The sequence below is a fragment of the Dermacentor albipictus genome, chromosome 10, assembly GCF_038994185.2.
Source record: "Dermacentor albipictus isolate Rhodes 1998 colony chromosome 10, USDA_Dalb.pri_finalv2, whole genome shotgun sequence".
Lineage (NCBI taxonomy): Eukaryota > Metazoa > Arthropoda > Arachnida > Ixodida > Ixodidae > Dermacentor > Dermacentor albipictus.
The window spans coordinates 8,524,993-8,579,494 of NC_091830.1; the positions used below are offsets into that span (position 1 = coordinate 8,524,993).

The following is a 54,502-nucleotide window of genomic DNA, read 5'->3' on the forward strand; positions in this document are numbered from 1 at the left end:
TAAAAAATAAGATGCCTCAGCAAAGAACAATTTACCTATAATCACAGTGGACAAATTTAATAACACCCCACAGGCATTATTGTGCCATCATCCTTGGAAGGCATATGCGCCAACCTGTAATCACCCACATGAAATTAAACGGCGCCCATGCATATTTCCAAAGTATATGAATAAGAGAAAATACTCACAAGCATTATTGTTCTTGGGAACAGGTTTCAATGCCACGGGCTTGGGCTTCATAAGCTCCTGCACCACCGGCTTAAGACCTGAAATGTTAAATGTTAAGAGTAAAAATAAGAAAAATGGACAAGCCTAGCGACACGTACATTGCGTCGAATGGAGAGAGAGAGAGAGAGAGAGAGAGAGAAAACATTTATTTGTCATCAGATTGGGCGACTTCCTCGCAGGGTGGAGCCCTTAGTTCAGGGCCCCATTGAGAGCTTTCTTGTCCATCTCAAACACAGCATCACAGTTGCGCTCTATGTTGGCTACTGCACCTTCGTCAACTCTAGCCTCTGCCTGCTCTTTATCAGTGAAATAGCAGCGCACTTTGTGGCAAAATTCATTTTCCGACATCATAATATGCAGATATAAAACGAGGCATGCCACATGAAAACCAACCTCCAACAGGATCGCTCTGCAGAGTGTCACGATATCATCTGTTTGGATGTTCGTCAATTCACGCTTTAAGCAGAACTGGCATAATCACGTGTTTGCTAAAGAAAATTTGCCTTCAAGTTGATCTGTCTTCTTAAGCAGTTATCACATTTAACAATTCAAATTATAACTACTAAGTATTTCTCCCTGTAGCCGGCAGGGCAAGTAGCAGCACTTGGAAGCATAGAGTTGATTTAACCTTTGGAAGCAAATCAAAAGCCAGCCATTTCGGTTTTGTTTGATTATTGCATGTGGCAAGAGCACTAGGAAAACATGGCAATGCTACTGTCTTAAAATAGCCAAGGTTTGGTTTGTGCCACTTTGTCAAGGGGCTGTAGTCATGAGCTAATGTGTGCCTTTTCGTTATTCTAACTTGTAACAGAGTGACCTCGCACGTTTGTGCCTTTAGGAAGCTGGCTTTGTGCTGACTGACATAACGCAATACAAGTTATCACAATAGAAATTATACAGATGGTCAAGGTGCACCTTTGCCATTGCTGTGCTGTCATGGTCATTGTGTGGCTTGAGTGTGGACAGTTAGGAGGCCTCCAGAGATGCAACAGATGCACAGTGCGTTGGGCTGTAAAAAAGACTAAGCCAAGTGGATGCGCTGTCACGTTCTGCTCAATCGGCTCTGCAATGGAGCCAGGGCAGCATTCCGTCTTCTGCTGCTGGCATGAGCATTTTGCAGACAAACATAAGTGCACTTGCAGTGCAGCTGTCTGCACATGGTGGTTTCAGTGGAATGGGCAGCAAAGTTCAAGCCACAAACGCCAACAGTATTTCTTCAGTTTTACCTCATTTGCTACCGAGACGTAACACCTGCAGTGTGGCAGCATTCCTAATCATGCGAGCTTTGTACGATGCCGGGTAGCTGCTAGAGCCCCATTTCTGCCGTGCATCAAAAGTTGCCTTCCGTGCTGCATCGTGCCAAGATGTGCCCTCTGGGTATTTTTTCAACAGTATGCAAGGAGATCCAGTGCAGTGCTAAACCTTGCTATCACTTTCAATGTTTCGCCCTTCATGAGAAACTGCACAATGCATTGTTTTTTGGGACATTCATGCATACCAGATGTAGTGGCAAGAAGCAACATGCCTCACGTCACAAAGCAGGAGCTTTTTGCAAATTAATAGGCTTCTGATATACCCGCTGTGGTGGCTTAGAAGCTATGGTGTTGCACTGCTAAGAATGAAGTTGTGGGATCAAATCCCAGCCATGGCGGCCGCATTTCAACGGGGGCAAAATGCAAAAACACCTGTGTGCAGTGCATCGAGTGTCCATTACAGAACCTTGGGTGGTTAAAATTATTCTAGTGACCCTCGCTATGTTGACCCTCATAATCAGATTGTGGATGTGGAAACCCCAAAATTCTTTTTTGATAGGCTTCTTACAGTCATACAACGATAATGCTGAATAAAGGAAATGATAAAGGCGGAACAAAGAAATTCAAAAGGTTATCTTATAGCACAAGCTAGCCAAGTATTTTTTAGAAAATGCAATGACTGAAGACACTAGGCTTGTAATGCTATGGCACTTAGTAGAATTGATGGAAAGCAATGCTTTTTTACCAGTCAAGAGCACCGAAGAAAGTGCCTTGATTCAGGTTGCTGTCCCCTGCACCTCAATTACAATCAGCAACTCAAATGCAACCCTGTTTATCATGCACTTCAAAGATATAGGGTGCGATCTTGTACGCGTTCCAAAATAGAACGGAGGCGGTCCGTTCCACCGAGCCGCACACGGTTGGTCAGTTTGAGCGGTGAAGAACGCCATGACGTCAATTGAGAAGTGATATCTGCTGTCAATCATTCCGTGTTGTCTGCTATCGGACGAGCGCAACGGAACGGACCGCCACTTTCGCGACGGAAAGAACGGACCGCCTCCGTTTGAGTTTGGAACGCGTACAAGATCGCACCCATAGTGACTTTAGGGGTCTTCAGTCTAGCAACATTTAAGAGAATTTAGCACTAACAGCATTCTTACTTTCATTCAAACTTTGCAACATGATTTCATTTTTTTCATTTGGATCATACAACAAAACATTTAGGGACCCAAAAATGACTTTGACAGTTGTCTAGAAATGCACTGAGTTGGTAGGGTAGGTGCTTTGAATTGTCAGGAAACAAATCAAAGTGCTCTGCAAAGAGCATGTACTTTACTAGGAGGTTTCAAACGTCTGCCTCACTACAGATTGCAATGCGATACTCCACATGTTTTCAACCACTTTTGCCCTTTATATTTAAATCACGCAACCGATGTAACCTTGATTGAGCGACATGACTGGCTTCCTATGCAGTGTCCCTGGGTATACTTCCACCATGCCACTCCACTGAGGTTATTAAAACATGCAATATATAGTCATTTCTAAACCTGTATAAATTAAAGAAAGAACACAAATGCGAGAAATGCAAACATTCCTTTAGGCCAATGGCATACTTTGGCTCGAGATTGCATATATCTGCTGCAGCTGTGATCTGTACATAGGCACTTATGCCATATGTGCGAGGAAAGAAAGCCAGGCTCTGCGGTAGACTTGCGAGGCTGCATGAAATAACGCACAAGATGAAGAGGAATGCGAGAAAGGCCATCAATAGTGCATTTAGCGAAAGCTGACAGCACAACTTGGAAGGGTTTTCTCGTGGCTGTGTTGTGTGTCTACTTCCAACTGTGTTGGAAGTAGACACAGGAATACACTTGATTCAAATCAACCGGAAGTAGGCTACACGTTGCCACATAATGTTGTGAATAAAAAGGCAGGACATAGCCAAGGCCACAGGGGTTACAAGTTGAGCAGGAACACCATACGTTTGAGAGGATGGCAATGTTTAACCAGTTGTAGCTATTTTACTATAGCGCACAGGCATAAAATTCATGTGAGGTTCCATTCCGTGACAGAGACTATATTTAAACACAACTTTTATGCAGGGAAACAATTGTTTTAGGGACCCTTTAAGAAAAGTGGAACACTGACCAAAGTGGAGTAGTAAAAAGGGCTGGAAGACATTTTGACTTTCATGTGGAAGTCTTCTAATCCCTTCAACCACACCATTCTGGCTGGTGCGTTCTGCTCCTCTTTCTTCTTAGTGTGAATACTTCCTGACCAATGAGATGTACGAGGGACATTCCAAAAGTAAGGTTCGTAATTTATTTTCAGATGGAAACATTACTGAAAAAAAAAAAAGAATTCACTGTGGCATCATGAACTATACACCTTCCACTATTTTTTTACATAGTCGCCACCGACATCAGTTTAAAGAAACCACTCTGGTAAAACTCTATGCCCTGCGATGCAAGGCCTGAGACATGACCTCTTCACCATACATGATCTGTAGACGTTCACAGATGACAGACACACTAGTCCCTCATGCCCATTCGTACCAGATAACAACATGCACGCCCATTGGCGACCATGCTGTCAGCACATGTCTGTCTGCCATCTTGATTCGTACTCGAATAACCTTGGGCACGCCGGTCTGCTGCTACTCTTTCTTTGGCACTTTGCGCATGCATCATTCCTCCTCCGCTGATGCTCCAACAACAGGCGTGGATTCTTGTGGCGATTGTTTGTCACACGTGGTGCACCATCTTCTCTTAAAAAAAATGACGAAACTTACTTTCGGAACGTCCCTCTTAGTATAATCATCGATTTCATCTGATAAAGCCCTTGGCATTGCTGCTAGATGGCCTTCTTTGGCTTTCACAACCTTTGTCAGAAAGGTTGCAGGGCTGATCTCACAAAGAATAATTTACACAACTTATAAACTAATGAGTCAAGGTATTGTCAAAGTAGGTAGCTTGTGTTCATGTTTGCAATGCGGTCTGAATACACACACAGAGAGAAAGAACCAATTAGACTGTGCACATAGATGGCCCCTTTGGCTATCCACATGTAGCTGTTACCATTTATGGACGCCATGGATACAAGCAGGGAAAGCTTCATCCGGAATGCTCCTCAGCACATTATTTGCAGAGGTTTCAACTGCTGCCACTTCATGATACTCCCATTTAGCAGCAATTTCACATAAGCAAAAAAAAAGGAAAAAAAAAAGAAGGGTTAGCAATAACTTGGGTGCATGTGGCAGAGGTAGTAGAGCAGCAATGCAGCACTAATATTCCTGCCCAGATGCAGCATCGTGGGCCACTGCATTGCCTTTACAACAAGAAACACTGTCTAGACAACAACACATCAGATTGGCACTGCTGAACTGCTTAGCGCAATCGTTTTAGCATGCATGTAAAGTTTGGCTTGGCGCTTGTTTTTCAGGCGGATATCTTGGCACATTAAGCATCCAGCATCAAAAAATGCCATCAACATTGTCTACTCTAAATGCTGTATTAGAGGGAGGTGAACAGTAAACTCGCTATTCAGTGCTTTGTCACTTCATTCGAGGGTCATGCTAATAGCATCAAGTTTCATCTCTGACAGTGATGCTTCACACTAATGTGGGATCACTTCTGTCCCTTTTTGAATGTTTACCAGCATTTGCATCATTTCGTTCTGCTTGTTTGCTCATATGTGAAGGAAAACTTTTGTGTTCAGTTTGCATTTTTGTAAATCATGCAAGACCTGGAATACACATGCCCATTAAATTTAACATCTTCTGATATCATGTGAACTGAAATATGGTAATTTTCACGCAGTAACTGCATCCCACATTCCCAATTTGCCGCGTTAAGTATAAACCCCATGTGAGAGACCTTGCACGTGATGATGACAAGCAAAGCAATGGAGATGGCTTGTTGCCTATAAGTCGAACCCCACGCGAGCGATAATTTTGAGCAACGTGTCCCTGGTGTTGCCAGTATGAGGGCAGCAGATACACGCTGAAACTGGTGTAATGCGTGCTTTATTATTTAAGTTCACGTGTTTTAGTATAAAGAACAGCATAAAATATTTCTGAAGGTCTTGAAGTAGGTTTTTATCCTTGCACGAATCAAAACTTTTCTTGTTTCTTTTTTTTTCTTGTTCCGTGGGACGGTCAATAGCACATACATCCAGTTCCAGCTTCACGCTATTGATTAGTTGCCCCCAGCACTTCCAGGCGACAAGCTATGAATTCTAGGTTTCCAGAACCGAGTGATCGAGCAATGGCCTGTTTTGTTGCTCGTTGCTGTCGTGCACAAAATTGCTCTCATGGGTTTTGGGCTTTTATGTGGTGTTAGCAGGCTGCTGACTTCGAGATTGTCTTTCCTGGTATTTCTGCACCCCCAAAACTTTGGTGCCATTTAAAGGCACAACTTTTCGATGATGCTTTGTTGGTACATACTTGCTGAATTATTTTTTAAGTAGTACTCAAGGTTGTTGTTAGCATCATGCACAACTCATCAACTCTCTGCTTAGCGTTTGTGACAGTTACTACAATCATGCAACATCTAACTAAATGTACCTAAAATTGAAGACCGGTTTGCTAAACACAGCTCTCTCCTGCCTAGTGAGCTTACATAGATCTTGCAAGACTACGTCTACTCTGAGCGCACACGAAGCTACTCTATAACGCCCATTTATTGCGTTAGAATATCACAGAAACATAACTTACAAATCAGTTCTTGAACTTTCCTGACACAGGGTACAGTTGGCATCAAGCAGCTAAACTAATACACGTCTCTTCAATGATGGCAAGGCAACCGCACAACTGCCAATAATGAAATACAGATTCTGTAAATATCTACATTATGACAGTTTCGCCCTGTGCGTTGCAATGGTAGCAGTTACGATGTCCCCTTTTCAGCAAAGCGGGAAGGCAGGCGAGGTGTGTTAAAGCCGAAATAAGTCACTGATGGACGGTCACATTGTGTCAGCACAGGACCGAAATTCATCGGGCCGCCGGTGCGTAAGGGCGGCATCGACGGCAAGCCTGACGTGTTGTTCGGTGATTTCGAAACGATGGCGGTTGCCGTACGCCAGCACTGTGGACAGCATCACTCTGGCCGCTTCGCGCGCCCATCGTTTCTTGGCGGCCAGTAGACAGTGACGGTATGCCGCCACCTGCGCCCGCCTCAGTCGTATCTCTTCGGTCAAGTCCGTCAGGCAACTGATGGCATTCAGTGACAATCGAAACCCAGCACGCGTCCAACGCAGGACGCCAGTAGCCACTACGCGCATTCCGCATTCCAGCGTCGACAGTCCGCCCGCTTTCGCCACTCCATTCTCGAGATATGCATCCATCGAGTCGGTGTCGTCGTCTAGGGATACAAGCCAAGTGTCTGTGTGCGCCAAGTACCTACGACATCGTATCGTGGCCACGGAGACGACCTTAGTGACACGAAGGCCGCAGTAAAACGTCGCGCCGCTCGGTACGCCAGGTCGGCACGAGCGACCGCACTCTTTCAGGTCCCTGAAGCTTAGCATACTCCGGCAGCTCTGACAGTCCGTGCTAGACGTCCCCATGGTGCATACGGCGCGTGACGGTACTGGCTGTTGTTGGCGCGAAGGTGCCACTACAATGATCGCACTACCACAATAAAAGCTGTGTCATACAAATCGGTGGCACTGGATTATAGTCACTAACTTTACATTGCGTAAGCAACGGAATGACACACGAATGAGCGTCTAAGGAAGTAGAACCACAGGTAGAACGTACTCTTTCACAGCAACAGTTGTCGCATGCTGCCAGCTTGTGTTTACATCGTCGCGCGCCACTCACAAACGACTATGGTGACGCCTGTCGCCATATCATAAAACCATGTTTTCCGCAAAATGCCTCATTCCGCGAAAAGAAAGCCGAAAGCAGCAAATAAGGGTCAGAACAGTGCCAATAAATCATCTTTACTTAAGCCGATCTACTTAATATTGCTTTGCAGTTAATCAAATTAATTGTTAGCATGGGCTACCGAAAGCGGCGCGAAATTTGATTCCGGGTTTTCCCGTCGCTGCCGGTCGGCCATGCGGGACGCAAGTTATGTGATTTAAATTCTTCCTCTATTGGAGGAAAGCCCGTCTGCAGGTAATACAAATATATTGGACTCACCTGCCGGCAAAACAGACGCACTACGACTCACTTACAAAATATACTGGGTGATCATTTTTAAGTTTCCCAGAATTTTTAAAGATAGCCTGTTGCAGATAATCCTAGTCCTTCATATTGATTATTCCGAGAGGTGGAGATTACTTGCTCGAGAAAACGAAGCACATATTCAACTAATGAAAATAATTAACTATTCACCTTCTTAATTAATTACTTTAAGGAACATATTGCAATTTACGAATTTTAGCCGGTAAGCTTGCAAGGCAAATGCACTTGGAATGAATTTCCATAATGGCACAAGTTTGGACATATGCGCCATGAAACTCGTCGTAAAACTGCACTTTGTTCAGCTTACTCTTTAAAGAAAACGCTCGTTTATGCATGAAGCACTAGAGTGACTTCTTCCTACACTATGGGAAACAATATCGCCGAATTGGTGTCTTCCTGGAGGTTCAACTGAAGTGCGTACGTCACCCAGACTAACCGGCTACAATGCGTATATTGCAATATTTGCCGTAAAGTAATTAATGAAGACAGTAATTACTGAGCTTCTGGTAATTCACTGAATTATCATTTCCAATTAACAATTCGCCTTTTGGAATTAACAAGAATTCACTTATTTCTTGACCTGCGTAAGACGTTTGACCGTGTAAAGCATGTTGTACTTCAGTCCATACTTTATGACTACGGTATACGTGCTGTGGCATTAGATATATCGAGGAACTTAATGTTTCATTTCATCAGGCGACTTCCTCACTTCTCAAAATACAGACTGGAGTGCCACAGGGATCCATACTTGGTCGTGTATTATTTAACCTTTATATCAATGACCTTCCTACCATTTCTTCCTCACCTAATAACATCATGTAAGCGGATGATACTAATCTCTGCAAATTCCTTCATGCAGTGCTTAGAAAAAAGAAATAAATGATTACTTGAATTTATTATCTCAATGACTGTAAATAAACAATGTGGGGTCTGATGTGGGATTCTCACACAGTACTCTTGAGACAAAGGAACGACAACACAGTAGCGCAAACAATCACAAGGTCATTTATTGCACCTTTCTTACATCAATGCCTGCAAGCCGAGTTGCTATCCACAAAACATGCCGATGGGCGCGCGACAAATCTAGAAGTCCGACTCACCGCGTCCTCGCGAGCGAATATGTTCGCTCCATGCTGGATCCCAACGCCTGGTCGTTCGCGTGTATAGTCACGCGAATCGTGGCGCGTTCGAAGGCGGCCACGCGAGACGGTCTCGCCGAAGCATCGGTCGGCGCGCGGCACGGCACGTCCGTCCCGCCTGCTTCCCGAACCCCCAAAGAGAGAGCGCCTTGTCTTTCCCGAACCCGAGTAACCGCGCAGCGGCGCGACGCTCGTGCCATCTCTCGCACCACGCTTGTACCACTTCGACGCCGCGTGCGCGGCGAAGCCGCACTACAGGAGACGCGCTATGCGGGAAAGACATCAGGGGAGGCGCGAGGGTCGCGCATCCCCACAACAAATTACAATTGAATGTCAAAAAACCAAGTATATACTGTTTCAACAGATAGATAAGCCATTGCCTGTTAATGTAACTGTTCTATTTCACGCGAAGAGGCCAGAACAAGTAACAACGCAAAAGTGTTTGGGGGAATGGTTTCAGGAGAACTTCTCCTGGGACGGTCATGTCATCAAGTTGAGCAGTGATCTTAGTAAAGTAGTAGGCGGTATGTATAAAATTGCTGATCTAATACCATTATGGCTGAAGAAAGCAATATACTATGACCTTTTTTACTCGAAGCTAAGTTATTGTACGTTGATTTGAGGGACAACGACAGCTAAACCCGTAAAAAACTAGTATTCCGAATTTTCGAAAACTACCATGGTAGGCCGCGTGACTTACGCACACACAATCTTTTCGGCGAACATTCATTGATCCGAGCAAACCAATTTTTTTTATTATGGATTATCTTACATATAAAAAACACACTCCATGTTGTTAGCCTACCCTCTTCTCCTCCTCGATAGTCATTACGTATTATAATCAGAACGATACGATTTACGCGCACTAACTGTGGACGTCCGGATCTAAACTATCAAATACCTAGGCTACTAAACGTCGTTGAACAAAAAAATTGATTTTTATGCACTCCATTTTAAACAATGCATAAAAACCTTTCTCTTACATTATTAAATTACTTATGAATAAACCTATTGCATTAACATATTTATGCACTATATATGTATGTTTCAATCTACGCTCTATGGTGAATGTACAAAAAAAATTTGAAGCGCAGGATGTCTTTTTGTGTAGTAATTGGATAGTGTACAAACTATCTTGTTTATTCGTATTTTTGTCCAGCGTAATCACTAGTTCTTGTGCTATATTTGCTTTTTTCCTGCACTGAATTGTCATGTATGCCGAATGCGATTAGGAGCAAGAGCCTTTGTCAGGCCACATGGCCTTTAGCTCTTGTTTTCTCTTTCTGTAGCAAAGAAAGAAAAGAAAGCTTCAAATAAACAAACTTCGAACATGTGTTTCGATTTCTCGTGCTAGTAATGTTCGCATTTTCGAATGGTCCTGCTCAAGGACCAGACATATGCCATCTGCCACAGGGTATCATTGAAAATTCCGGAAAATTGGGCTGTCGTATATAGGTCCTTTTAGTGTCTGCGTTCGCTCTGCGTTACGTGATACGAATAGCTCCGGCAATCTGTGTCATTACAATGTTGCATTGAGCACATGTCGTATCTTTGTGAATATGTCCCTGCATTAGTGCCTCAACGGGGCACGAGGAGTAGAATAAGACGGTGCGTATAGAGTATTACCCCTGAAGTCAAAGCGTTAAAAAAAAAAAGGACGGGAATTGAAGGGGAAGGAAGAGGGAGGTTTGGTGCCGTGACGTAAATGTGAACAGGTGCGGGTAGGGTCGTTGGCTCCTTCCAAGAAGTGGGGTAAACGGAAAAGTATCTACGTGTATATGTAGGTGCTGTCAATCCACTCTGCCCGGATTTTTAAGAAAGCAAGAACTATGAAGATAATCGCTTCCAATTTGCAGAAACGTTCGCTCGAATGACATTCCCTTGTTCTACCACTGTTGACTTCAGGCCTCTATCTTCCTGTAAACTTCTCTCCTGTTTGGATTATTAGAAATGGCTACGCGTATGATCGGGCCCTGCCTGGGCGCCGAAAACTTCTCCCTGCGCTTTCCAAGCAGGCGTCTCAAATAAAGTGAACCGCGCGATGACTTGTTTACTCCTTGACGTGCTATTCGCAGTTCTCATGCTGACATCTAACCTTATAGTATCTGCCAACGTTGTCACAGCGTTACCCTGTCTCGCACAAGCGTTTGTGACAGCTGTTAGGACTTGCGATGTAGACATGGCCCGCTGACCGATCCAGCCGATGCGTGGTGTGAGACAAACACAATCAGTTTTGAACGAGAAGGTCGTCACGCCTCCCGCAATCAAGGGGCGTATATAGTATATCTGACAGTGATACGAAGTATGTATTAAAACTCGTTTTCATGGGTTCCTAGGGAACGCTAAAGGAGTTTATTTGTGCATATCCTCGTGCGACATTATAATGCCCACATTGCCTTTAAACCTCCCTTACCAACTAACCCGTAAGTGATTACGTAAAATATTCATCTGGGATATGAAGCCGGATACATACGCAGCCGTTTGCACGTGCTTTAAGCATGTTCTTCCCGTCGGCTTTTGCGAGCATAGATACTCATTTGAACTAGACTACACTGCGTCGTCACGGACGAGGAAAATCACCTGTGAAGTACACGAACGACCAGAAAGGGGATTAACCGAGGGGCCCGATTTTTATTAATCCTATCATGAGAAGCCAACAAAGACACCAAGGAAAACATAGAGGAAATTACTTGTACTTAATGATAGAAGTAAAGAAATAATAAATTAAAGGCAATGAAACTGGATGAAAAAATAACTTGCTGCAGGTGGGGAACAATCCCATGTCTTCGCATTACGCGTGCGATGCATCGCAAGCCCTGTCTAATTTTTCTTCTTTTTTTTTACAATTTTGTGTATTCTCCTCTTCAATTATTTGTCATTTCCGAAAAAGGCTGTCTCTATATGCTTGTCTAATTGTTAACTATTCACCACATGCTTGAGTGTGCCGCGATCTTGGCTTTTCAATCGGTTTATCGCTTTCATTCCTGTTGTTCCCGTAAAATGCATGTTCACTGATGACTACTTAACAAATTATGTTCATTGTAGATGTCTGCGTAGAGGAGAAATGCTGAAATCTTTTTATTAAGGTGTTCACGTTTGAGTGAGAGAGAGCGAAAGAGATAGAGAGCAAGAAAAAGAGCCTTAGGGAAGTCAGAACACACTTTGTTATTGTGATGTGCTTGGATAAAACGCATTAAAGCCGAGGAGGCAGTATGACTTGCCTTTGCGGCTAAGTGGCACGAAGAAGAGACAGTTTCATTTGTGCATGATCAGTTTTCCTTGATCATTTATGCGGGAGGAATCTACGGAATACTTTGAAGACCTTAGAGCGTGAACCTATAGGACTTTCACCGGTATACACAACTTCTATTGTGTACGGTTTTACTCAGGAGAAACATTGGGGCCGGTTAAAGCACATATTGGACATGTGTCTTTCCAGATTCTGATGGTCTGCCAGCAGACAACTGCTATATATTAAAGCAGTTTTATTTTTTGCTGGGTTTAATGATAACGGCAAGTAGCGTTTTCTGCTGCTTCGAGCGTGGCTTCAATTCTCTTCGATATTTTCCCAGTGGTATGGCCCGTCGGAGTACGGTGGGCCATTTAAGAGCGTTGACCCAGCGGACAAGCTTTAATATTTTATGCATAATGGCCACATTTCACTTCCTTTAAGGCGACTATGCTTTCTCAAAAGTGTTTTTAATATTCTTTACCGGTGAGGCGAACGCTTGGCTTTAACTCATGGACTACTCTGACAGGATATCGTTTGCAACCTTCGTATGTAATGCCGACTGCAACTTAGTAATGTGAACGATCGAGATGATTACTGTTACACAACCTCGAATGTTAAAGGTAAATTAAGGAGGAATATTAAATTACCCGCCGCTGTGGCGCAGTGTAGCCATGACGTTCTGCTGTTGAGCGCGAGATCACAGGTTCGATACGCTACCACATAAATAAGTACTGTTGAAAACATAAAAAAGCTACATTGTGAGATGATTACAGCTTAAGTGCAATATGACTGGCCGATTGGAATGCTTGAAAACGAGCACAGAAAAATTTGTATGGCTTGTCCGAAAATAGCGCGGAACCTGTGGAAGTTATCATTCAAAGAATGTGCCTTTAAAACCGGCTCTTTGAATTGAAGAAACAGCTCAGGCATAATGAAGTTATCATTGCACAGAATTCTCAGAATCTGTACAATAGTATTATTTTTTCCCCAGCAAGCTTTGGTAGCGGAACCAGAATAGGTAATGCTCGAGAAAATAAATGGAGCTAATGATATTCCCGCACAAGCGTGTGAGAAAATGCTATAGCATTTAAAACAAACTAGCTTGATGATGCCTTCGCCTTAAGTCAAACTGAGAACCAAAAGTGTGATCATCAGAGGCTTCCATCTATTCCATTGGCTTGATGATAAACATGTGCAACATTTTTGTAACTCCTGCAGACATCTGCAAATAACTTAATTATCAGGATGACTAAGCAGAAATCAGGAGCTTTCCGTTACGGAATGCCGCATAGCACTAGCGTTTCTTCGGAACGTCAAACTACGTCGTTACAACTAAACCCCTGTTGTCACTCGTCGTACATTTTCCCGAATATGTTTATTTCGTAAAGTTTGTCACCACTAAGTCCCGAAGAAACACTGCAATCTTTTTTGCTTCGTGTACCTCGCCTCGCAGTGACCACCAGTCTAAGTCGGAAGCAAAAGACTTCGTGTACTCATATCTAGGTGCGCGTTAAGGAACTCCACGTAACCATATATGATTAATTCGGAGCCCTCTCGGATTTGCAAATATCATCTACATCTTACCAGTTGCCGCATATAGAGAACAAAGCTTTATATATTACTCTTTTTAACTCATACGTTTTATATATACGTGTAGAAGCCTTATATCCTATCGCACATCATACAAGATAACTGATAGTATAGTTAAACGCAGTGAAGTCATGCAATTGCAATTGGAAACAACATGTTGTGTAATAAAGATTAAAGTTACATCATATGAAAGAAACAGGAAATACTGATATTATACCAAAGAAAACCCGCTCGGCAGACTTTGATCTCACATACCTCGTAACCGCACTTCAGAATCGACTAAATCAACTGCTATAGTCCCACACAGGTTTCCGGGCAGTATTTGCTAATATTGTTTACCCGGTGACTACCCTGACTACTGTTGTATTGTTCTTTTTCATTTGACAAACCTCGTCTGCATCTTATCAGTTACTGCACATGGGAAACAAAACATTCTATCTCATTGTTTTTAACTCATGATTATTTATCAAGAACCGTACGATTCGTACGATTCTTGATCGTACGAAACCTACCCATTTTGCAGAACCTTTACTATTTTATTGTTTTTGACTCATAATTTTTAACCTAGAATCCTATGATCAAGAACTTAGTATAACCTGCATATTTTGCTTTTCTTTTTTCATAACCCAATCCCCTTGGTAATTCCAAGGGCCCTGAAGGTGCCGTACCAACAAAACAAAATAAATTCATTAGTCGTCAGCTGCCAACGAAATTGTACGATTCTGCAAGGAAAGAAATGACTCTGACGGCGAAGCTTTCTCAGCCAAAAATTTTGCCATAGTATAGAAAACCTTGTATCTGAAAACACCTGAAACTCTGTGAGTACTTACGTCTGCTGCGCTGACGTATTTCGGAAGAGCTCGTGTATTGAAGCACGTAATTTGCCCGTGTAACCTACGTTGACGTCACGTTTTTGTTAACGATAACTTTGCTACCTACGTATAGTACTGACGTGTTGTGAGAACGTGACGTTTCGGTCAAGGCAGTTCGTTAAAATGTTTCATACATCAATATTATCTTAACGACAGAACAACAGAGAAAGACAAATGTCCAGAGCCAAGGCTTCAGTTTAGGCCACTGCCCCAGCTTAACTGACATGCCAGCTCGAACCGAATGCAGTGACCGTAAAGTTTATCTCTGAAGACGATCGTTAAACTTTGAAATGCATGCTGATTATTCCCTTATGCTGGTCAGAGACGTTGCTGCCGCACATTTCATTTATTTAATCAGAACACGTGAAACACACGACAATTGCCACGACTTCAATCACGCAGAAGTCATCCTTATTTTTCCGAACGATGCCCGCCCGACGTGTGTGCGGACTTAAGATGGATTCCCGAGTTCTAGTTGCCTGATAGCCTGTCCAGTGATGGAAAATGCGAAACCCCTCTTCTGGCGACATTTAAGTCGAGCGTCTCACGAGGAAAGCATACATGTTATGATTTCTTCGGGGACACTGATGTTGCGTTCTGGCGATGAAACGACATGACGAAAGCAGACACTCGCTCTATGTGCACCGACGTCAGCGTCGTGATGTTGTTCTGCGAGAATTGATCACAGCGGTACATTTAAATAAGTGCCATACTATACCCGCATCATCTCATCGCCTTGGCGTCTTGGCGTGTCATCAGCGTACCGCCTAGAGTGAACACCATGAGGCACTCGACAGTACAAGTCGCTTTGTTCTTTCTGGTGTTGGCAAGTGCTGCAACAGGTAAGGCAAATTCGGTACTGCACGAATACTTTGCACTAAACCGTTTACAGAGTTGGCACGCAGTTCTGGCGCTTGATCAAAGTTTTTTTGAAATTCTTAGGCACATACTGCTGTGCAATCCACTCCCTTGAATCAAGCGAAGGCTGCAGCGAGTGTAATACTTACTGCACGCTCAAACAGTACATTTGCCTGTCTACTATGTGTATCAGGTGTTTATGTAATTTGAAGAAGAAACAGTGCCGTATAGCCAGCAAGACATTCTTTTGTTGGCACTATTGATATGGTGGGACATAAAAATGTGCAATAATTGTAAACTGCAAAGTGACTACAACTTACTAATTAAACAACATAGGCAGAGTATAGCAGTTCTGAAATAATAGCGTTCGAAGCATGGTACGAAACTACATTAGTGTTCTATAAATTCGGGTAGGACATTGACTGAGGAAGGCTTGCCAGAAAAAAAAAAGCCTTGCCGAAAGTATATCCACGCGGTGGCTGTACGGGCTACAGTCATAACGTGATTCAAGAGGATTGTGTCTAACACTGCTTAAATTTTAAAAGAAAACAGCTCGGAACTGGGGCGCGTGCACATCAAACGCGTGCACATCAAACTTTGCACACGCATCAGACACAGCGCGCGCCAGTATCTCCCTGACATGTGAACTCGATGACAATCTCATGCTCTCCGAGGACGGTGACCAATTAGTGGAAGCGCTTCGTATGAACACGTGAAAATGATTTATTTTGAAAATGTGTACACATTTAACAGGAAAGGGAAAGCGAGGAGCAGGCTCGCAACTTCCGCCAGAAGCGGCACAATGCCTGCCTATTCTTCAGAAGGGAGGTGACTGCAACACGGAAATGTAATATAGAAAGGGAGGAAAGAGGAAAGAACAACAGGAGAAATGTAAAAGAATAAAGTAGAACACGTAGTATACGTAGGTCACGTACAGTAGGGCCGGTCACTGAAGGTCACGCAACTACAGATTGTTAAATAGAAGAAATAGTATCGACGCTACAAACGTGAACCTAAGTTAGTTATTTCTAGAAAAGTAAGTAGAGCGCCATGAGCCTGATCATGTCGAGACGCGCAACTACTGAGGTACTAACATCCTTCGGGTGTCGTATACCGTTGTCCAAGGAGAATACGAAAATACGAAAAATAGGGAGATCACTCAAGTAACTATATTCAAAGTGCATAAATACGTCACGAATTTTTGCACCAAATTACCTTAAACATACACCGCATCCCCTCTCCCCCTACTTCCCATTTTCACAGAACGTGAACTCGGTGTCACGTATACTTCTCTTAGGATATTGTTAAACATTGAGGATAACTGCCACATGACGCTTTCGACCATTTGCTTAAGATATTTTTTTGCAAGCACCATAATTTATTCGCACTCATTTACCTTCGCATGCACATCAGACATAATGCTCACCCCATTTCCACAAAATTTAATTTCAGGCTGTGTTATGGTGCTCCAAGGACGGCTGGCTATGTTCTGTGCCGTTCGTTAAGCCATCTTATAAAGCCCTGCAGCGCCTGTATTGGTAAATTTATCTACAAAGGCCTCAATAAATAAGCACATATACTTTAAACATTGCCTACCCATTACCCTCCTATTTTCACTGAATGTGAACAACGCGCCTTGTTAATAGTTCAGCGAAGAGGTGGCGGGCACCTCGTATACGCATAAGAATAAGCTGCGTCCACCAACGTTAGCTCTGCAACTCACTTATAATGTGCCTACGAGCTTTAGATCAGGACCTAGTTTTTAGCGACTTACAGAATCAAATTGTGCCCACACAAAAAAAAAAGGTAATTTGCTTTGTTTTCCCCAAAAGAACAGCTTCACAGCAATAAAAGCTCTGAAAAGTCATTCCTCCTTGTGAGAAAGTCGATGTGTTTGCAGTTTATCACGTTGTTTCCAACATATCGAGCACCTTTGCTTTGCGCCAGCTGCCCTTGCTCTCAATTCAGAAAGACACCTTCATCAGGAGGTGTCAGAACAAAATATGCCGGAAAGGTTTCCACGTAGATAGGCAGTTGAATATGTGCCGGCGTGCAGAAGACTAGTCAATGTAATTTCCTCACTTTTCTTTGACCTTTTGATTTTTGACCTTTGACCTTTGACTCTTTAACGCGTAGGCGTTCAGGAGAAAAGGCTCGTCTACCCACATCTGCTGGAAGAACGCGAGGTTGACGGCGCGAAGCTTGTTCACGTACACGAAGGCCTGGTCCTCAACTTGCGAAAGACGTCAGTCGCAGCGTCGACGCTTGCAGTCCATGACCACGAAAACGGGAAGCCCACTGTTCATTTCGTAAGTACATTTCAAGAGGAGTTCTTGCGCTTTTGCTCTGTTTCTTTTGCAAGAGCCTTTAACACAAAAGCAAGCATAGAGAGACAGAGAGCCGTGAGACATTAATGGTCGCGAGGTTTACCTGAATGCTAGTCTAGCATGCCACTAGGCTAGTCTTAACTAGACAGCTATTTGGACTAGACTAGATTATACTAACTACTAGGCTAGCCACTACGTTGGTCATATCACTAAAGTCTAGCCTTCGCTATAGACATCTAGTGACGTATGAACTATGACGCACATACGCACAAACCATGTCCACATATCAAACGATCAAGACGGACAATCTCTCAAAAAGTAAGGTACAACGTTCGGTTGGGGCCAGTATTTAGCAGGAAAATAATCAAAACTTTCGCAGCGCACGGTGGACGGTCAACATTGCATCAAGGTACTAACAAAGCTTGCAGCTTGAGCTACGAACGTTTTAAGTTTTAAGGGGGACGTTAGCGTAACTGTATGGATACAAAGCTCGAAAATGCGAACAACGCGCTCAGGCAGAGCGATGCTCTTAATTATATAATTTGGGATAATTTCGTTTTATTTTTGCTTCGGAAGTATACTTATGCGGCGAAGAAATGCTCAGTCGTGGCTGGTCAAGTCGCAAACTGGAAAGCAAACTTGTGAAGTAACGAAAGCGAAATGTGTAAATTGCACTAAGGCAAATGTTAACTTCCGATTGATTGGCAGACTAGTTTATTGATTATGGCCTGGACTGATTATCTCGTGCTATATTACACTTCTGAATTAGAAAGCGACAGCAAGCATTGGTATTTGTGTAAACGACGAAAAATGAACAAAAAAGAGAGGCAACGTGAAGTGAAAATTCTCAAAACAGCTAGCTGTGATGTTGCAAATTATAGCCACAACTAATCGAGGGTGGTATGGGTGGGTTATTTTATACTGAAACTCATTTAATTTGGACATATAATAAAGTTAAAAGAGCAAATTTCTTGCCAGCGTTTTGTGCCTCCTGTGCCTAACAAGTGAACCGGATTTCATAACAAAGCTACAAAATCGATGACTTGCACAAAGTCTTCACCAGTTCTGCGACTTCAACATGAAACGAACTGGGGAAGGGGCGTGAAACTTTATATTGATAGCTTACCCATTGACAGGCAATTCTGTTGAGCCGAACGAATACCGACAATACAAAAAACAGAAATCAACAAGTTGAACCGGAAACTGCACATTTGAAGTGAATCCGTGTAGCATGATAAAAATTGTATAAAACATTAACGTATGAAAAGAATTGTAGACTTGATAACGAACCCTACACTTAGCGAAACATGCCATAAAAATTGGAGGCACAAGCGTTCAGAACTCGAAGTTCACGTGGGTCGCTTGACAATTCGGCGGAAGCGTTTACGTCAAGCACTGACATAGTCAGGTAATGACGAAAGCAACGACAATATAATCGTGTTTGCTCATTACTATTTCTCTGCGATCACGCAATACCGAAATGTAGAAGCTCACATAATTTTAACGTGGAATGGACAAAAGCGAAACGAAGCCGAGCTGTTTGAGACAGTCGAGTTATTGGATTCTTTCAAGAATAACGTATCACAGAGAGGCAACAAAGCGCAGAGGGATGAGCGCTTCGCTTGGATTTTAGCGCATCACTTTACCTGACGCGTGCAAATGTACTTAGAACTGTGTTTCATGTACAGCTATGACAACCGCTCACTCAAAGAAGTGTATATTAACTTTCGTGTTTTGATTCATCTGCAGTACAAAGGAGATGACATCGACGGAAACCTCTACGAGGATGAAAGGCGGCTGGCCACTGTAATGGTTACAGAGACCAACAACGGCCTTGAGCTGGTATGCGTGAATTCAGATTTCGTGCGGTACTCATAATGTCAACATCACTGTGTCAATGCATCACCGCAACCATATTTAAGAGCACACAACTTGCCTATTTGAAAGCTGCAGTCATGAGAGAGCAGGCGATACAGAACCCGTTCTGCTTCGGAGGACTACGTTTGATGTAGAAACACTAAAAGCTAATAACAGGGTTGTTCTGTGTAACAAGTACGCTCTATCAAGCTGAGGGAGTTCTCGTGAGGATTATTACAGTCTTGAAATACCACTGAAAGCTTGATGCATCCGCATTTGACACTGATGTGCAGTTAAGCGCTCAGCGGAAATACCAACCATTGCAACATATACGTACATACTATTTGAAGTGAAGGACCCTATTTGGAGGCAGGCCACAAACACGAAGGTAAGAATACATGGCTGCCAATTTGTTCGTAAATAATATTAAAGCGTTGATTTTATTTCCGGCTGTTTTTATCAAGGCTTTTTCGTAATGTTTGAAAGTAATGGTTACACTTTAGAGACATATTTGAGTAAAAAAAAAACGGTAAAAGAGACGAAAGCCGAGCACTTTCTTCTTTTCAATTATTTTTTTACAACCAAGCACAATTGGAAATGGCCGATGGCCGACGTTTAGAAAACTGCTGAGGGGCCGCCTGTGATAGGTTGGTAAGCGAAGTGTGAACTTCGTCGTGCCAAAGTACGTTGCCAACGCACTGTGTCAGGTGCATTCAAAAGAAATTTCGCGCCTTTCGACCACAGCATAAGGTTTTATCGCAAGTGCCTAACTTTAAAATTTGAGTGAATAATAATTGTGAAATTTTTTGCGGAACGACATGGGCTTTTTGCTACTTTCTTACACGACTAAGCACTTTCTTCCTTGCTTAGTTGAGTGAATTGCCTTCCCGAAACCAGTGTGTCCCAAAAAGCATCTACATTCTTCTTTCTTAAATATTTTTTCTGCATGTCATTTTTGATTTCGTATTGTTGATTCTCTACTGCGATATTTTTAATGACACCAAGAATAGCCTTTTAATGCAAGGCAGATACAATCATAGTCTCTTTAAAATGGTATTCATATTTTGATAACGTGGTTTCAGTGATCCATTTGTTCTCGTCTATGTGCACGGGATTATGTAGCACAAGCTTCAGCATTTTGTGATTTTTGTAAGATAATTGTTTTGTAATAAATGTTTAAATGAATATGATTTCAGTGGTGCAGCACATTTTGTACTGTGCGTGGTGTACATTAAAGATGCATGCCTGCTTGTTATCGGCCAGGAATATGCAGCTTCCAAAGTATAAGCCTTGCTAGAAATCCATGGAAGTCCAATGTAGTCCTAGACGTAAGCCGACCTACAAATTTTCATGGGACATGGTAGGTTCCATGTTGGCCCAGACATGGGCCAGCCTTTAGCTTGCCATGGGCCATGCTACGTTCGATGTAGGCCGACCCACAACTTGTCATGGGACTTGCTAGGTTTGAAGCCGGCCAGGTTGGCAGAAGTGATCGGCCCTAGGTCGGCACCCTAATAATTGGCCGATGTAAGGCAAGGCCGATGTCAATCCCCAAGAACGGCCCAACTGAAATGGCCAAGCATGGGCCACATGTGTCACGGTTGGCACTCATATACTTGCCCGACATTGGGCTGAGCAAATTTTCCCCATAGGGAAGTCCTCGCCTTTTTATTGGTTCTCTCAAACGTAATGCGCTCTAGCTTAAGGCATAACGGTAATATATGTGCTGAAAACCACGCTTCTGGCGCATGTCCATCCGACGATTTTCCTACGAATCGAGGAAATGGCCAGATGTAATGCATCGCGAACTAGGCAAAAGGTCACAGGAAATTCCATGACTGCGTGCATGCTTTGCAGTGTTTAGGAACATAATCTAATATAACTGGGGGAAATAGCTTGAAGATGAAAACATACCTTATGCTCTTTCAATCCAGCCGTGTCAATGCTGCATGTTTGTAACTACTGTGCGATGTGCAACGTGACGAGAGTTGTACATTGTACGCGTAAGATGGCGTCCTGGCTTCTAATTCCTCGTCGCTCAAACTGCAGGAAGGTGTCGTAGGACCACGGCACAAGATTTCGCCAGTGCCGGTGATGGAAAGGTCCGAGGATGGTAGTGTTGCTCACATGATCTACGAAATTAAAGAGGAGCCAAATGGCATGTTCGACACTCTCATTCCAGGAGGAACGGGTGAGAGTCGTATAAGCATCTTTGTATTGACTGCTCACATCATTACTGCACTGTACGGAATGCGAGAAATGATGTGGCTTTGTCCCCAGTAGATCTCTCAGAACAAGAAAACAAATCAATAAAAATAAAACATGGAAACTGTAAATGACAATAATCCCCCTCGTCGCGCCGTCTCGATTGCTGTTGCCGAAAAACTAGAGTGGCGTGGTACTTGGTTTTTATTGAACTTCAATGACTGTCGTTATGTAATATTTGAATTTCTTTCTGCAGTCTTAATGACTTCCCTCACAGATATAATGTGATGTGTTAACTAGAGAAATATGGGATTAGAGGCATTCCACTTCAATTATTAAAATCTTATCTTAATAACAGACGCCAGTTTGTTTCTGTAGGCCACAATACATCGATAACCAAAGAAATACTTTGTGGCGTCCCACAGGGTAGCATTTTGGGCCCGTTGCTATTTAACTTATACGCTAACGATATTACTTCCATCTACGAAAAGGCGAAATTTATAATTTACGCATATGACACAAGTGGTTTCATCTCGTCCGGTTCTTGTATCAATTTAATTAGTATGGCAAATGACTTCTTGTGCAGCCTATCCTATCGGTCCACTGAGATCTGTCTAAAAGTAAATACGGCGAAAACAAAGGCCGTAATTTTCATACCAAAGGCATGAGTCTTCTTCCTCCAGATCTAACATTAGCGTATAGATCCACAAATATATAACTCACTCTTTCTGCAAAGGTGTTAGGGGTACACTTCACGAGTACCATGCAATGGGACGACCATGTAAGCTTTGCACTCCAAACACTTAGCCGCATAACAGGTGTTTTAAATCGCTACAGATATACTTTACCCGTCTCTGTAAAATTATTAATTTATAATGCCTTATTCGTGTCTCACATATATTATGGGCATCTTGTATGGGGCACCACAACTGAATGTAACTTGAGTAAATTATTTCGTATGCAGAAGAAAATAATACGCGTCATCGCTAATGTACCGTTTGCCGCTCATACTGAAAACCTGTTCAAGAAATACAACATTGCGACAGCCCGTAACATCTATAACTGCAGACTATTACGCGAGTATTACTTTAATACCAAACGTAACAATACTTTACTTGTAGAACTTGCAAATCCATCCGTCAATTCATACCGTTATTCAACTCGTACACCTGAACACTGGAAGGTTCCGCGCTCTAGAACTAACTATATATGGTTGTCAAATGTTGTGTAATAACCTTCCAAGATTACTGAATTTATACGACAGAGCAGGCTTCAATTTACAGGATTTATCACTGTCAGAATTTAAAACTCTGTTGCTTTCACCTCTTTAGAGCACGTTTGTTAATGATTAATAATGTGTGTTATGTTCCTCTTTTTTTGTCTGTTACCAAGTGTATATCATTTTTTTATTTCAATGCCGCAGTGTGTTTTGCATTGTTATTGTGGAAATATTTCACTGTTCTTTCATATATTGTATAACTGCAATGTTTTATGGCCACTAGATAAATGTAATTAATATGGCGCTTGATGTGTTACAACATGCAGCCATATTGTACCTAAGGGGGTGAGGTTACCTCAAGCCGCGTCTGTGCGGCTTTTTTCCCTCATCCACTTCCATTTACCACTCCTCTGTACATGTGTGGGTGTAAATGGAAATCAATAAATCAAATCAAATCAAATCAAATGAAATGTTCGGTGGGTTAATTTGCTCAAGAATAGCTTATTGTAGTAATGCTTTATAATGTAGTAATAGATTCAATCATCTTTAAAGCGTCTTAGGAACTATTTAAATGATATTTATATATTTATTAATCTATAAGTTTCCTTTCATAGAAAACAAAGCGAAAGCAGGCCTCCCATCAACACAGACGACAGACAAGTATGTAATTTCGAACAGTACTTTTTATTAGTCTTTCTTTGGCAATCTTTTGACAATATTGCATTAACTCTCAGAGATTGCCACGCGTAACACAGTTACTGCCACTTTCGATACAATTTAGGGCTTTTTGGATTTAGCGGAACACTGTTCGATATTTACACTAAATCTGCGTCACGTCTCTTGGAGTGTGGGTTCAAGTTAGATAACAGATGACGCCGTGAAATGCAAAGAAATACTAGACCACTAGCCCGCCAAGAAAACGAAGTGCATGAATCAGCTGTGCACGTGACCTAAGCAAATTAGAGACCATGGGGCATCGGTAGATCGAAGATGTCAGCGAACTGTGATGGAACGTGAAAGTGTTCCTGTTTATTGGCTTAATAGGCTTAACATCCTAAAGCAATGAAGGGCAATAAGAGAAGACACACTGGAGTGGCTCCATAGTAATTTGGACTATCTGGATCTTTTTAACATTCGCGCAAAAGCACGACACACAAAAGTGTCCTTGCATTTCATCCTCTCTAGAAAGTGGCTGCCGTGGCCGGTAATGGAACCGGCTTCGTGCGTCTGCTGTTGTGTACAGCTTAAGCCCTATTCACGACATGTCTGTCAGTATGTTTAAAATTTACTGCGACACCTTGATGTTGCCAGGAGAAGCTGTGAATCATATTAAACGAAAACGCCATCAAACCATTCAAAATGAGATATTTTTTTAATTTTTTGTCTTCCGCTTCAGCTTATTAGTCATGAGTTTGGCAAGCATTACCGGCTCAGCAAGAAGCGGTTTCATATTGTCAATTATTAAATATCCAATATTCACAGCCAAACATTGCAAAGAAAAAGCAGGTCTCGTTTCACAGTGATGAAGTAGTTGAAGCGTTCTTTCCCTGCCCTTCAAAGTCCAGATCGCAAATTTTAAGCCTGGGTATGATAGCGAGCGAGCGAGGGAGAGAGAGAGAGAGAGAGAGAGAGAGAGAGAGAGAGAGAGAGAGAGATGAAATGGGAAAGTCAGCGAGCTTAAGCGCGAGCGAACGATTTGGTTTCCTACCCTACACGGAGGGAAGGCAAGTGGGGAAATAAAGATGGAAGGAAAAGCGCAGAAACAATGCAAACACCCGCAAGAAACGAAGAAATAAATAAAAAGAGGCAATGGTAATAGCATACTCGAACGAAGAAAGCTTAACAGCGCCTTGACCGACTATTGATTTGACGACCTTATAGGCCGGCACTCTAGGATTGCCCACTCTGAAAGCGGGCGGCATACACCCGCACCTATATGCAAACCCACGCTTATGCAGCTTCTTGTAGAGCAAATCGCTTCATTTTTTGGCTCTTGCGTGCATTCTTCTGGCGTTCGGACTTTCACCGGCGATGCAAAGGAGCCGACGGAAAGGGCGCGCGCATTGGGGTGCGTGTTCGTAGTCGAACGCCAACGGCTGCTCAGCTGTTTGAGACGCACGTGGTCATCGCGCGAGAGCTTTGGGACGTCTGAAAGTCCAAATGCTGAGGTGGCAGCGCGATCGGGAGTACAGCTGCACTGTAGCACATCCCTCCGCTTCCCCCGCCACCCTCGCTTCAGCTGCGGGAGAGGGTTTGGGTGGCGGGAAAGGAGGGTAGTCACCTTGCACAACGGCGCTCGCGCCGCTGGACGCGTCACACGTATGACGAATCGGCTTCTACGTATGACAGTTGTGCGCTTGCTAATGGCTCTGTTACACAATGAAACAACTAACGCTATCTCCATATTCTGCCTGCGGGAAATGTACGCCTAAAAGTGCGTTACTCATTCAATAAAGCGAATGTAGGTTTCCAGAGACGTTCGGCTATTCTCTCACATTGATCATCATAGTCACTGGTTACCCATAGTTTTTATTTTTCAGACAATGCCACGCTGCTCACCGAGAGGCAGTACAACTTTTACCAAACGGTTCCAACGGAGGTCACCGTAGAGCTGTTTGTCATCTCTGATAAGATACATCAGAAGCGATTCTCTAAGACGCAACACCTGCTTGGGTACATGTGCGTTATGATCAACAGCGTGAGTTCATTCGTTCTCATCGTCGGCTCGTTTCTTAATGAAGGTCGAATGAGCCGCAGAGTGGGTTCGCTAAAAGCTGAGCTATTTTTCCGACCAGAATTGTGGCACGGCAATAAGGACACAAACGATATAGAAACAATACCGACAGGGACACATCCTTGTCTGTCCATGTGTGCGTCTATTCGCGTCGTACTTACGGTCGGTGCCCCTATTGGCGCGCAACAATCCTGGTCAGAAGCATGCACCAAATAAGCCAACTATGTGTTCGAATAGCTTTTACTGATCTCTTTTTGAAGTTTATCATAAGACATCATTTATGAAACCACAATTGGAGATCGCTGGGACAGGCCTTCGTACTGTAGTGGCCCTAGTAGGCATAAATAGAATGAAGATGAAGATGATGACGATGATAATGAAGCCGCCTGGAAGAAGGTAGCACGCGCGAGGCACTGGATTGCCGTATCGCAGTATGGCCGAATGCCCTAGTGCCTTTCTTTACGGTGGTACCAGAATGCCAAACCCTAATGAGCCAGAGTTTCAGTTATCACACTGCCTTGCTCCGACGCAGTGCACTGCTGCAGCCGTAGTCAGTCGGAAACGAATGTGCATATACGACAGAAAAAAAATTGTACTTTGTGTAATCGGTGGCCCGAATACCTGTAGTCCATGATCGTAAACTGGCGTCTAGAATATGAGAATAAATCTCAAGCAGAGTCTACACTAATTCGGTCAAGCACATTTTACACTCAATTCAGCGGCGAAGCCAGGCCGCACTGACTTACTTCAAACGAACAACTTCATAAGAAATTTCTAAAAAAAGGGGGAGTGGGTGAAGGATACCACATCTCGTGGTTCCCAGCCCATCTAGATGGCTTAATTAACCCGCTCGGATATAATCCCAATGAGCAAGCCCACCGGAGAGCGCGCTATTTCACGTACCACGCTGTCGCGGGTAGCTAGGCTTGGAATGAGGTCAACATCCACAAAGATCGATTATGTACTTTCCACGAAATTGTTTCCCATTATCAACTCAGCAGCAAGACATTCCCCCCCTCCCCCCCCACCCAAATTAAGCAAATCTCAGACTAGCACGCTCAGACTTCTGCAAACCCGTGCGTATCCCACTCCTCGTTCCCTTAACAGGGTAGTCCCTGACCGCTCACGGTCGTGCCCCAAATGTGGTCATGACTCACGCTCTTTTGAACACAAGCTCTGGCTGTGCCTAGCACTTAACGCCTCTCCACCCATCACGTACAAGCAATGAGAGGAATCCCTCAAGAGCAGGAATCTCCACATTCATATCCAGGCTGTCCAGAGGGCCCACGACATTGTGGCGAGACTTCGTCTCCTGGTCCCATCATGGGCGGAGCCACCAACTTCATCTTGGGGAGCCTGCTCCCCTAGATCTCAGTCTCTCAGGGCTCAAGTAAAGTTCTTGTCATGTCATGGGTAAAAGAAAACTATGCCTGCACCGACCAAGCCATAGGAGACTAAGGTGACTCTAAAGTAAACCAATGGGTGCACATTGCCAATCTGGTAAATAAAATGGTAGTTTTCGCAAGAATGAAATATCAGTATCATCGTTTATTGCCCCCATAATATTTCCTTGTGGGTTAATATAAAAAGGAAGAATTGATATGAATAATCACAGTACCCATGAAAAAAATAAATAAATAACATTATAAACATGTCAGGGGCGCGACCGGTAAACGGCATGGATATTGAAGGCATTGCGAACATAAGGCACGACAGAGGTGTAAGTAATTATGGCGATAGAAACAGGCTGTGAGTAACTGCTTAAATTTTTTTGTGACTCGTGCTCGTTACCTGTCGATTATGAAAAAAAAATTCTGGAATATAAAAAGAAGGACAACGGGATTTTACGGCAAGTGCTTAAGTACGGAAGGCGATGCTGGTATATGAGACTTCGCTTGATAACCTGGCTGACAGTGGGTTAATCTCACTGATGTTTCGCCTTTCCCGTGGTGCACACGAGTGGAAAATTACGCAGTGAGGACTCGAACTATTTCTGAGGAGTCAAACTATGATTTCTTATGCAATTGTCGCAAGGACATCCTCTCCTGACGTTGTCTTTTTCTTTCAGGCCAACTTACGCTTCAAAGACACGAGTGCTCCAAGGATCAAACTGCTACTGACGGGACTCGAGCGAGTTCTGGTGATTGCCACAAATTTGTATATTCATCCCGCGTGTACGTGCACGTTTCTTTATTCGCGGCGGTGTCTTAGCCGCAACGGAGACATTCCTTGCTGCGAACAAGACCACAGGTTCGAAGTTCTCTAGTTGCAAAAGCCGTATCGAGATGATGTCGAAGTCGCAAGTATCAACAACAAGGGAGGTTTTGAGATTCAGCCCGGTTTCAGACACACAGATAGGCAGACTGAAATAAAGAAATATTAGATAGATAGATAGATAGATAGATAGATAGATAGATAGATAGATAGATAGATAGATATATAGATAGATAGATAGATAGATAGATAGATAGATAGATAGATAGATAGATAGATAGATAGATAGATAGATAGATAGATAGATAGATAGATAGATAGATAGATAGATAGATAGATTCGAGACTTTAAGGGACAAAACCACGATCTGATTACGAGGCACGCCATAGTTGGAGACAACGAGATAATTTTGACCATATGGGGTTTATTACCCTGCACCCACTGCACGGTACACCAGCGTTCTTGCATTTCGCCCCCATCGAAATGCGGCCAGCGAGGCCGGGTTTTGGTCCCGTGACCTCTGCTTAGCAGCGCAACTCCATAACCGCTAAGCCAACACAGCGGCTAAGCTAATTGTTCTGTTTAACTAAAATGTAGAAATAACCAGGTGATGCGAAACAAAAGTGGACGGAAAGATAACATGCAGCAGGTGGGAGGGACAGACAGGCAGACAAAGAACTTTATTAATGGTCCTGAGGAACCGGCGTTAGGGTACCACCCTTTTCAGGGAGTCCCCGTAGCCGTCGCGGGCCGCACCCACGTCGGGGTCGGAAGATCGTGGTCCTCCGCCCTGTCGCAGGCCCTCTGGACAGCCCGTAGTTGCTCTGAGAGGTCGCCGCTCTTAAGGGCTGCCTCCCAGTCAGTTAGAGTGGTTAGTCGCACCCGCGCTCTCCGCACGCTTGCGGTGCTTCACCGATAAAGCTACCGCCACGGCCATCATCTTGCCCACTTTATTAAGTGTTTTTGCGCAATATTAGCCCTGGGAATGTTCCAGCGCCCTCCACGGTCAAGGCGGCAGGAGCGGAACGCTCTTTTTAACCACACGCGTCACGTAGTAGGTGAGCTTAGGATCAAGCGACTGGCCAATATACGCGGACTTAATAGAAAAAAGCACGCTACGCGAGTGTAATCAACATTCCTCGTGGATTTAAAGAAATCTGCGACTCAAATTTAATTAAAGTGTATTAAATATAACGTGGTCCTCGCAACTACGACATTCCAGTTGGTAGTGTTAGGTGCACTGACATTAAGTGGTCAATATCAGTAGATATCAGCCAGTCTGTATGAACCTAATTCTCAATATCCTGCAATACAGGGTAATTTCTTAATAGTGTTAAATGCAGTCAAGTGTTGTTGAGCTGGCATGAACGCTGAAGCACGTATACTTGCCTCCAGGCATCGTTCAAGCTGCCTGCTTCCTCAACAATCTTTTGGAAAATAAACAGAGTTGAAGTTTAACCAATTTGTTCATCGTTCTTTCTACAGAGCGCACGGGACGAGCCATACTTTAAAGGCGACGACAAGTACATGGACGACACAACAACGATCACGCAACTGGTCAACTACGTCAAAGCGAAAAAGCGACAATTCGGCGATCCCGACGTTGTCTACGTAGCCACGGGGTATGTACACATTTTTTTCTCTTTTTCTCTTTCATTGTATTGTATAGTTTAATGCTGTTTATTCGATGCCATAAGCTGTTTACATTGATGTATGTAACCCCCCCTCCCGCCCCCCCCCTTACTGTAATGCCGAAATGGCGCTGTGGTTATGAGAGTAAAAAAAAAAATATCTCGATCTTGCAAGAAGCATGTTCACAAGCGCTATTTTCGGTTTATGAAGAAATGTTAAACAAGGTTGCTTTTCTTTTTTTTCAGACGTGACATGTATGGTATGGACAGTGGTGCGCCAGATACAAGCCGTAAAGGTAACGCTGACACACTTGTTCGGAAGTGACAAGGAAGCCAGTGGTTTCACAAATAACATACTTTCCGCAGATAAAGAATGCGTAATTTTGAGACAGTCTTTTTTGACCACTTGACCACTAATATTGACCAATTGTTTGTTTATCGGGCCCCTCAATCTAAGTGCACAATAGTTTTGTACTTCGCTCCCGTCGAAATGTGACCAGCTGGTCCGTGAGTCCAGCCCACGATCTCTAGCTCAGCAGCAGAATTCCATAGGCACCGAGCTACCGCCATGGGTACTTCTGTTGGGATAGGTTTTGGCAGTTGTGCGCCTCACTGCTTCCAGAGGCAAAAACCTGATACGGGAAACAATTAGCAGAAATATCGAAAGCAGATAACTTTCTAAGTCCATGTTAAAAAAATATGAAGTGCAGAAAAGGACAGTAGAACTAAGAAATTACAGGCACGCGTGCTGATAACCAAACCCGAATATTATCGCCAGAGGAGCGTACATATTTATACTGAAACGGTGATTTGATTATCAAACACTGCTTCGAGGGTGAATGCCACCAGTATAAGTAATTAGACGAACTTACGCAGGGTAATTCGTGTGAAATGTTAGTTTGATAATGCCCTCAGCCTTTATTTTCATTTAAAGGTTTTCCTTGTTTAATAGCGTTCTAGTTGAAAGTCAGCGCTTGTGTATTTGATTAGTTATTTCCATTCCATGCCGCATTACGAGCGTTTTCGCCGTTTTGTACTCATGGACTTAACCAACATGTCCAAGTTGCTGTTCTGGTTAAGAACCGTAATGCTATGGTTGAAGGCACATAGAAGGTTCTGTTCGTAGAGACACTGCTGCTAGAATGCGAGAAAATGTAGCGAAGGCCTTAAACTTTAATAGCCGCGTAAGCTACACCCCGCGCTGAACTAACCGATGGTAATCACAGTACTTTTGGAAGGTACTGCATGTTATTCGTGCAGTAATTTTTAAAAGGATTTGAAACGGCTACAGCTGACGCAATAATGGTCTGAGGCTGTTATAGCACGCCCCTCGCATAGAGCATACAGTCATAACTGAGAACACAGACATACAAGAATCAATAAAAGAAATAAACGAGATGTTAATAGGGAAATTAAAGAAATATTTGTGGTTATGTACATGGACTTTAGGATAAAGACATTACTGCGTCGGAGTTCCCGAGAAAAAGTAAAACAACGCAGAAAACGTTGAAATACAGGCGCGAATCTGGCTGTAAAAATTCTATGAAAGAAAACAATAATAAATAGCCCATCAACAACGAGAAGAACAAGAAAGAAAGAATCGTGAAATGCGAAGCTTAAACTTATGATTTTCCTTCACTGCTGCAGTTACATCATCATCAGCATCTCTAGAGCTTTAAGTATTTCGCAGCTTGCGCTTCTTGGAAAGAATGCAGAAATTTAGTATATACATAGGCACATAAGTACACGTAATAGCATTATTTTCTACAATTGTAATCTTTGACAATATTATTCTATGCAAGAATAAGAACTCGGATTCCTAAGGCTTTTGAAGCATATGTTTAGATATTTACCATAGCTATAGCGCATAATGAGTAAGATCCAAATGCAGGTCTACCTACCCAAAAGTCTTTACGAAATTGTTTTCTACAATGCTAAATTCTGGTAATAGGGAAGCGAACCTCATAAACTTCCAGAAACTGACTAAGATCATCTCGTTTAGTCGGGCATTTATAACCACACCATGTGAAAATATGCTCAGCAAGGCAGATTAGGAGAACACGGGAAAGGGACGACTTCCTTCAAGACAAAAAACTGCCATGTGGCTTGAACTATGCAGAATTGTAACAACAACAACAACAACAACAACAACAACAACAACAACAACAACAACAACAACAACAACAACAACAACAACAACAACAACAACAACAACAACAACAACAACAACAACAACAACAACAACAACAACAACAACAACAACAACAACAACATTGTCGAAAAATCGGTCAACAATGCAAAATGTGGTTTCGTCCGCACCTTTTAGAAACTGTGTACGTGTTGACATCAGCGACAACCAAATGTGCTTGACGCCCCGACAGAGAGAAGCCGTAAAACAAAGGCCCGGAGGTTAGCCAGTCTAAGGCCCGTATTCACAAACCAACCTTATCTTAACGCCATAAGGCGCCCTTTTATAAGGATGAGGAAAGTATAAGGTTGAGAAAAGGCCAAGGTATGATTCAGAAGCGTCCCTTATTGCGTGAAAAGGCGTCCTTATCGAAGGCGGCCTTATCGTCATAAGAGATGAGCATGGGTGCGAGGCTATGAACTTTTCTTGGCCTTAAACCGCTCAGTTATTAAAGAGGAAACACATTTTTGTCGCTGAGAACAATAAATATAAAAATTGGATGGCGCATTATTACGCGTTGTGAAAAAGCAATGTGAAAAGAGCGAGTTCTAGCTGTTGCGCGTCTCTGAGAGACGCGCAAAAAAAAACGGCAACGCGTGTTGCCATGGCAACACGCGTAGCTGTTTTTTTTTTCATTTGCGGTGCTTCATTTTCTATTTTCATTTTGCGGTGCTCGAGCGCAGTTCCTTCACTCTTTCTCTTGCGTGTTAGCTATAACTTGCGCTTTGTACTTTTAGATGCTGTAAATATTGCGCGTATTTATTTATTTCCTTATATGTTCATTTATTTGTGTTTTGAGGTGTGGGAATGGCCGAGAGGAAAAAAATCAACTTTACGGAGGAGGAGCGGGGAATTTTGATTGACTTGGTGACGAGAGAGAGCAACGTGCTGGAGAACAAGCGTACTGATGCGGTGTCCCTGAGCGAGAAGAAAAAGAAATGGCAGCAGATAGAACAACAGTTCAACAGTAAGAACGGAGTCCACCCGCGCACGGAGCATCAGCTACGCAAGTGTTGGGACAACTTGAAAGAGAAGTGGCGGCACGGGCGAACCGCGATCGTCTGGGCTCGGAGCAAGTGGCAGGATGGAGAGAAGGTGTACCACCGCTCGTTTTGAAAAGCGGAACCTGCCAAGAAACTCGCCGTCGTTGTACATCTCCATGACATTCTGACGGTCCCTGAGTACACGCCGGATGAGCTTTACATAACGAAGGGCTTCGCGAACATCGGCTTCCCTTAATAGGGCGACAAAATCGACTAGCTCCGTAAAGCTGCTTGCGTGGTCGGCCATAATAAGTGGCGCCTTAAGGTAGCTGCCGGGCTACCTTAAGGAACGCTCCTTTTCCGAGCCGGTAAGGTTAAGGAAAGGTTCGACTTAAGCATAAGGTTTGTTTATGAAACGCGTTAAGGCGCTGAAAAGGTAAGGAAGGCAAAAGATAAGTATAAGGTTGGTTTGTGAATACGGGCCTAAGTCCTGTCGGCTACTCTGCACTGGGTGAAAGGATACTGGAAGATGAGAAGGAGGAGCGAAGTTCAGACTTTGCACGGGTACATCACATACTGAAGCGTTCATCGTTCAGTGCATTAGAGGCAATCATATAGGCTGGGATAATACGAGGGTCGTTCAAGTCAATCCGGCACTTTTTTTTCAAAACAAATAGAAGAACAACTTTCAAAGTGTGGAAAGCAGATTTATTTTTCCACATAACCTCCAGGTACAGTTATACACTTATCCCTGCGTTTAACTAACGCCTGGAATACTTCGGCATACAAATATTTGTTATTACGACGGAACCATTGTAGGACACCATTCTTCACTTCATCATCAGGAATCCCTTCGGGGGCCCAAACAGGTGGACATCACTTGGTGCTAAGTCAGGACTTATGGGGGGTGTGTGGTAATATCTGCCAGCCATGTTCCTGGATTGTTTGAAATGTGCGTTGAGCGGTATGCGGTCGTGCATTGTCTAGCAAAAAGACCACACCCTTTGTGATCAAACCCGGACGTTTCTTCCGTAAACGCTTGTGCACATCACGCAGAACACGGCAGTAATACTCACTGTTGATAGTGACACCATGGGGTAAAACATCAACGTGAATAATTCTCTGTTTACACCAGAATAGACTTCCCATCACTTTACCAGAAGACGCAGCTATTCGAAATTTCTTGGGAGGTGGTGATTCCGTATGCTTCCACTGCATCGATGCTCTTTTGGATTCTGGGGTGAAAAGGTGAACCCATGTTTCGTCACATGTCATGATGCGATTCAGAAAATCCTGGCCTTCCCTTTCATAGCGTTCCTTCAGTTCTCTGCAGATTTCAACTCTTCTCTGACTGTCAAAAGCAGACAGCTGCTTTGGGATCCAGCGTGCACTCACTTTTCGGAACAGCAAATGATCATGAATTATTGTATTCACTGTTCCTAACGACAGATTACACACCCTTTCAATTTCACGACAGGTTATGGGACGATTGTCCATGATCAGCTATTCCACGCGCTGAATGTTCTCAGGAATGACTATCGTGGGCAGTGATCCACCACGATTGGCATCGTCAGTAATAGAGATACGGGTATCTTTGAAGCGCTTATACCATTCAAATGTCTTACTACGACTAATTGTCACATCACCGTACTGAGGCTGAAGTCTCCTGTAAATTTCAGCAGCTTTTATGATTTCGTTCACTAAAAACTTCATCAGAACATGCTGTTGCACGTAGACGTTCACACTGTTGTCCGCCATCTTGAATAACAGTCTATCCAGAAGGGTGGGAAATGAGCGCCGTCTGCCAGTAACAGGACACAGGTGCCAGTTTCCGCTGCATACAAAACCTCCATCCTAGGCGTCTATTTAAACCGGGAAAGAAAAAAAAGTCCCGGATCGACTTGAACGACACTCGTACAGATACAATCAAATTAAAGATATGGAGGCTAATCAGAGGTAATCGCCGACTCGCTACCCTGTACTGGGTAAGGAGAAAATGGGGAAGGATATATGAGATCGGAGAAATGAAGTTTAGGATAATTTCTAGCTTAGCTAGTTGGCGCATGTCTATGTTAGGAAGAATGGCGCGTACAAGAGTACAAACACAGCAAACAAGTGCTGAAAAAACGAGTGAACAATTACCATATGACTGCGTGGGCACTGCCACAGGGTTTAACGTCCCGGAACTACATAGTACATCATGAGAAACACCGTAGTGCAGCATTCAGGATGAATTTTAACAACTTAGGATCATTTAAAAGTACACCTAAATTTAAGAACACGAGAGTTTGGCATTTAGCCCTTCTCGAAACGCGGCCGCTGCGACCGGGTATTGTACCCGCGACGTCGGGCTCAGCGGACCTGTTTACAACTGAATACATTTGTTGGGTGCAGCACGAAATAATAGTGGAGAAAGTACGTCAACATATACGGAGGTCTTCGTAGCTTTTAGCCTTTTAAGGCAAGCTTGTTGTTACGACTTATTCGTTCATGTTACCTCACAGGCTCCAGGAGGGCATTACAAAGTGACAAAATGCATACAATGAGGATGACAAGTGCACACAGCTACCAGGTGTTGTACAAAACTGAGGCTTAGCACCATACGAGTAGCACCGAGGAACACGCGGAAAAGGACTGTACACCCAGTGACAGACGTTTGTAAATATACGTACAAAAAACTTCGAAATTTACAATTGACTAAAACTGTTGCGTTGCTATTTTGCTCTTCAGGACTGGCCTTCGTAGGTGGTGTGTGCACCAGTTCGCTTGTGGGCATCGGTGAAGACAATCCCGGCTCCTACGACGGAATGCACGCTCTGACACATGAAGTGGCACACTTGTAAGATTTTATGCAGAGATCACTTGTACGTTTTATTCTCAGGGATAGCGCACTGCCTTCATACAACAAATCTTGGGAAGTACGTAAATATCACATTAGAGGAAAGTTCTTTTGTCTGAACTGAAGTTTCGCAAACGGCCAGGTGTTAAAAAATGGAACGTCTTCATCAAGTAAAAAGTGTCGTAGAAGTGTGAATGCAACAACCGAAGCATACCTTCGAGCTACGTCTTTAATTTTAAATCCGAAATTCATAGTTGCTGTGTGGAAGGAGGTAATTTCTAATACTTTAGGCAAACTGTGATCGTGTTGAATTTTGCACGAAGTTTTCAAGTTCGTATTTTGCAGTCTTTGCCTACTCGGCACCAAGTCCGAACCAACTTTTCACTGAAGCCATGATCTCCCAATTCCTCGGAGAGTGTTCTCGTAGCTGTTAAACTGGTGGAGAATATTCGACTCCTTGAAATGATCGCGCCAAAGAATCTCAGTTTGAATGCTCGGCATCATTGCATGCGTGTTGACATGACAAACGTGATAAAAAGAGGAGCATTGAAACAAAGGAGACCGATTTCCTAAGCCGATGTCCTTGGACCATGGCCGTGAGCGTCGCTGGCACAGAAACCAACGAAGGCGTTATAGCGTGTATTTGAAGTCGACAAGTCTTTGCGACCGTTTGTAAACTTGGTGTGCTCCTTCAAGCGGGCGACTATTGCTCTATCTGTTCACTTCTTTCTCTCTTTTGACCACTCTGCTCCTTCCCCTAGTGCAGGGTAGCAAATAAGACGCGCGTCTGGATAATCACCTGCCTCCGATTGCTTCTTTCTCTCTCTCTGAGGAGGAGGACAATAGCAATGTATGCTTTCTCCTATGCATCAGTCCATGCATGCCTGTTGTACGCTCCCTTGCAGGTTGGGAGCTGCGCACGATGGGGACCCGCCCATGACTAACATCGTGCCGGGTCACCCAGGAGCCTTGGGGTGCCCATTCAGCCAGGGGTACATAATGAGTTACCTCAACACCGGACCAAACTACCATCGTTTTTCTCCGTGCAGCGTCACGCAGATGCGATACGTCATAAGGTTAACCTTTGTCACTGTCACAAGCGCATGCTTCTTGCGTTTTACGTTGCGGTGGTCTTGACGGTGAACTGAATCTCTTGTAGGCGACATTACGCAGCTGTCGACGCCTCAACTGGCCTAACGTGGCTACGTTAGACGCTAAAATTGAGTGTGTGTGTATGGGGGGGGGGGGGTGAATATATAGGGGAATAGCACTGGATTAATTTTGACAATACGAGGTGGCTTTATGGACTCTCAAAACGGCCATACTAGTTTTTTTTTGCATTCATTTCTAACCGGAGTGCAGTGGGCGCTGCCGGGAACAGAACGTGCATGCCCCCTCGTACTGTGCAGCGGAACGACATAGTCACAGTGCTACCGCCAGTCGTCGGATGGCGATCTTGGAGCAGACATTAAGGGGTCGTTAGGCAGTCAGAAAAGCGGAAGTGATTTGTTTATACTAGTCGCAGGAAATAATTACGGACCATAAGTCGATGAGGATTCTTGGGTAGTTAACACACATGATATTCACTTTCAATGAATGTATGAAAGAATGAATAAATCGCAGAAGTGTGCATTGCTGGGTTAGTCGGTTTAACATGGTAAAGGAGGCAAGAACAGCGCATAAAACGACGACACAAGAAAAGAGAACGCACACCACGAAGCGACGGAGGAATCCTTGTTCATCCCTCGAGGAAGGCACATGAGTTGGAGGTGTGGCTCAAGCTTCAATAAATTCATGATAACTGAGTTTGAGCATAAGCTTATATGGAGCAGTTTGAAGACTTACAACGTGAGCACTCTCCATGAACATGTAAGTGGTCCGTGCACCGCGTTTAAGCAATAGGAATGTTTCTTAATGTTGTCAGAGAAAAAGTTACTCGACGTTGTGGTTGCGGAGTCGACCGTCAAGGCCTCCATACAAAAAAAAAAAGTTGTACATAATGGTTACGTTAAGTTTTCACAAAGCTCCGTCCTGTTATTTTTTCCCCACAACATTGACCAGATTGAGAGGACCGTCCTGCTGGTGGGTGAAGTCCCAGGGGCACAAATTGGATGGCTATTATCCCGGAATGCTGGTTAAACCACAGGATATATGCAAATATAAACTTGCTGGCCAAGCAAGCGTGACAGCAGACACGGTAGGCGATGTGTTTTCTTTTGGATTTTGTTAAAGCTTCACGCAGTAACTTTTCGCACTTATTTCTACTTGTTTCATTCAGTGCGTGTTCTTAAGGATCAAGAGTATAGCACATCAAAAATAATATAACTTCAACACGTACGCTAAGGTTACAGCTGTAAGGAACACTTGACCGGCATACGAAACAACTTCACCTACGTGGGTTGTTGAAAGGCAGACATCTTCTTGAGTTACACGATAATTAAAGCTTGTGACCATGAAATAATAAATGCTAATTATTAATATATTATGCAAATGAACAGACAGTGTGTTGGCTTACATCTGTAAAATTAAGGAAAAGTAGAGACGAAACTGAACACCTCGCCTTAAACAATTATTTTTATTGCCATATCAGCGGACCGTGCAACTACGAGATATGGCTAAGAGATATATGATCGTTCGTCAGACAAACTAGCATCATGTTTTCTTTCCAATCACTTTTCAAATCACCAATGTCTGGTGACGAAACAGCGAAGGGATAATTGTGTTTGGTTAGGTGCGCACAATGTGATCCGTTTCCTGTGCTCTCTTTTTCAGTCGTCCGCTGTCGTTCAGCGCTGCAAAGTGCGGTGCGTGTACTCGAAAGTTCAGCGCGGCTACTTCGGCGGAGTCTACGCGACCCGTGCGTATTTGGAGTTCGAAGCGCCAGACTACGCAAGTTGCGGGAACGGAACGGTAAGGAATTTTCGGTGCTCCGAACAGCCCTCTATAGAGCGAACCTTTGCTCCGCAAATAAAGGCGCCCGAGAAAAACCTCGATAAGCGATATGCATGTGAGCAATAGGTTTTAAAAACCAAATGACTGGCCCCAAGCGTGCGGCTGCTAAAGTCCAATGAAGACGCCATCAGCAAGTCAAGTCAATTTATTTCAGCATTTCTTTTGTACAAACAGAAGAATGCTAGGACAAGCACAAAAAGCTGCTAAGCTGCAGCTTGACTGGGTGCTTGCCCCATCACTTGGCAGAAACAAGAGACAGAAAATACATTTGAGTGAAAAAAAAATATTTATATATTTCAAATGGTCATGTAAAATCATGGGAAAAAAACACAAGTACATCGTATAAAATACTCAAAAATCTGTAGCGACTGCTCTGTTGTAGTATGTCACTAAAAAATATATAATGAACAGTAGCGCACAGAACAGCAGAAAACAGAAAATGCTAAACACATGACGTAAAATAATTAGAAACCTTTTCTACAAGAAAATTGAACAGAAGTACAACATAAATATTCCAATTCGATGTAGTAGTCTAATCATACAGTCAACGAACGGTCTATATCTTTTAAGAGCACCAGCGATTTTAAGAGCACCAGCGAGCACTAGCTTGCTGGCCATGCGCAAAGCACCGTGGCTTGACGCTAAGCGCTCATATGAGTGACTTGTCCTATAAAAAGACGAGTTACTACGCATTTGTCTTCAAGGAGCATGTTTAAGAGACGGCCGACGAGAAGGAAATGTGGACGCCGTGGTAGATGTCAGCGTGCTGCTCAGTCATTGGGACAAGCTGACGCTGCTTTCATTTTCATTATTTCCTCCTTGCTTTCATCCGCTGTGCTAACTTTCTGAACATGAGTCAATCACTTCATATTTTCAGCGGTAAGTCTCATTGGAAGTTTCCAACGACATTTGCTGCGTGTGTCATCGCAGTAGGTAGCTGCTGCAGTTTCTAACTCGCCCGACAACGGCTATCGTCACGGAGCCGCGTCAGTATTCACGGATGAAGGAAATAGCGAGAAACGGTCATTACGTAACGAAATTGAAACCTAGAAAAGTTGGTCCAGCACGTGATCATGGCTCGACAAGTTTTAGCATCCACCATCGCCGCACTAGACGCGCTAGGCGCACGCCTTTCCGTATAGGCAGCAGGTGCGACAATAGCGGGGAGCTGCCGTACTGGCATTTTGCAACGAAGGCGGTAAATGTGTACGTTTCAAACAACAATCCAAATTGCAACGATCTGCCGAACAAGAGCGCGTTGAATAAAGCCTACCAAAAACCGAGCCCACTGTGCCGATCCCATCGACCGCAGGGTCACGTGCTCACCTGTCATTTTGAGAGGGAAAAGAGGTAAAAGGGAAGGGCTTGCTTTTAAAATCTGGCTGCATGACGTAATGCTCCCTCCTAGTTAATTTACATTTTCCACAAAAATTATAATATTGAATTGAATTCTGGAGTTTTACGTGCCAAAACTAGGACTTAATTATGAGGCAGGCAATACTGGGGACTCCGAATTAATTTTGTCCACCAGGAGCGCCGGTGTGCAGGAGATCACCAGGACACCAGCGTTCTTGCATTTCACCCTCACCAAAATGCGGCCGCGCCGCGGCTAAAATTATCATGTTGAGTCCAGAAGAAAACTAATCTGGTATCGAACCTGACACCTTCAATTCTGAAAATCGCTATTCAGATTAACAGCTTCTTTAAAATCACGCTTTATTACAGCGAAGCTTTTGGCCTCTCGGTGGTCAGCATTTTTCGTGTTCCCACCCGTTAGCGAAAATATGGGCTGATCCCGGCGGCAGTGCAGGCCAAGAGCAATGGTTCGTACCACCACTGCCACGGCGACGGCAGCTTGCGACGTAGAGAGTGAAGTCCCTAGCCTTTTGTATACAACAACCAGCCTATCAACTGATTTCAATGTTGTTGCAGCACCGTATCGGCGGTGTGCTGTCGAAATTACAACTGATCCTATTAGTACAATTACTCTAAATTACCATTACTAATATTACTCTAATACAATCAAAGATTGAATAACCTCCTCAGCAGTTCTAGAGGGTGGTATTCAACAGCTTCGCCAGTATCCACTTTCGCAGGGCCAGGATGACGAGTCAATCATTTATGGATCGTTACAAAGTAGTTCTCGCGTCTGGCTATAGAAAGTATGTGGTCTGCCTTGTGCATACGTTTTTTGTCTGGTACAGGTTGGAAATGTAGTGCTTAACTTTTATTTGAGTCACAGCACTTACAATACGTCGAAGAGAGCTCTAGCCCTGATCCTGTGCCCCGAAGACATTGAAGAAGTAGGATATCTAAACACGGCGTTGGCTCATGAAGGAGTGGTTGCTGTGGGGGCATCACATCTTGATAAATGTCGATATGAATTTCTATAAAGCTTCGTTTGACGCAATGTATCTTGCACGTATTCTGCTGATTTCGTAAGGACCGGTAAAAAATTCATGAACGTTTTTACACCATGGTATTGCAAAAACATTAGCCTCATTTCCCGAGATCGTATCGTTCAACACTTTTTTTTACTTTATTGGCACATGAAGAAATGACATACTATGGTATATCAATAAATTGTAAAAGATTTCATGTTCGAATGAAAGCTTTCTGAATAGATGAATGGTACGTTCTTAATTGTTTTATTTTGTTTTATTTACGCAGGTTTGCATCCGAGGAATTTGTGGTAAGAAATAGAAGTAAACGATATGAAGTGAAAAATTAAGAGTCTTTTACATTCACGGAGCTTACTGCAAGTCACAGCAGCGCATACAAATAATTCTACGGGCACCTTATGAACAATATTATATCTTCTACAACAGATAAACTATAACATGAACCGCCACAAGTACCTGAGCTGTGATCTTGTTGATGTTTGCACTTCTATTGTTCAGACTTGTGCTTGACAGAATAAACCATTATTTTCGCTGCAATAAAAGTGTCAAAGCAGGTTTGTGACCATGATAAACATAAAGCTGAAAAATGTGTAGTCAGTATCCACAACTACACTCGCACGTGGTTTCAGCGAACGGTCTAATGTCCTAAATGTAGGCCGCCTATAACGAAATAAAACGAATTTCTCTGATGCATTCGTCCAATGGGATACGTTATCTCCACTGGAAGCAGGAAGGAAAGATTCCGCCTACTGAAAACAAAACTGCGCATATAGTATAGGCAGTAGTTCTCGCCTGTAAACGGAACTGTCTCAGCGTCAGTCAAGATGGTGTTCACGATACCTGAGACTGTGTAGACCTTTTCCAATCAATTTCTCTAAAGGTCGGGGCAGCACTGGCACGCACAACACCAGCGCTCGAAATATAAAAGAATGGCAAAAAAATAAATTAACAAGAAAGCAATTAGAGGAACTTCCCTGAACTTCGCGGCATGAAAGTGTCTTTATGGCGCTGACAATGGACGCCCCGAATTCATTTCACAGAACCGGCAGTTTCCCATGAGGGATGTATTTTACGCGAGTATCGTTCAGTTAGTTTCGCGTGCTAGATATAGAGAATAATTTGCTCCATCGGGGTCCGTTATATTCAGGTTCGAATATGTGGCCAATACTACTTCTGGCAGCCAAGAATGTTGAAGATCACGCGCACAGGAGGCGGTTCGTGCAATGCGGATGAAACAAAGGCAGAGAAAGCTTTTCCGCCACAAATTTCACGAAAATGAAGAAGGCTTGCAGGCAAAGCAAGAGGAAAACGTCTAAAACAAATAAGATCAAGTTGAGAAAAAGTTGAGGTCAGGGGAGGACAGCTTGGACATTTGGCTGAACAGCTGGGCTGAAAACTTCGGTCGCGCTGAAGTTTCTACGCCCCTCCTCCGTAACTCTCGTAACTTCACGTGTACTAGCAAACAAAGCCAGTTGGTAATTTGGCGCTTAATCCTGCCGGCGTCTTCTTTACTGTTCTATGAAATCAGAGCACTCGTTGACACGTGGACTAACAATAAATTTCGCAGACACGAGCCTTCCTCTTTACGTTCACTTGTTACATGTGTTCGCGTCCCTCAGTATCAAACATAAGCAGTGTACTTTACCGTATATTGCTACGGCATAGCCGCCACAGTGTGGCTGCACTGAGGAGGAAGAAGACGACGTGTGTGCCGGCTTGATATAGCGTCGCCATTTTGGCTTCCGTTAGCTTCCTTGTAAATAAACTGTAAATAGCATTCAGCTTCAGCTACACGTAACATTAATTTGGTGGAGGTGCTGGGTAAGGAGAGTAGTCAGCTGCGAAAAAGATGCGGCATGGTCAGGATATTTAGGATGACATTAAAGAACCTTAGGCCATCAAAATATTGCGTTGCGTCCTCCAATACGACGTCTGTCGTAAACCATTATGGAGTTTGGGATGTTGAACACATATTTTTTGTTTAGCGTCTTGCTGCACTTTGGAGGTAAACAATCCAACCTCTACCGACTGCGCAGCTGCACGCCGACGTCACAATGCCGCGCCCCCACAACTCATGAAAATTGCACCGCGACATACATCCAATGGCTGGTTATGATCCCAGTTCCCTTGTAGCGGGGAAGCCTGATGCTTTAGCAATTAGGCCATGGCTGCATGCCTAAAAAGACGGTATGAAACACCCCTACGAAGTTCCCTCGTGCAAGCAAGCGCTGCGAGGCGCTTGACGCGTCAGTCGCGTCGCAGAGCAACAATGAACGTATAAAAAACAGCGCGCCCCTCTCATAGGCCTTTTCAATGAGAACGCCGTGGCCGATGTCACAACGCCTTCTGAGCTATGATAATCGCGCGTGAACACCCGTGAACACCGCGCCCCAGTCAGGTGAGGAGATTATGATAGCAATCTAAAGAAGGAAATGACGCCTGATTCTGCAACCTCTGAGAGAGCATGGCGAGGTGCCGAAAGGAGGTTATCGCTCTCACCGATGAAAACGACACGCAGGAAGATATCTATTGGGAAGAGGACGAGCTAGCGCTATCTTCTGCAACACGAAAACGACAGCTAAGATAGAAGTTTTGAGTGATAGCGTTCTCTCTCGACTGTGGCACGGGATTACACAGGCACGCACGGAAGCGTCTGCAATGCTCTGGTGCGGGTGTCCACGCGCGATTATCACAGCTCAGAAGGCATTGTGGCGACGCTCGCGTCGTTACCGTTGAAAATCTCTATAGAAGTTACTGGACGCGTTCCTTACCAAAAATTTGCCACGCTTCTTTCATTGTGCTGTACTACTGTGGTGTGTTTATCTATGGTCGAGCATGTAGTGTGTAATGATTCACCACCGTTTCAATACACAAGAAAACTTCCGGTTGCTCTTACAAGGCCCACCACGGCGGCTGAGGGAAGCATTGATCGCTGAAATCTGCAGTGCGCCCCATGTCGTAATGCACCATTTTGTTTTGCTGGCTCACGAAAGTCTCATGTCCAGGAATTTTGCACATTGGCCCTTCGGACAGCACTCAAACTTCATCGCAGCACACCAGCGTAACCCATTGTGCAGCATAAGAAACGTGATATTTCAGAAGGCCGGCCGAATTTCAACAACTTTCAGTTAGTAACGTCGAGAGGATACTAGCGTGCGTATTTACGGCAGTTTATCATAGCGTCTTTGCTGCGTTATAGCATCGTTTTGGTCAGGAAACACTCCAATAACGCAGCTTGACCCTTACGAATAAGTGCTGTAAGTACGCATCTTATTAGCAGGGCGTACCTTCTCGACATTGCACGTTGAAAGTAAATGAAATTGCCGCGCCTTTTGAACTATAAATATTCACAAGGGTGCCCATTGAGTTACGCAGGTGCGTTGCGTAGAAATTGAACAGATGACCGCAGGGGCTATGTCGAAAATTCACCGATATGCGCATACGTCAATTAGCAAAGTGCGTGGGTTCTGCACATTTCAATTTTTTTCAGAGGGTGAGTGCATTGGCAGTCATACTGTAGTTGTTTATTTACGCGAACTGGAAGGAAGAATGGTATTGGACTCGAGTAGCGGTAATTATTAGCGCTATCTTAAGAGAACATTCCTGCCAGAATTTAGGCGAATGTTCGGGGTTCCGTTACTAAGGCATTTCAGGCCCTCTCGTGATAAACGCCACCGACAAAGAGAACAGAAAAAAAGTCATGAAAAGGCAGCCCATGCGTAACCGTGAGTGGTATCTCGGCAGGGTCTTACTGGCAAACAAAACGAAATAATGTACTCACACTGTATACAGATTGTTTGCGACCTGGAATAATGTGATATTTCGACAAACATTTTGAGGATGTGTCGCGTCCGCCAAGTGCGACATTCTGGTCCACATATATAAAATACCAGGGAAAAAACAATATAACGCGTCGTGAAGATGGCACGACAAGATAAATAGCGTCGTTGCCGTTTTTTTTTGTACTTGAAAGGTGGGATGGGGCACTGCCTTTTCAGGCTACTCCCCGAAAAATATACACTGGATCGAATTTATAAACGGATCTCATGGCTTCCGCCTTTATGTGTCAGTGCAGTATTGCTGCCTTGTTTTACCAAGAAGATGCGACTGCCCGCAGTTCACTCAAATGTCTTAAGGGCTTCCCCAAAACGTTCTTCGAAAGAAGCTCTGGCTACAAAATTGGAAAATATTTTTTCAAGGTTCTCGTTTGGAGCGTTCCTTTGGGTGACTACCATTTTAGTCTCATTTTTGCTTTCCAGTCTTTTACTGTTTGCCTTTATTTTTGTAACCTAATATTGGACATGGAAAGTTACATTCTCAGCACCTGTCCAAGATCATGAATTTTCGTCGAACACGTGCAACTGAGTTTGACAGAGGCAACTAACCAGACTTGAAATACCCGACTTTAATTTTTACATGAGATGGGCCTGTGAGAATTGATTTACCTAGCTTTAAATGCCGCATAGGTATTGTTTAGAATAAACAAATGAACAAAGCAAACAAACAATCAACAAACAATCGAACAAACTAACAGACATGTGTTAAACGTTTAACAAGTCATAGTCAGCGCAATTCAAGCGACTCGCAAAAACAGACAGGACGACAAGCGTTTGCCATGCATGTACTCACCATCAAACCACCGAGAGCAACTGTACTACTACTACTACTACTACTACTACTACTACTACTACTACTACTACTACTACTACTACTACTACTACAAATAATAATAATAATAATAATAATAATAATAATAATAATAATAATAATAATAATAATAATAATAATAATAATAATAATAATAATAATCACGAACATCCCATTCTATGTATGTATATGACGAAGGCCTTTTCCAGAGATCTTCGATTACCCCTGTCTTGCCCCAGTTGATACTATAGTACGCCTGTGAACTTTTTAAATATTGTCACGTTTCGGTCACTGTAAATAATAAGGCGCTGCTCATGGAGTGACGTAAGAAGTCACCTTTTTAATAGGCGAATTTGTGCCCATAAAAACACGTAACACACAGCACGCAACGATAGCGACTAGCACAATCGTCGGTCTTGAAAATCTGATCGATATGTGGAAACGTCCATCAAGCTTTGATGCATGATTAGACGTAGATTCCCGCGCAATCACTGGCTATCACGTGGGTTCTAGAGCGTGCACGACTTTTCGCTTCGCGCGTGAGATCTATTTAGACAAGATTGTTTCATGATGAAAGAGAGAAAGGTTTAATGATACGAAATCCAGAGTGGTCGGCCTGAGGTACATTCCTCTAGCGAGCTACTCTGCGTTTGGGGAAGGGGAAGAGGGAAAGAAAGAGGGAAGAAAAAGGCGCATGATGGGTGACGATGATGAGGAAAAATATAAAGCACGCGATAGGCTGCTTGGACAGCTTAAAGGCTGCAGTCCAGGCCCGTGCTCTTCAAAAAATCAAGTAAGGCCCGGATAGCTTTAAAACTCGGTTTAAAGTCTGACCCAGGGCTTAAAATAACGCCCTCCGACAGAGGTGGGCGGCCGAGGGGCGTAAGGACATTGTTCAACTTTTGACGCTCTTCCACGCACTGAGGGCAGTCACACGGCACGTGACCTATAGTCTATTTCGCACTGCACACCTCACAGTCTGCAGACTTGGTGCGACAGTATTCGCGAAAGTTCCCATATATGCAAGTGCACCTTGCCCTGCACGTTAATTTTAACATTCGTTAGCTGGAGAAAAACGGTCACCGGAAGAAGTGTACATAACATACGCGTGTTAATGCTCCGCTCTTGAAGAGCGTCGTCCCGCTGCTGCAAAAAGAACGCAGAATAAGAGGACAAGGTAACCAAATCACCAATAAATAAAATTTGAGAGTTCGTTGGCGCGCGTAAAATGACTTAAGGCGCACAATATGGCTGACTTTAAGTCAAGAGCGGGCCCGCTGTGATTGCGCAACTGCGATAGGGCATGGCAAGATAGTCCAGCGCACTAATACGTCGTAGCACCTTGCACGGTCCGAAATTTTCGATGTCAGTTTCTCGCCAAGTCCGCGTAGGCGTATTGGTGTCCAACGCTAAACACTGTCACCAGGCAGGCATTCCGCGCAGCGCCGTCGAGAGTATTCGTGACGGCTGCGGATTTCCTGCTGGTCCATGAGGCGCACGCAGGTGAGCTGTCAGGATTTTTGGGCGAGCTGGAGACAGGCGGCGACGTCGAGGTTGTCTGCATCTGTAATTCGTCCTGGTCCGGGACTCGAACCCGGGACTACCGCCTTTCCGGGGCAGCCGCTCTACCATCTGAGATAACCACGCGGCTAGCAGATAGCAGGGCGAAGTCGAATCTGTCACCAACTCGAAGCAAACGCAAGGGTTTCACGTAATAGTTCTGCGGAAACCCGCAGAACTACTACGAGAATTGCTACGATTAGGTGGATGTCTCATTTTCCCTTAATCGATTCTCTCCACCTTGCGGGTTTTCGCAGCACTATTACGTGTAACACAAAAGGCGTACATTTTTTGCCAGTGTCCAAAGAAGCTAAAAAGAACTTGCCGCGTTGTTCATACATAAATACTTATTGAATAGAAAGAAGAAGAAAAAGCGAAACATAGGCCCTAATCATAGACGTTGTATATCTTTGTCATGGTTGCTTTAGTTGCTTTTCTCGCGTTTGTGCTTTGTATTTTGCATGCTTGTCTACCCCTCTCTCCGTTCGGCACACTTACATATTACGACCAAAAGTAATAAATTGTAAATTTTGTTGTACACTCTGTGCCATCTAGTTTGCTTGACAGTGGACGCTTGTCCGTTTCTTGAGTGCCCTGTATTATGCGCTGTGACTTGTTTTATCTATAATGCGCACTAACCAACCCACGTTAGCTATGTTTCTATTTTCACTTTTTCAGAAATGCAAGGAAGGTGTCTGCAAGCAATGGTGATAGATGACTGCCTCAAGTGGAGTAATTGTGGTGCTATAGTAAAGGTCCACACCCTGTCTGGTGAACAAAACATATTAAGGATATACGGGTTAACGGAAATATATAAAAGTTGACCTTTCTCCTTATAGGCACGGAGTCGAGCAGTACGGTGAATAAAAAGGACGCTAATCAGCGCTGTAGTAAAAGAGCTACGGAGGAAACTTAATTTATTTTGTAACGACCTCGTAACAAAAAAAGTAAACAAATGTCGAAAATAATAAGAACTAAGCACTCTAATAAAAGTTATTGCTGCAATAAATGCTGTTGCAATGTTCTCTTTCTAAATTGTTTCTTTATTTCTTTCTTTAGCTGAAGCAATAACTTCCTTGTGTCGGTTATAGCTTTTTGGCGCATGGAGTTTGCTGACGTCACTGTGGTGCATTCAATCGCAACGTTAGGCTGAGAAGGAAGTAGGGTGCCTTCTCTGGTAGCCTGAATATTTGTCACATGTTTATGTTTACTACGGGGCTCACATTTTCAGTGACATCTATGTATACGTGACATCTGCATAACTAAGACCAAAACGTAAGTGTATAAAGTTATACCTAAGCTCTCGTACTTTGCATGGTCAGTTCCTATTGTTTTATTTGTACTACGATAATGGTGAAATACAGCAGTTTGGAAATTGTCAAACTATTCACCGATCATGGAGCTTGCCTTTTTAAATACGCAGAGGCTCTAACTCCCATTTTCTCTCGTTTACGAAAGCTCGTGTCAAATGAAAGTGTGGTATGAAAGTGAAGTAAAAGCTACGCAATGAAGCTAAACACTTCGTTAACGAAGGTTATTGGATGTCGTATTGCAACATATACGAGTGATTAAATCAGCACCTGCTGAAAAACTGCACTTGTCACAATAGTTCTATGAATAATGTCTCTATACGAGCGTTCCCAAGAAAAATATTTAGAAATGTTTAAAAATTTACTCGCTATTCTGTCCCTTCAAAAGTGGATATCCAGCGCAGGTGTTGAAAACTACCACGACAATTGTTGAGGGTGGTATGGAATGTTTTATTGCTTCATAGTAATTACATTAATGGTAATCTTTTACAGCACACCGCCCCCCATAGTGGTCCAGCATCAACAATGAAATGATATGCTAGGCTGGTTATTTTATATACGAAATGCTAAGTACGTCACTCCCCACGTCGCAAGCTGCCGTCGCCGCGGCAGCTTTCGCTACAGTATTTTTACTGGGAAACGCATGCGGGTAGCGCTAGGTGCTTGGCATTGTTTTTAGGAGCACCTTATTGTCAATTACGTAGTTTGAGTGCTTGTTTTGTGCCTGTTCTTTATTAGAACGTACGCTATTCTGTGAGTTGTATGCATTCTACCAAAGAATGTATGCACTGTTCGCTTCACTTTACTAAGTGCTTGAAGCCTATGCCTTACCGCGGTACGAGGCCCTGCGCCTGGCTCTGAACTGCCACCAGGATTGGCCCACATGTTTGCTAATGGGCGCGGACACGAAAAATAGCGACCAACTATAGGCTAACAGCGTCGCTGTAAGAATAGGTAGAGAGGTTAGCGTATTGCGACTCGCTAACCAGGTAAGATGGCGAGAAATGAAAGAAAGAGAGCAAAAAAAAGAACCGACAACCACGACGACAAAAAAAGCATGCATGCACGAACGTGCTCAATATGTATTTATCGTAGCTTAACGGCCCAATAAAGAAAATTTAGTAGGGGGTAACATAGTTACAGAAAATACAGTGAAGCGAAATAAACATGCCTATACATACACACAGGCACGACAACACTACATACTTGCCTACATACACATAAACCTCCCGCGGTAGCTTAGGGGCTATTGTGGAGACCTGCACTTCGATCGGGATGAAATGTAAAATCATTCGTGTACTTGGATTTTGGTGCACGTTAAAGAACCCCAGGTGTTAAAAATTATTTAGGAGTCTCTTACTACGGTGTGCCTCATAATCGGACCGCGGTTTTAGCAACTAAAAGCCTAAAATATTTCTTCCATCCACATACACTAACGCAAAAGTTAATTACAGAGTTTCGATGAGGCTTGTATCCCGCGGGAATACCTGTGTCGTGTCTCCAGTGATGTTCTTTTTCTCCTTCTCGTTTTTTTTCTTCTTTTTTTGGCAGTAGAGAGATGTGTGCCATTATGTTCCATAATTTGACCTGTTCCTACGTTAGTCGAATACGACACCGGGAAAGGGTAACTGACAAATGTTGCCTCGGCACGTGCGAAACCTTTAGTCTCTTTCACACCTCGGTATAGTGTGCGTCACTCTATTTCATTTCAGACATGCGCTGTGAATTTGCACGTTATTACTACAGGTCTACTTACGTGCGACACTAACTGGCCTACATGCCTCGCTTTTTGTACCACATCAGAAACAGTCAATGTCTAGTTGCTCCTCCTGTGGCAAAACATACGTTTTTGTCGAGCAATTTCTCATGAAAGACCCGCAATACCATCAACAGCGAGTCCGTTTGCCCAATTAGTTGAGCCGCTTCAAGGTACTCGATCTTTTGTTTTGTTTTTTGCAGCCAAAATACTCAGCGTACAAACGACTGGCTGCTTGGGCTGGTTGGTGAGATATTGTTTAGACGTGGAAAAAACCAACAACCTTCTTTTTGCGCAGTTCATGGGAAGGAAGGAAGGAAGGAAGGAAGGAGGCGACAAGCCAGAGCACAATGCATTCGGTCCTGTCGCCTTCTTCTTTCCTTTCTACAAATTGCGCAATACAAAAAGGTTTTTCCCTTGCCTAAACTCAGTGTACAGTCACGCCCTGCTAAACAAAGATGTGCTTCGACAGCCTTAGCGGTTTTTGTTCATGAAAGCAACCTAATTAATTGGGTTTGATTTGCAGATTTTAGAGAAACGTACTCACATTCAGTAGACAGTTTTAGTTACACGTACATAGAGGCTTCACGTACGCAAACGTGAAAAGCCTACGTACCTTACGTGCACGCCATCTGAAACGCTTTTAGCTACACGTACGCGACGCACGCCAAGAGGGACCCCGTAGCCCCATCTATCGGGAAATGTGAACACGGCGGTAGCCAATTCAATCCTATCGCCGCCGTGCTCGATACGAGCCGTCTGCGCGCGCGCGGACCGCTATCGCTTGTTCATGATCTTCCGGAACTCCCGCGTGAAGCTGTGTACGTGCGCAAGAAACGCACGCAAGGAATTGAATCTCACGTACGTCCGCGAGACGCGGGCGCGCCCGCTACGTTCTACGCATGCGCACTGCTCACACGTAGACGCTCTACGTACGCAAAGGCTCTACGTACGGGTAACTAAAACTGTCTAGTATTTGCTCTTACAACTACTAAAACAACGTGACATACGTCGGGGTGCTTAGTATACTGTTTTTATTGGGCATTGAACTTGAACTTTCTTTAACCAACGCATATGCGTGTGGGATGCTTTAAAGACTTTTTTTTTGCCTTGCCGATACTTACCTCTTTTTTTTTACCAGACTTACGGCTTAGTACATTTCTGTGTCTGCGGTATGTGCTTGCGCTGCCTATACGGGGAAAGAGCTAGCCCAAATTTGATGACTGTAAGTTGGGATAGCCGCACATGATGGAGCCCGATATAGCTTCGAGTTTCTGAGCAGTTGTTAAATAACACAATAAGAACTGTAAGTTTTATTGTAAAGGACAATAAAAACAATAAGACGGCAAAGTAGGTTTGGGAAGTAGCACTTATATCAACTATAGGGTCTATTACGTTCACTGGCGGCGGTATAGCGCAAACGTAGAGCCGCAGATAACGGACGAGGGATAGAATAAAAATCTGATGAAACGATCGCCTGTGATTTGGCTGGGACTAACAAAAGTATCGGGGCGAAAGACAGAAGAAACTACGTTAGCCTGAAAATAACGAGTAGATACGACGCACAAAGTCAGATGCGCGAACTGCTTCATCTAATCTTGCTATGGACCACGCAGTTCTTGCTGCTGTCGACGCCTCAATGGCACTTCCAGTCAAGTGACAACGGTGATCCCCATCGAATGCTTCAAATGAGAAAATTGCAGTGAGAACTGATACGAACACGGCAACATAAAATAATTACGACGCCCCTATTAAATATTCGCTGAACACATAAGATTTTCCCGTGTTGTTGTTGCCTTTTAGCTATGTTTTTGTCATAACAGAAGCGACACAAAGAGACTGGATTTGTCTTCTTTCTTCTCCTTCCCGGCAGGTCCTACAGCTGGAGAAATGATCGATCAACTCACACTATAGTTCCGGCATACACTATAGTCGAGTCATTTACCATCTGCGACTTATCTCTTGACCTAAACTTAACCGCATTGGCCAATGAGGGGCATCGCGCACTTTAACAATTATTGCTCATCTTATTCAAGAGAACTACTTGGAAAAGTCTGCATGTTTCCATCTGGATATACTGCTCGCCTGTCTTCATATCAAAAAAGTCAAACTGACCTTCGCGAGCTTGATGTCACTAAGTGCAATGGCGCATCGTAAATAAGAAAAGAGCATAAACGTGGCGAAGCAAACCGAAGCCATGATATCGATGACTTAAGGTAGGTCATCCTATTTTACCGGCTTATGGAGATTAAAACACTTCCGTTAACTTGTTAGCACAAAAATTACAAGCGAGACCGAGTACGATTAAAAGAGGCAATTACTCCTAAGCAGGGGAACAGCGATATCAGAAAAAGATTCAAATTTCTAGAAAGATACAAACGTATTACACACACAAACGCACCCACGCATAAGTATATATCGGGCTGTCTACTTCCCACTCCTCCAGAACAAGATATTCTATGATTTTCTGATTTTTATTGGCACTATATTGATAGCAGTTGCAGCGGAAAGAAATTGCTGAGCGTCACCTCAAGTCGGCACATATTATGGAATAACCATGCCGGACGTGAAACAGCACGCATGGCAAAATCATGTGGTGTGTTTTGTGGATTTATATATGTCCTTCTGTACCAAGTATTAAATAATGCTGTATTATAATAGTTTTACCCATGTACAATACAATTACGCATTAATATAATATAGCCCTGGTGCAATGTCACTTTGGGACCCTTGACCTATAAACAAACAATATATACCACAAGTAAGCTATTGCAAGCAGCTAAGGTATTGCAATTTTCCTAAAATTTTTGAGGGTGTCGCTAAACTGCGACAAAGATATAAAATTTTTTGGTAGGGTTTGCTTAAAAGCCGCTGAAATGTCGCTAAATGGGTAGATTGAACTTTATATGGTATAGACGCTTTTGAAACGATATAATAAAGGATAACTTGGCTTAAGGCATGTTCAGGAGTATTTCGCGTTTGTCTGGTTTTCATGTAGGTGAGGAACAAACAGGGAATTCACTAACGCTGTGTAGATGTCTTCTAATTTACTAATCTATTAAAAATATCAATGAATGATAACAGCTGGATTCCTGCGTTTACCTTCAGTTTCTGAGCTTACAAATCTATTGTGCTGAAAAAGACGCGGGTCACCAAATTTTTCTAGCACAAAGACAACCTTGGTCCTTGTTATCCTCGCTATTTAAAGCCCCGTAAAATTAACTTACGGGGCTTTACGTGCGAAAACCAGCATCTAAATATGAGGTACGCCGTAGTGGGGGACTCCGGAAATTTTGACCATCTGGGGTTCCTTAACGTGTACGTAAATCTAAGTACAAGGGTGTTCTCGCATTTCACCCCCATCGAAATGCGGCAGCCGTGGCCGGAAAATATTCTAGTTTTCAGCGCTCGCGATATCAGAAATAAATTATGCGACACGATACTGGTCCTGTTGTAAACATGGCGATGCGATTTATGTGACCTTTATACGCGTTGAATACTACCCTTCCAGCCCCTGATCTACTACCTGAAAGCTTCGTGCTGCATTTGATATGTCCGAAAGCCATGAAAAAAAAAACGGAGATGTTTCCTTCACATTCACACGAAGGAGCCCAACCTGTCCGAGATGTACGCCTTTCTACAGTTTACCCATCCTGTTTTTGGCCTGGTGCGTTCGAAGTTTAGCAAAAATTTTATTGCAATAACCACGGTATGCTAATTTAATGGTACGCTTCTAAAACGTTGATCGATCGAATGTGCTTTGTGCTTTCTGGGACTGTACCACCCCGGCTTTAAGATCTCTTCTAGTGGTTCTTATAAAAACTCACATAAAAGAACGTGCATGTTCGTGCCACAATATGAAAACTGTTTGCATCGGTTGTATTAACGGCAGCGTATAACAGATCACAGTTGCATCAAAATGGTCATGGAGCCCCCGCGTAGTACAATCTATTTTGCCGCTATATTGTTGCTTCTGAATAATAAAGTGTGCTCTAGAAGGCATGTTTCAAAGCAAGTTTTATAATATCAACGTCGCTAACATGTCGCCAGCTGTTCTGCCACGTCATTAGAAAAAAGTCTCCGGTCGCTAAATAGAAGAATTTCTCGCTAAACAGAGCGAAAGGTTGCCAAATCTGTTGACAAATTCACTAAAATGGCAACACTGTCTAACTGAAATGAAAGCAATGAGATGTTACTCGGCACAACATGTCAATCGATGACATTAATGGCTTTCCCTGAAAGACAGACGCATATGGTAAATTTTTACGTGATCTATTAGCACGAAATGTTAGGATACAAAACAACGTGATCTCTCA

The 54,502-nt window shown here is 43.5% G+C and overlaps 1 protein-coding gene across 1 annotated transcript; it reads left to right on the forward strand.

Annotated features, from left to right (window-relative positions):
- The first annotated feature begins 15,199 nt into the window (after positions 1-15,199).
- Positions 15,200-41,349, forward strand: LOC135920379 (venom metalloproteinase antarease-like TtrivMP_A). Its single transcript, XM_070527905.1, has 13 exons — positions 15,200-15,346; positions 17,499-17,671; positions 19,439-19,531; positions 21,596-21,737; positions 25,511-25,668; positions 27,773-27,844; positions 29,404-29,540; positions 29,796-29,845; positions 35,451-35,559; positions 36,465-36,635; positions 37,621-37,756; positions 38,332-38,469; positions 41,182-41,349. Exons 1-13 carry the CDS (start codon positions 15,286-15,288, stop codon positions 41,212-41,214), a joined length of 1,473 nt encoding a protein of 490 aa, XP_070384006.1. The 5' UTR covers positions 15,200-15,285; the 3' UTR covers positions 41,215-41,349.
- Positions 41,350-54,502: the final 13,153 nt, after the last annotated feature.

Bases quoted from the DNA above. Each gene is read 5' to 3' on its own strand.
- LOC135920379 (XM_070527905.1), top strand. From the start codon at position 15,286: ATGAGGCACTCGACAGTACAAGTCGCTTTGTTCTTTCTGGTGTTGGCA. The intron at 19,532-21,595 runs GTATGCGTGAAT...CTCAAACTGCAG, and splicing joins CCAACAACGGCCTTGAGCTG to GAAGGTGTCGTAGGACCACG. The intron at 35,560-36,464 runs GTAAGATTTTAT...GCTCCCTTGCAG, and splicing joins ACACATGAAGTGGCACACTT to GTTGGGAGCTGCGCACGATG.